Source organism: Cryptomeria japonica, chromosome 3 (genome assembly GCF_030272615.1).
Source record: "Cryptomeria japonica chromosome 3, Sugi_1.0, whole genome shotgun sequence".
Classification (NCBI taxonomy): Eukaryota; Viridiplantae; Streptophyta; class Pinopsida; order Cupressales; family Cupressaceae; genus Cryptomeria; species Cryptomeria japonica.
In genome coordinates this window covers 348,124,950-348,197,038 of record NC_081407.1, presented here as the reverse complement: position 1 = coordinate 348,197,038, position 72,089 = coordinate 348,124,950, and the positions used below count along the sequence as shown (strand labels likewise).

Below are 72,089 nucleotides of genomic sequence, written 5' to 3'. Positions count from 1 at the left end.
AGAACCGTTTCACCAGTTTCAGGGTCCTTTGATACATAAGCAATCAAACCAACTGCAAATCTTCCATGACCACTTGTACAAATGCCTAGAGGAGCCAACTTATGCACATACTGAAGTATTGTGTTTTTTTACATTGAGTGGATAAGGCTTTTTGGGGCAAAAAAATTGTATCAGCTCTCATGGAGTCTGTAGGCATACATCTCCTTCACGAGATTGCCTAACTTGTATGGGCTCGGGCATACAACTCTCTCTTTCACAGAGTTCCCAAAAAATTTATGGTTCTTACATTATTTATTTTTATTTGTTTTATGCCAATTTTTGTCATCAGATTGTACAACCACGCTTTGCATTCCTTCCAACTTCAGCATTTTCTTACAAGAGAAAGTACCCAGTGATGTACTACAGAGCATAATGCTCAGAGCATATTAAAACAGTTTATCATGGCACTAAGACATCGGTCTTATGAAATACACTGTTACTAATTATCATATGCGTGTTGTACCATCCTTAAAATTCCTTTGCAGCCTCATTAGATATTTTAGGATGTATATGTTGTCTTGCATAAGTGATATATGAAGTGAGGGTTGGGAGGTCCAATGCATCCAGTGTTTGGTTCTCAGGCTCATCATGATAATGCAATGCAACAAAATGTCTTGCAAGGCGTCGATCTGTTTGATCATCAGCTTTATCAAGCACTAGGTAGATAAGATAAAAACTGGAAAGCAATGTTGGAGGAAGTTGAATATTATCAATAACTGAAAGTCTAGGGTTGTAGCGTGAACCACTAGGATTGGCACAAGCTAAATCCCATGTCCTTGCATTAAGAGATGTTATGATCCCAGCCTTTGCAATTGACACTCTTTGTTGTTCCATAACCTCGTGTAACATGCTACAAGCATTATCTGACATCTTGTCAAACTCGTCTATGCAACAAATACCCCTATCACTCAATACCAGTGCTCCACTTTCTAGAACTGTTTCACCAGTTTCAAGGTCCTTTGATACATAAGTAGTCAAACCAACTGCAGAACTTCCACGACCACTTGTATAAATGCCTCGAGGAGCCAACTTATGCACATACTGAAGTACTGTGTTTTTTTACATTGAGTGGGTAAGGCTTTTTGGGGCAGAAAATTTATATCAACTCTCATGGAGTCCATAGGCATGCCTCTCCTTCACGAGATTGCCTAACTTGTATGGACTTGAGCATACAACTCTCTCTTTCATAGAGTTTGCCCAAAAAATTTATGGTTCTTACATTTTATTTTTAAAAAAATTATTTTATTTTTATGTCAATTTTTGTCATCAGATTGTACCATGCTTTGCATTCCTTCAGTTTGTCACAACATTAAGACATCAGTCTTATCAAATACATAGTTACTAATTATCATATGGGTGTTGTACCATCCTTAAAATTCCTTCAAGTTCTCTTAACATTGTCTATGTGGATTGTAACGAACCCCTAGCTCACAAGGTTTCCAATTGCATTGTGAATATCATTGAGGTTGACTTCCTTCGATCCCTGTTTGTACATTTCCTCCAGTAACTATGTTATACGTGTTGATGGTCCCCCTACCTGCATCTTTTCCATAATAAGAATCCTAACTAATGAAACAAGATTGGCTCATCTTATTCTTTCACTCACTAAAACACCCGTAGTGATGAGATCCATGTCAATGGTTCGAGTTGAATGATTTGTGGCAAATTGTTGAACTGCAACTTCAAGTAGGTGGAATGCTTCTACCACATCACACCTTTCAACCCACTCAGAGAATCGAATGTGGGCTAGTGTTTCACTAATTCTTATCAACCTTTCAATTTGACGAGGTGTTGCTATGATAACCTTTTTACTACTACCAGGGAAGTTGTCCTTCCTACGCATTTCAACATAAGCATGGATTAGATCCTCTGTAGCCTCATCGGGTATTTTAGGATGTATATGTTGTCTTGCATAAGTGATATATGAAGTGAGGGTTGGGAGGTCCAATGCATCCTGTAATTGATCCTCAGGTTCGTCATCATAATGCAATACAACAAGATGCCTTGCAAGGCGTTGATTTGTTTGTTCATCAACTTTATCAAGCACTAGGTAGATCAGACCAAAACTGGAAAGCAATGTTGGAGGAAGTTGGATATTATCAATAACTGAAAGTCTAGAGTTGTAGCATGAATTGCTAGGATTCGCACATGCTAAATCCGATGTCCTTGCATTAAGAGATGTTATGATCCCAACCTTTGCAATTGACACTCTTTGTTGTTCCATAACCTCGTGTAACATGCTACAAGCATTAACTGACATCTTGTCAAACTCGTCTATGCAACAAATACCCCTATCACTCAATATCAGTGCTCCACTTTCTAGAACTGTTTCACCAGTTTCAAGGTCCTTTGATATATAAGTAGTCAAACCAACTACAGAACTTCCACGACCACTTGTATAAATGCCTCGAGGAGCCAACTTATGCACATACTGAAGTACTATTGTTTTTTACATTGAGTGGGTAAGGCTTTTTGGGGCAGAAAATTTGTATAAGCTCTCATGGAGTCCATAGGCATACATCTCCTTCACGAGATTGCCTAACTTGTATGAGCTCGAGCATACAACTCTCTCTTTCACAGAGTTTGCCCAAAACATTTATGGTTCTTACATTTATTTATTTGTTTAAATTATTTTATTTATGTCAATTTTTGTCATCAGAATGTACAACCACGATTTGCATTCCTTCCAAATTCAGCATTTTGTTACAATAGAAAGTACCCAGCCATGCACTACAGAGCATAATGCTCAGAGCATATTAAAACAATTTGTCACAACACTAAGACGTCATCAGTCTTATGAAATACACAGTTACTAATTATCATATGGGTGTTGTACCATCCTTCAAATTCCTTCAAGTTCTCTTAAAATTGTCTCTGTGGATTGTAATGAACCACTCGCTCACAACATTTCCAATCGCATTGCGAATATCATTGACGTTGACTTCGTTGGATCCCTGTTTGTGCATTTCCTCCAGTAACTCTGTTATACATATTGATGGTCCCCCTGCCTGCATCTTTTCCATAATAATAATCCTAACTGATGAAACAAGATTGGCTCATCTTATTCTTTCATTGACTGAAACTCCCATAGTGATGAGATCCATGTGAATGGTCCCAGTTGAATGATTGGTGGCAAATTGTTGAACTGCAACTTCAACTAGGTGAAATGCTTCTGCCACATCACACCTTTCGACCCACTCAGAGAATCGAATGTGGGCTAGTGATTCATTGATTCTTATCAACCTTTCAATTTGACGAGGTGTTGTTGTGATAACCTTTTTGCTACTACCAGGGAAGTTGTCCTTCCTACGCATTTCAACATAACCACGGATGAGATCCTCTGCAACCTCATCAGATATTTTAGAATGTATATGTTGTCTTGTATAAGTGATATATGAAGCGAGGGTTGGGAGGCCCAATGCATCCAATGTTAGGTCCTCAGGCTCATCATCATAATGCAATGCAACAAGATGCCTTGCAAGGTGTCGATATGTTTGTTCGTCAGCTTTATCAAGCACTAGGTAGATCAGATCAAAACTGGAAAGCAATGTTGGAGGAAGTTGGATATAATCAATAACTGAAAGTCTAGGGTTGTAGCGTGAACCACTAGGATTGGCACAAGCTAAATCCCATGTCCTCGCATTAAGAGATGTTATGATCCCAGCCATTGCATTTGACACTATTTGTTGTTACATAACCTCGTGTAACATGCTACAAGCATTATCTGACATCTTGTCAAACTCATCTATGCAACAAATACTCCTATCACTCAATACCAGTGCTCCACATTCTAGAACTGTTTCAACAGTTTCAGGATCCTTTGATACATAAGTAGTCAAACCAACTGTAGAACTTCCACAACCACTTGTATAAATGCCTCGAGGAGCCAACTTATGCACATACTGAAGTACTGTGTTTTTTTACATTGAGTGGGTAAGGCTTTTTGGGGCAAAAAATTTGTATCAGCTCTCGTGGAGTCCATAGGCATGCATCTCCTTCACGAGATTGCCTAACTTGTATGGGCTCGAGCATACAACTCTCTCTTTCACAGAGTTTTCCCAAAAAAATTATGGATCTTACATTTTTTTTCAAAAAAAAATATTTATTTTTTATGTCAATTCTTGTCATCAGATTGTACAACCACGCTTTGCATTCCTTCCAACTTCAGCATTTTGTTACAAGAGAAAGTACCCAGCGATGCACTACAGAGCATAATGCTTAGAGCATATTAAAACAGTTTGTCACAACACTAAGACATCAGTCTTATAAAATACACAGTTACTAATTATCATATGGGTGTTGTACCATCCTTAAAATTCCTTCAGGTTCTCTTAACATTGTCTCTGTGGATTGTAACGAACCCCTGGCTCACAAGGTTTCCAATTGGATTGCAAATATCATTGAGGTTCAATTCCTGGATCCTTGTTTGTGCATTTCCTCTAGTAACTTCGTTATACGTGTTGATGGTCCCCCTACCTGCATCTTTTCCATAATAAGAATCCTAACTAATGAAACAAGATTGGCTCGTCTTATTCTTTCACTGGTTGAAACTCCTGTAGTGATGAGATCCATGTCAATGGTCCAAGTTGAATGATTGGTGGCAAATTGTTGAAGTGCAACTTCAAGTAGGTGGAATGCTTCTGCCACATCACACCTTTCGACCCACTAGAGAATCGAATGTGGGCTAGTTCTTCACTAATTCTTATCAACCTTTCAATTTGACGAGGTGTTGTTGTGATAACCTTTTTGCTACTACCAGGGAAGTTGTCCTTCCTACGCATTTCAACATAACCATGGATCAAATCCTCTACAACTTCATCAGATATTTTAGGGTGTATATGTTGTCTTGCATAAGTGATATATGAAGTGAGGGTTGGGAGGTCCAATGCACCCAGTGTTTGGTCCTCGGGCTCATCATAATGCAATGCAACAAGATGCCTTGCAAAGCGTCGATATGTGTGTTCATCGGCTTTATCAAGCACTAGGTAGATCAGATCAAACCTGGAAAGCAATGTTGGAGGAAGTTGGATATTATCAATAACTGAAAGTCTAGGGTTGTAGTGTAAACCGCTAGGAGTGGCACAAGCTAAAACTGATGTCTTTGCATTAAGAGATGCATTATCTGACATCTTGTCAAACTCGTCTATGCAACAAATACCCCTATCACTCAATACCAGTGCTCCACTTTCTAGATCTATTTCACCAGTTTCAGGGTCCCTTCATACATAAGCAGTCAAATCAAGTGCAAAACTTCCATGACCACTTGTATAAATGTCTCGAGGAGCCAACTTATGCACATATTGAAGTACTGTATTTTTTTACATTGAGTGGGTAAGGCTTTTTGGGGTAGAAAATTTGTATCAACTCTCATGGAGTCTATAGGCATACATCTCCTTCAAGAAATTGCCTAACTTGTATGGGCTCGAGCATACAACTCTCTCTTTCACAGAGTTTGCCCAAAAAAATTATGGTTCTTACATTTTTTTTCAAAAAAAATAAATATTTTTTATGTCAATTTTTGTCATCAGATTGTACAAGCACGCTTTGCATTCCTTCCAACTTCAGCATTTTGTTACAAGAGAAAGTACCCAGTGATGCACTACAGAGCATAATGCTCAGAGCATATTAAAACAGTTTGTCACAACACTAAGACATCAGTCTTATAAAATACACAGTTACTAATTATCATATGGGTGTTGTACCATCCTTAAAATTCCTTCAGGTTCTCTTAGCATTATCTCTATGGATTGTAAGGAACCCCTCGCTCACAAGGTTTCCAATTGCATTGCAAATATCATTGAGGTTGACTTCCTTGGATCCCTGTTTGTGCATTTCCTCTAGTAACTCTATTATACGTGTTGATGGTCCCCCTGCCTGCATCTTTTCCATAATAATAATCCTAGCTGATGAAACAAGATTGGTTGGTCCTATTCTTTCATTGGCTGAAACTCCCATAGTGATGAGATCCATGTCAATGGTCCCAGTTGAATGATCGGTGGCAAATTGTTGAAGTGCAACTTAAAGTAGGCGGAATGCTTCTGCCACATCACACCCTTCAACCCACTCAGAGAATCAAATGTGGGCTAGTGCTTCACTAATTCTTATCAACCTTTCAATTTGACGAGATGTTGTTGTGATAACCGTTTTGCTACTACCGGGGAAGTTGTTCTTCCTACGCATTTCAACATAACCACATATCAGATCCTCTACAGCCTCATCAGATATTTTAAGATGTCTATGTTGTCTTGCATAAGTGATATATGAAGTGAGGGTTGGGAGATCCAATGCATCCAGTGTCTGGTCCTCACGCTCATCATAATGCAATGCAACAAGATGCCTTGCAAGGTGTCGATCTGTGTGTTCATCGGCTTTATCAAGCACTAGATAGATCATATCAAACTTGGAAAGCAATGTTGGAGGAAGTTGGATATTATCAATAAATGAAAGTCTAGGCGTGAACCGCTAGGATTGGCACAAGCTAAAAGTGATGTCCTTGCATTAATAGATGCATTATCTGACATCTTGTCAAAATCGTCTATGCAACAAATACCCCTATCACTCTATACCAGTGCTCCACTTTCTAGAACTATTTCACCAATTTCAAGGTCCTTTGATACATAAGCAGTCAAACTAACTGCAGAACTTCCATGACCCCTTGTATAAAGCCTCGAGGAGCCAACTTATGCACATACTGAAGTACTGTGTTTTTTTACATTGAGTGGGTAAGGCTTTTTGGGGCAGAAAATTTGTATCATCTCTCATGAAGTCCATAGGCATACATCTCCTTCACGAGATTGCCTAACTTGTATGGGCTCAAGCATACAACTCTCTCTTTCACAGAGTTTGCCCAAAAAATTTATGGTTCTTACGTTTTTTATTTTATTTTTTTATGTCAAATTTTGTCATGAAATTGTACAAACATGTTTTGCATTCCTTCCAACTTCAACATTTTGTTACAAGAGAAAGTACCCAGTGATGTGCTATAAAGCATAAACAAGTATAGTCAAATTAGTTATTAAAAAAATTCATACAATGAGATAGTGTTGAAAATATATTTATGTAGGGTGTCTTATAGCAGTTCTCCCTCAAAACTACTAGCAGAAATCCCCACGTACATACAGAATTGGTGAGAAAACAGACATAGAACAAAAAGATACAAACAGACAACACAAACTCCAACGGCCATGGCAAGATTAACCCAGAAGCGACTTATACTCTAGGTCCTCGTGGAATTTTGAGAGCTGCTTCATTGCTTGGGAAGTCTAGGGTCTTGACCGCAACTCTCGACCCACCTCTGCTCGTGCCACCTCATGAAGAACCCCTAAAACCTCATCACGTTGCTTCAACCTTTTGAAAATTTTGAATGCCTACCACCCGCGGAAAGCAAGAGCTCTGCATCTTGCCTTCAAATCATCATCAGCCCATCGAATGAGTGGTAGCGGTGCCACCGGACCAGCCACCCCTATCTGAGGAACAATGCCCACCATTGGGACCACACGAGCATACACACTATCCAGGTTTAACAAATACCTTGAGTCAATTACAACTCTCAAGGCATTTTTCACCTTGTCCACCTCAGCCTAAAACTGGAAACCCTAGGCTGCAATCAATGAATATGCCTCCATGTTCGTCTTGTAGTGATGACTTACATGGACAATTTCATCTCCCAGTAGCATCTTCACAAGCTCGTACAGGTGCTCATCCTTAAACAAAAACAAACCTTTCAGCCTCTTGTCTGTGAATCATCTAAGAAATGGGACTAATTTCTTGTCAGTATGGAAGCAGAAATTGGCTTCCATGTTGCGTAAGGCACCCAAGACAACTTTGCATACAATATGATACCAAGAAAATGACACTCTGACAACACTCCGCCCAGTCCACTCAAGCTTTAAACACCTCACACTCACTTATGATAGAACATTCGTCGTTGGCATTTATCACAATCTCTGTCATCATTCCTCTGAATGTTCTCTAGTTCATCCGCACAATTCGTCTACACAAGCTGGCATTAAAGCCATCTGAATATTAGCCATTCAGTGCATACGACAAGGCAATATCTTTGCTTATCAGCATTCTTGATCACCACAAGGCAATAACGCAAGACAATTCGTTCAAATGTATTCAAGACAATTCGCAACATTTAATTCTTTTCGGATCGATCCACATGTGTGCACTGTCCCATTAAAGGTTTTGACGCCATTTTGCAAACCCATTTTATTCCTCCTTTCGAAATAGCACCAAGTTTGCTATTTCACAATCCTCACTTTTGTCTTTCGTGAAATAGCGATGTATTCACCATTTCGCAAATCACTATTTTAGCTTCGCGAAACAGCGACGGGTTCGCTATTTCACATCCTTCATATTTAGACTACGTGATACAACGAAAGATTCACCATTTCGCATCCTTTGTTTTTTGACTCTTATGAAATCAACATCCGACAATGTTGTTGTATGTGCGACGATATTTTCGTCGAACAAGCATGCTCCACATTGTCGCAATTGTGACGAACCAATTAAAATACCTAACTAAGTTGTTGTATGTGCGATGATTGTTTTCATCGTAATTACCAATGTTTTGTGTTGATTGTTCGTCGCAAGACTAACGAGATTTTTGTCGATATTCCGACGAAAACCGCCCGCATTTTTTCGCAACATCGTCCGACAACACTTGGTCAATAGTTTGACAAAAATAGGAGCGTCGGACAAGCGACAAAATTTTGGCAACAAAAATTTGTTGGGTATTTCGTTGGTAATCCGATGATAGTTCGTCGAAATTTCAACAAACATACATCAGAAATTGGTACCAAATACAGTAGTGGCATGAGTTGCAATTTAGTGTATTCCCCAAACATATTTTTAAGCATTACCTATTCATTGTTAGTTTCAAAATATAGTAAAAATACAAACAAGTTTCAATTAACGATATTTGACCAAATCATATCCACAAACCATAAGTTCAATTCCTCACATTAATTCAAATGTCCACTCATGAATACAAGCAATTTTCAATTAACAAAAACTGACCAGATCATATCCACAAACCCAAGCAGTTCCTCGTATTAATTCAAATCTACACTCGTGAAAGTGAAACAAAATTTCACAATTTAAGTTTTCATTTTGAAAATTCCTCAAATTAATTCAAATATGCACCTCATGAAAGTCCAGCAAAGTTTTACAATTTAAATTCCATATTGGCAACATTCATCTGAAATTCTAACGTCATGGAGATGTGCTAATGACATTTGTACAATGATTTCCCATCACAATTTGAGATAAATACTCTTCCATTAAATTACTAGTATTTTACATTTAATATAACATTTATTTCAATTACGTGATATCAATCCTCGCTTTTAAATGAGAGATTTTGAAATAGATGACCCTATATCTAAAAACCAATTAATTAATCTCCTTTAACGTTCCAAATGAATAACCATTGTTTGGTTTTGCAAATGAAAGGCCATTAATAGCTTATAAAAAATGTACCCTCGATACTTACAAAAGTGTATAGAGATTATCACGATTCTCTAGACACTGCACCAGGAAATTCTTTACAAATAAATCATATCATCAGGGATAGAAAATAGGAAATTGTTCCAAACTACGCATCAATATTTCTAACAATATATTTATATTTTTATATAGAAGCAACTTTTTTAATTTCCTGTTCCATCCATCCTAACGTTATCAATAATTCATTCCAGCGTATTCAAGGAATTTCACAAGAAAAGTTAAACAAGGAATGCCAACCTGATGATTGGAAAAAAACAGAAGATTATACTTCATGAGAAAATAACTTATTGTAGAAGTGAGCAAAAGTTTGTAGTGAGAGGAGGAAAAACTCAAAACACTTCCATCTCCCATGGATAGAATGTAATAGGTTTAGGTTCTAAATGCAGAGTGTAGTCACACAAATCTGTCCAGCTTAATTAAATAAATATTCGCTATTTATTTGATTAAAAATCCACTAGCCATCAGTTAATTAAATAAATATTTAATTAATTCATCTCCAAACATTCTTCTATTAATTAAATAAATTATTCAATTTATTTTAATTAATTCATTAAACCAAATACAAATCAATTAAATAAATAAAATCTATTTATTTAATTAAATCCCCATTTTCCTCTTTTAAATAAATTAAATAAAATATTTATTTAAATCATTATCCCACCCCACTTGCATTTTCCTACAAATGCAACTTGCACACATTTATTGCAATAAATGAATTTTTATTTTAATAAAATCCTATTTTCCCTCACCCACCAAATCCAATTGCAAAAATCTAATCCCCTTCTAGATTCTTCTAACCCCTTCCTAATTAACCTAATCCATCCCCTAATTATTGTCACATTCCTAAGCAAAATGGAGTCACTTCTCAAAGACTCCAAAGTCTTTGAAAAGCATTTAATGCTTTGTGTGTTCAACAAATTAACCCCCAAAGTCTTCCAAGACCACTAATGGCTCTTACATGACCATTTATGGCTCTTACATAACCATTTATGGTTATTTCAAACTTATCTCCCCAAACATTTATTGTTTTGATTATATTTATCCATTTCACATTTGCACAAGAGTTTATCCATTGGATAAAAGCTTTATTCTTTGAATAAAGAGTTTATTCATTCAACCAACCTTGACTTTAACTTCCAAAGTCATATCAAGCATTTAATGCTTATTCCCTCCCCTCTCAACCTATCTCACATTGACACTTGTTATCCTGGGATTGGGTTGAAAGCCATCACATGGATTTGAAATCATTCAATCCTGACCCTTGTTGAGATTACTCAATCTCAACCATCCATTGCTCCATTTTTCCTATAAATAGAGCCCATTTCTTCATAATTCAGATCCTGAAAACTTGTATGCATTTAAGCTATAGGCATTTTAAGAGAGCATTTTAGCATAATTAACTAATATCTTGTCATTTTGGATAAAATCAATCATTTTATTATCATCTAGTATTTTAGCTTTTCATTTTACATTTGAAGCAAAATACTCAAATCTCAATCCTCCATAAGCATCCATAGTGCAAAAAGCTGCTAAGAGCTACACTATTTTGGAACTTGGAGAGGAGAGGAACAAAGGAGAAGGAGCTAAGAACATGCCAAGAGGCATTTGGAGATGCCTCATTATCTTTGTTTCATTAGTTAGATATATTAGCATGATTTTAGTGTCTCTCTTGATATGCCTGTTTAGATTAGTTTTTGATTGAATAACACTAACGATTTCTTGTGTGTTTTGTGTTGTTTCTCTTAGACTAACCTTGTCCATTTAGCAGAGCATCATTTGGTGAACCCGACATGAATCCAAGCACCTAAAAAACAATTTTTTTTAACCCAACTAACATGTTTGAATGTTGAACTTGACACACAGGTCGCGCTTTGGCGCTTTTGTCACGTTTTAGCGCTATTGTTTTTTGTCTTTTAGCGCTTTTGTTCTTACAATAGCGCTATTGTCAAAGAATTAGCGTTTTTGCCAGTATTTTGGCGCTTTTGTTCATGAATTAACGCTTTTGTATTTATATTAGCGCTTTTGTATTGTTGTAAAAATCTTTTCTTTTAGCGCTTTTGTAATATTTTAGCGTGTTTGTGTTAAAGTAGCGCATTTGTTTTCACATAGACTAGCGCTATTGTAACAGAACGTTATAAAAAAGGCCTTGTAACCAATAAAATTATTTTTCTTAGGTTTGTGGGAGGCAGAATATATATGGAATATAACATTTAAGTATAAGTGACATTTCCTCTTCTCTTTTCTCTTTCTTATACTTTAAGTTATATTCCATATATATTGTCAGGATGTTTGAGAGGGGTTTCAGACCTCTAGGAGTTGAAATGCAAAATCTAGTTTTTGGAAGATCCTCCAAATTTCAGACTTAGTCAAATTTCAGGGCATTTCAGGATCAGGATTTGTAAAATTGTAACCAAAATCAGAATTTAGGCTTGTGTAAGCCCACACTAACATTTGATCACTAATTGTGTGCAGGTTCTAAACTGTTTTGTGCAGGGGAAGGAGTTAGTTTAGAGGCTTTAAGTTTCTTTTTTTTTTTACTTTCTTTCAACAAAAGTTAGTTAAAAAGAATCCATTCTCCCTTCTTGTACAAGTTAAAATAAACCTCACATTTTATTTTGGAGTGTATAAAATGAACCTCAAACTTGTTTTTGGTGCTTAAAAGAAAATTCATCTTTCTTTATTGCAAGGTAAAAAGAACAACAACTTCAAATTTGCTTTCATTGCAAGTTAGGACTAATTTTCTTTTGGTGCTTAAAATCAACAACACAAATTTGATTTCCTTGCATCAATTCGGACCTAAAATTTACAATCCACACTTCAAAATTTTGGTGCAAATAAAATTCACAATCAACTTGTCTCAATTTTGCAAAAGTGAATTACTTCAAGCAAACATGTTTTTTATTAAGTTGACCAGGATTTCATTTTCCTAGTTACTCAAAACAATTGCCTTTAAAGCTAAAAAGAACATTATGGTTGTTGGAGCAACATCTCCAAATAGTTAGAACACTTTGTAATGGCAAGTTAAAAAAAACAAGTATTTTCGTGCTTGGCACACTTGTGCAAAAAGTTGGTCGAGTGGTCCTACTTCTAACACACACTATCCTCTCCCTTGGCTTTCGTGGTCCTAGGTGCAAGAGAAAAGTGTTAGTAACACTCAAAATTTTATCTTTTTAAGAGAGGCCTGCCAAGGGATCGATACTCTTGGGAACGACCTCGAGCGGTAAATCCTTCGAGCCACTATAGAAATCAGGTGAGAGCGAAAGCTGTAGCCTTGGGTATAGCTGTTCCTACAGTGTAACTGGCCGAAAGGACAAATGGGCCCCACCACCAGTTACAAGGCTCTTAAGTGAGTCACTGCAGAATGAACTTATGTCCAAAAACATCGAACATGACTAAACACCTTTAAGTAGTATCCCACCCGTTCTATTGATTGAGAATATTTGCGATATAATTTAGTGCAAGAGCATAGATGGTTTTGCTCCCAAGATACTCACCATACATATTTCCTTGAGTAGAAACATAGCTTTTTGAAAAGTCACTTGTGGCTTGATAAAAGTGGTGACTCCCCCATCATAGGGCCCATCATAGGGATCATCTATTTGTTATGCTCGTGCAAGACTTAGTATATCACATCCTTACCTGCCACGGTGGGATTCATAAGGTATGTAGTACCAAAGTCGAAGAAATATCAAGATGTGGGCTAAATTTATCACAAGTGGCCATTTGACCTTAGGGATAAAAAGTGTTTGAAGTGTGTTCATTTAGTCAAGACCAAGCGCAAATTGAGCCAACTTCAGGCTTTGGAAATACACCTTAAAAATACATCTAAAGGAAGGGTCATATACAAGTCCAAAGATTGGGTTGATCTAGACCCATACTCATTTGTGCCTTTTAGGCAACATTCTTGTGTTTGTGTGCTTGCTTTGTTTTCTTGTCAAAGAAAAATCAGAAAATCACTTCCCAAAAGAAAAACAAAAGTATTCATCCAACCAAACATTTTTCAAAACAACCAAAACACATCAAAAACAAAGTGCAAAACAACAAGGAATCAAATTTTATGACCATTCTTCACATCTTGCAAAAGAAGAAGCGTCATCAGAATATCAACTTGAAAAGAAGACCATTGAGCTCAAAGGCTTTTATCAAAAAGAGAAAAATCTTCTATATTAATAGACAAATCTTTGTCTCACATAGAGTCTTTCTACATCGCATGCGTCTATACCTTCAAAGTAAAACAAACGAATTTGATTCAGAATCATTGAACCGCAGAGCTTTTATGCAATATAGAGCTCTGAGTTATCACAAAAACCAAGGAGGACAGATTAATCCAAACTTTTTCCCAAACATCTGTATCACATACAACACAGCTCGAGAAATACCACCAACACCTCAAAGGGAAGAGGTAGAGTTTATCCCCTTTGTAACACAAAGTTTTTATTGAAGTTGAAGAAATCTCATCCATCATCTTATTCATATATCATCACTTCATCATCAATCTGTTCCAACTCTCAAAACATTGAGAGGTTCTTGTCCCAAAGTTCTCTTTTAGATATTGCTTGAATCAAACACATCACATCACTTTTAGATTGTTTCTACATCTAGGATAAGCTCATCCTAAGAGACACATCTACGCAGGTTAAAACTAGTTCATGAGTGAATCCTCTCATTACTAGGTAGTTAAATCTATAACACATCTCAGATTTCTCTACACCTTATCACATCAAAATCTTATCAAACAAACAAGCAATTCAAAGAAGGAATTTTGGTTACATCTACCTTAAAAGTGCTAGAGATCTACATGCAACACAATTCACCAATCATCACTCTCTCATTTCATCAAAAACTCATCATCATTTTTACTCAACTTCAACAAAGGCTCATAAACAAAATGGCTCAAACCAGATCACAGTCAAGGCAACGAGAAATAGAAATAGAAGAAGAAGAAGAGGAAAATCTCAATGAATTCCAAGAAGCACTTGGAGGAAATGCGAATGACGAAAACCCAAGTACTCCTACTCCTGCAACAATAGAAAGGGCCCAGCATAACCCTCTCTTTAACAGACTGTTTGACGAAATACTCAGGAGCAATGCGGATGCTCACTTCTTAAAACTTGCTCAAGAAGGAGCAAAACTCCCCTCTGACTTTGATCTTGCCCAATTAAGACAAGCATCAGAAAGACAAAGTCGCCATGAAGAGGAAAGAGGTAGAGATCCCATCAAATATAACATTCCTCGAGGTAACCCACCACCTCCTCCTCCAAATGAAATGGAGATGTTGCGACAACAAGTCGAGAATCTCGCCCAACAACTTCATAGTGGTGTCAAAACTAACCAATTCTCACTCAATGACATATGTCCCTATCCTTTTGATCGGAATCTTTATATGCCACCCTTTCCACGAGGATTCGAAAGACCCAAATTCAAAAAATATAGAGGAAAGGGGGATCCCCGTGATCATGTCAGAGAATTTCATTCTGCTTGTCTTGAAGTAGCATATGAAGACACCTACCTAATGCGCCTTTTTCCCAAAGCTTGGGAGGAACAACCACATCATGGTTTTCCTGACTACCAGGTGGCATTAGAACATTTGAGGAACTCATCCAGAAGTTTCTAGCTCATTACTCTCATAACATTGAACGCGACATCACCATGGCCGATCTGTGCAACACCAAACAAAAACCAGGTGAACTTTTCTCAGTATTTCTGCAACGATGGCACCAAATGTCTAGCAGACGTTCTCTTCAGTTACTTGAATGAGAACTAGTGGAAATATTCATTTCCAACTTAAACGAAGAAATGGAATTTCACCTGGATGTAAAAGACACAGACTCTTTTAATGATATGATCACCAAGGGTTTGAAATGTGAAAGGGCACTCATCAAGAAAGGACTCATCAAAATCTTTAATGAACCAAAAGATGGTCCTCGCCCACGCTTCAATAGTGATAAACCAAACTTCTGGAATAAAAACAAGAATATCATCAATGATGGGGTTGTGGATGCCCGGACTATCCAGAATGCACAACCTGTGGTTCGGTTTGCAGGACAAAATCCTCTACCACAGAATAACACAAATGTTCCTTCCAATCAAGGTCGCATCACATCTCATGATGAACCTAGACCTCGTCAGCAAAAACAGAAACGAACATACACTCCCTTAGGGGAACCCATTGAAATGGTATTGCGACAACTCATTTCTCAAAATTTGGTCACTCTACCTAAACTATCAAACTATGAGCCTCAGGTCAAACCGGCATGGTGGAGAGATACTGAACACTGTGAATTCCATCAAGGAAGAGGACACAAGACAAGTAATTGTCACCGATTAAAAGATCTTATTCAGGATCTTATTGACTGAGGAGAAATTGAAATAGAAGGACATGACCCAAAAACAACAAATAATGATCATCTAATGTTCAAAAATCCACTTCCATCACAAGATCAAAGGGGTCCTTCCACTTCTAGGCGAGGCACTGATACCACAGATTATACGCAGGTTGTGTATAATTACACTGTAAATCATCTGTATGATGCCAGTGAACAAGTTGCAACCATAACCTTCAAAAATCCCAACTCAAATTGCAATGTTGTTACGCGTCGTGGCAAGGTTACCATAAAGGCAGCTCCACAAGGCACCACCTCCATCCCAAAGCAGTACAGTCTTGTGGAACAATTAGACAAAACGCCTGTGCTTATATCCATTTTAGAACTATTGCGCCTATCGCCATCCCATAAAACTATCTTGGATCAAGCACTCCAACAGGCGCCAGTCCCCGCAAATCTGAATACAGAACAATTTCAAGCTATGGTTGGAAGTCTGAAGTCATCACCTTGTCTCACTTTTTACGAAAGTGACAACTCTTCCTTCCAGCAACCTCATAACGCCTCACTCCACATTGAAGGATTTATTAACCAACATAGGATCAAGCGAGTCTTGATCGATAATGGAGCAGGCCTGAATATTTGCACACTACAGTTGGTCACAGCATTGGGATATGCAGTAGAATCAGTGGATCCTCGTAAGAAGATCACAATCAAAGCCTATGACGATGCAGAGCGTTCATCCAAAGGAGTTGTGGTACTACCAATCCGAGTAGGCCCTGTGGTAAAGCACATCATCTGTCAGGTTCTGGACCTTCCTCTGCCATACAATCTACTGTTAGGGAGACCTTGGATACATGCCATGCAAGCCGTTCCATCTACCTACCATCAATGTATCAAGTTCCCACATAACGGTGTGGAGATCACAATCATGGGCGATGCAAATCCCTTTGCATATTGCCATAATATCAGCCATCAACCAGAGATTACCGTTCCTAATAATAGAGAGGCCATTTCTTCCACATCATATATAAGTCCCGCTCCTCTTGCTAGTTCGAATACCACTATACCCAAGCAAGAAAAGCTTAAGATGAAGATAGCAGAGGAAGGTCCTGGGGAATACAGCTTGAGTCAACTCTTTTGTGTGGGACAAATGCCCACTTCTCCTAGAACACATGGTAAACCACAGCAGGTACTCCAGCAACCACTAAACATACCAGCATGTGATTTGATGCCTTTCATCCTTGGAAAGAGTCAAAAAGAAGAAACCCAAGATGAGGACTTAGCGGAATGGATCTATAAAGATCCCATCACCACTGATATGCCGAAAGTTAAATATCCTACAGATCAGTATGGCAAAGGTCTCCTCATTCTGCAAAGAATGGGGTATGATGGTCAGAGTGCTTTGGGATATTGTAAACAAGGACGACATGAACCTCTGCTACCGGAATTAAAGCCCAAAGGTAATACAGGCCTCGGCTTTGAAAAAGAGGTCTTTCCTAAACTCAGATTCAAAGGAAAACCCAGCAAACCATTTTGTCCACCTACGGCAAAAAGGACACCTTTCATCATTAAAGCAGCCTCAAGCACCATCCCAACTGCCCCATCGAGGCTCACCACCCCAACGCAACCATCACCAATGCCACTCATCTCACCAAACGAACCTGTAATCCCATCAGCAGCACCATTAGCAGCAACAATTGTATCAGAACCCGCAGCAGCATCTATGGCACCAGCAGAAGCCACTGAGTCAATATTACCGATACTCCCCGTACCAGATTCCTTGATCCCCATCAACCTTCCTGTAGCACCGATCACTACAAAGGTACATCAACCAATCACACCTGTAGTGTTTAACTCAAAAGACATCCCAGTATGGTATAGCAATCGGATGCTAGAAAGTGATTCAGAGACCGACTCACATGAATGGGAATTTGATTCGGTACAACTTAATACTTCAGATGAGGAAGACACATCACCACCTCCACCACGCAAAGACATCCCTGTTTACGGAGAAGCACAGATAAAGACCACTTGGGTTCCTGAACTGGAAACATCTTCCACAGACCCTACGTCTCATCCTACGCCTGATTCTGACAGGGAGAGTACCATTAACGACCTTCACCATAACGTCTTAACCCTCACTGATACATCTAGTGCACTTAACCTAATCGATGAAGTAATGCCCATTATCCACCCTGAACTCATCGAATGGAACCAACCAAATCCCCCATGTCTTGACTTCTTCTAAAACGATGAGGCCATCATTGACTTTTTGGAATTAAGGGATAACCTACCAAGCGGGGATCACAAAGCTGGATTCGCAATTGAACTTAATAGCGCAGCATACTTCGAGGCGGATGCCAAACCTTTCAGCTGCAAAAACATAACAATAAAACATGGATCTTCTTGTGAAAACCACACTGTGGCACTGTTTGATCCAACAAAAGTAAAAAGAAAGAGTGTATCCAATGGTGAAAACCTCTCTGAGGCGCCTGAGGATGAAGGGTTTGACATTCTCCCTGCTACTACACAAGAGGAACGATCAACGATTCTCATAGAGGAAACCAAAGAATACAATGTGGGGACTCCTGAAAATCCTCATATCATACATCTGGCATCTCTTCTCACTCCAGAGGAACAGCCTAAATTTATAGAGTTCTGTCAGAAGCGTCAGATCAACTTCGCATGGTCATATGCAGACATGCCTGGGCTTGATCCTGATTTAGTCATGCATCACCTTACCATAGCAGAAGGAGCCAAACCTGTCAAGCAGAAGCTTCGTAAGATGCATCCTCATATTGCATTATTAGTCAAAACAGAACTCAAGAAACTCCTAGATGTTGGTTTCATTAGACCAATTGATTATGCAGAATGGATCTCCAATATTGTGCCTATCGGCAAACCAAAAGGGGGCATCCGCATTTGTACTGACTTCAGAGATCTGAATAAGGCATGTCCTAAGGATGACTTCCCCCTTCCGAATATCGACATCATAGTGGATTTGACAGCGGGACATGCCATGCTTTCACTCATGGATGGCTTTTCAGGATACAATCAGATAAAGATCGCACCAGAAGATCAACATAAGACAGCCTTCACCTGTCCATGGGGCACATATTGCTGGAATGTAATGCCTTTCGGTCTCAAGAATGTAGGAGCAACCTATCAAAGAGCAATGACCACCATCTTCCATGACATGATGCATACTATGATGGAAGATTATGTTGATGACTTACTAGCAAAATCACTCACTAGAGAAGGTCATTTGGACATATTAGAGAGAATCTTTGATAGACTGGAACAATATCATGTTCGACTCAACCCAAAGAAATGTGTCTTTGGAGTAACCTCTGGGAAACTTCTAGGATACATTGTCTCAAGCAAAGGCATTGAGGTCGATCCAGCAAAAGTTAAGGCAATCATGGATATGCCACCACCAAAGAATATCAGTCAGCTAAGGACATTACAAGGGCGACTTCAATCCATCCGAAGATTCATTGCACAATTGGCTGATAAGTGTCATCCATTCACACACCTGCTACACAAGAACATCCGCTTTCAGTGGGATGCCCGATGCCAACAAGCATTTCAGACGCTTAAAGACTATCTCATGAAACCACCATTGTTGATCCCACCAGATCCAAGTAGACCGTTGTTACTCTATATCTCAGTGACAAGTACAGCATTGGGTGTACTACTGGCACAACATAATGCAGAAGGAAAAGAGTGTGTTGTTTACTACATCTCTCGCACACTGGTGGGCTATGAACTCAATTATACACCTATTGAGCGAGCTTGCCTAGCAGTAATCTTAGCAGCCACTAAACTGAGGCACTACCTGTTAACACACAAAGTACAACTCATTGCAAAGATTGATCCACTCAAGTATTTACTCAGCAAAGCAGCATTGACAGGTCACTTGGCCAAATGGGTGATGATTCTAAGTGAATTTGACATCGAGTACGTGGACCGTAAAGCTATCAAAGGTCAAGTTATTGCAGATCAGTTGGCCGATGCACCTCTCATAGGTGATCATCCTCTCATTTCCAATTTTACAGATGAAGAGATATTCATGATCATAACAACACAACCATGGAAATTATACTTTGATGGTTCATACACTAGACATGGCTCGGGGGCAGGCATCCTATTTATCACACCCCAAGGTGACAGCATCATGAAATCTTACAGGCTCATATTTCCATGCACAAACAACATCGCAGAGTATGAGGCCTTGATCACAGGACTCAGGTTAGCCGTACAATGGAAATTACAAGAACTACAAGTATATGGCGACTCCCAACTGGTCATTCGACAAGCGATAGATGAATATCAAACCAAGGATGATAAACTCATGCCATATAAGCAAATGGTGGACACTCTAAAGACATCATTTATTACTATCACTTTTGAGTAGATACCTAGAGATCAGAATCGAGCTGCTGACGCTATGGCTACTATTGCATCTCTCCTAGATCTTCCATAAAATTCAACACGCTACGAGTTCTTGGTCGAACAGCTTTGGATTCCCGCTTATGATATCCCCGAATCCGAAATGATATGTCACCTTGTCGGTTCTGAATCCCCATGGTACGGTGAGTTCTACACCTATCTCCGCGATCACACCCTTCCTCCCAACCAATCAAATAACCAACGTAAAACCTTTATTCGCCAAATTGCTCAATATACCATTATTGCCGAAACCCTATACCGACGCAGTCTTGATGGTACTCTCCTTCGATGTCTGGAACAAGGTGAGATAACAAAGGCTTTGAAAGAAGTCCATGAAGGAATTTGCGGGACTCACTCGAGTGGTCCGTCACTAGCCAAGAAACTCCTGCGCAATGGATACTATTTTTGTGATTCTTTCTTGGAATCCTTGTATGTTGTCTCTTTTTAACAACATTAACGCGAGAAGATGCATGATTAATACAAGTTATAGATTGTGTTCATCTAGTCTTAGGAGTTTGAAGTTGTGATAATGATTTATTTCCTTCAAGCAAACTCTAAAATCAGTCCCTTTTCTATGAAATATTTATGTGTTACATGCTGAGTTGAGTTGTGATGAATGAGTCTTCTTTGTTGAGAAGTATTGTGAGTCAATATAGCTGGTTGAGCTTCTCAATCATTTGGTGTATCACCTCCCATTAGCAGTAGAATCTCATTTCCAACAAGCATTCCTATCCCTTTTCTCAGCCAAGATTAGTTTTCCAAGAGGTTTCATCAAAGAGAACCAGCTCACTCTGGAGGTCGATTTCCACCATAGGCAACCCACGGGCCTGGAAATCATCCCTATTTCACAAGATTGTTGAGCTTTCAGCTGAGCATTCACGGGTGCAATCTTGGTGACAACAGGTGCAACAATTACGCCGATAGTAAGATATACGTGAAATCCAACAATTTGTGATAATAATTTATAGTATGTTGTAGTAAACATACATCAACATGTGAGATCCTACTTATAAATCCCCTCGAATATTTTTTTATAGATTGTAGGTTTTTTAGAATATGAGGAAATAACTTATGAAATAGATTACATTAAATAGATTTGGTCTTGATCATTGATATGTCTTCTTTGTTGGGGTTAGAGTTAGCGTTAAGTTTAGGGTTAGGATTAAATTTAAAATTAGGATTAGAGTTAGAATTTGGTTAGGATTAAGTTCACAATTATGGTTAGAAATTCAATCAGGTTTACCATTAGGATTAGGGTTAGAATTAGGTTTGAGGGTTAGAGATAGGATTAGGGTTAGGGTTGTGATTATGATCATAATTAGGATTGCAAAAAGAACAATAACCTTAATTACATCTTAATCCTAATATAGAACATATTACCTATAACCATAATACTAACCTAAACCTAATACTAATTGAACCCCAACCCCAACACTATATCTAACCCTAATTTAAATCTTAGTCTTGGACATATGCTAACATTAACCCTAATTCAATTGTAACCCTAACCCCAAGCTTTAGAATGGAAACCTTAACTTTTGAATCAATTCAATCATCTTGTTGTCTTATGTGGAAACGAGATTGGAAGGTGTTAAGGGGGGCCTCCTACAACCTTCAACTATCCTTAGTAATATGGTGAGAAACTCCTTTGGGTATGAGTTATTTAGCTTAGGGATAAAAGCTAAGGAATTTTAGTTTTAACCCCCTAGCTTAACACAACTCAATTACCTTCAAACATCAAATAAGTGTATTAAAAAAAAAGAGCAAAATATTATACATGAAATCCAACAATTTGTGATAATAATTTATAGTATGTTATAGTAAACATACATCAACATGTGAGATCCTACTTATAAATCCCCTTGAATCTTTTTTTATAAATTGTAGGCTTTTTAGAATGAGGATATAACTTATGAAATAGATTACATTAAATAGATTTGGTCTTGATCATTGATATGTCTTCTTTGTTGGGGTTAGAGTTAGTGTTAAGTTTAGGGTTAGGATTAAATTTAAAATTAGGATTAGAGTTAGAATTTGGTTAGGATTAAGTTCAAAATTATGGTTAAAAATTCAATCAAGTTAACCATTAGGATTAGGGTTAGAATTAGGTTTGAGAGTTAGAGATAGGATTAGGGTTAGGGTTGTGATTATGATCATAATTAGGATTGCAAAGAGAACAATAACCTTAATTACATCTTAATCCTAATATAGAACACATTAACTATAACCATAATACTAACCTAGCCCTAATACTAATTGAACCCCAACCCTAACACTATATCTAACCCTAATTTAAATCTTAGTCTTGGACATATGCTAACATTAACCCTAATTCAACTATAACCCTAACCCCAAGCTTTAGAATGGAAGCCTTAACTTTTGAATCAATTCAATCATGTTGTCATCTTATTTGGAAACGAGATTGGAAGGTGTTGATGAGGGTCTCCTACAGCCTACAACTATCCTTGGTAATATGGTGAGAAACTCCTTTGGGTATGAGTAATTTAGCTTAGGGATAAAAGCTAAGGAATTATAGTTTTAACCCCCTAACTTAACACACCTCAATTACCTTCCAAACATCAAACCTTACAATAGAATTATAATTATTATTAATAATATTTATTTTTTAAACTAGATTTCATCAATTTTATATTAAGAAGACAATAATCTAAATTATTATTTATATAAAATAAAATAAAAAGATAATTTAAATATTGTAAAGATGAACATAAAATAATTGTATTTAAAAAAAGAGCAAAATATTATATGTGAAATCCAACAACTTGTGATAATAATTTATAGTATCGTAACGTCCTAAAATTGCACCCCTTGCAATTTTCGACTACATCTGGGTCTTCGCCTTAGTGTTTGCGCCTCCCTGATCGGAGACCTAAATATGCTCAGGCACATCAAAAATACATTGCAATTCAACATAGCACTCTGCCTGCACCTTGATCCTACCCCAAAATAGGGCAGGACCAGGGCGTGGTGCCCTAGGATCCCCTATTTGGGACCTATCTTGGGGTCCCTCCCTTTGGCTCTTCTCAACTTGGAGTGGGAAAATCCCCCCTATGTCGGCCTAAGTCAAAAAATCAATCAATTAATTCCATTGGCAAGTATATAAGAGGGATTTTCTTTCTCATTTCACAGATTATGAAATTCAATCAAGCATCTGGGCATTCAAGAGATCAAGCATTCAAGAGCAATTGAGCATTTTCAGTCTTCCTTCAAGCTTTGGAGCAACAATAGAGACAAGATTTCAAGCATTGAAGAATAGATCAACATTCTACTTCATGAAACCCTAATTCCATGTGGAAGCAAGCAAAACTTCACAAGGAGGTATAAGCATTTCATTTTCAGTCAATTCAACATCCCCTTAAAGAAGAGGATTTCTACTTTCAGTCATTTCATTTACATTACTTCAACCACTTGATTAATTCCAAAATCGGAGTTTGGCCTAAAGGCAAACTCCTATTCCCAACACATTTCCCTTTCTTTATGTGTGCAAGAAACAAGTGTGCAGTTGTACTTTTGGAATTAAGCTTTATTTGCAGAGACGGAAAAACCCTTTTCGACGCGCGGAAAGTTCGGAGGACCGATAGGAGGGTGCCCCTGTTCGAACACACGGTCCCTGCAACTTTTATCGGATTTCGCAAAGCAGCTCCGAATCATGTCAAACTTCTCAGATCCAGGTGCACGACTGAATCTCGAATCTGCAGCTTGTTGTTTTCTCATACTTTGTCTTCATTTTTAGCACTTTGTCTTAATTCAATCAATCAACTTACAAAATAGGGTTAATTACATTGTAATCACAATCAATCCTTGCATCCTTTGAGATTGGATCTAGTAGATTCATCCCCTCTTTTGAATGTAAAGTCTCCCCAAGTGAAAATTGAACCCTAGCAAAGTTCCCTCTTCTCTCAAGTGGTGAATTGGCTAAGGTTCCCAAATTTTCCACTTTACAAGTATGTTATAGTAAACATACATCAACATGTGAGATCCTACTTATAAATCCCCTCGAATCTTCTTTTATAGATTGTAGGTTTTTAAGAATATGAGGAAATAACTTATGAAATAGATTACATTAAATAGATTTGGTCTTTATCATTGATATGTCTTCTTTGTTGGGGTTAGAGTTAGTGTTAAGTTTAGGGTTAGGATTAAATTTAAAATTAGCATTAGAGTTAGAATTTGGTTAGGATTAAGTTCACAATTATGGTTAAAAATTCAATCAAGTTTGCCATTAGGATTAGGTTTAGAATTAGGTTTAAGGGCTAGAGATAGAATTAGGGTTAGGGTTGTGATTATGATCATAATTAGGATTGCAAAGAGAACAATAACCTTAATTACATCTTAATCCTAATATAGAACACATTAACTATAACCATAATACTAACCTAAACCTAATACTAATTGAACCCCAACCCTAACACTATATCTAACCCTAGTTTAAATCTTAGTCTTGGACATATGCTAACATTAACCCTAATTCAACTGTAACCCTAACCCCAAGCTTTAGAATGGAAACCTTAACTTTTGAATCAATTCAATCATGTTGTCATCTTATGTGGAAACGAGATTGGAAGGTGTTGATGAGGGTCTCCTACAACCTACAACTATCCTTAGTAATATGGTGAGAAACTCCTTTGGGTATGATTTATTTAGCTTAGGGATAAAAGCTAAGGAATCTTAGTTTTAACCCCTAGCTTAACACACCTCAATTACCTTCCAAACATCAAAACTTACAATAGAATTATAATTATTATTAATAATAATTATTTTTTAAACTAGATTTCATCAATTTTCTATTAAGACAACAATCTAAATTATTATTTATATAAACTAAAATAAAAAGATTATTTAAATATTGTAAAGATGAACATAAAATAATTGTATTAAAAAAAAGAGCAAAATATTATATATTTTAAAAATTTAATATAGATGTATGCTTTTGATTAGCAAAGCAACGTTAACCAAGGTGTTGACCCTTAACATAGTCACGGACTATCAACAGCACATAAACAACATCAAGGCCCCGTAAGTCCAAAAGTGAAAAAAACAGCAAAAGAACATATAGAGTTCCTTGCTATCTTGTTTGTCAACTTCATCTTTAGCAGTTTTGTCGTGAACGAGCCAGAGCGTCAGGACCGAGTTGTGCATGACACGAATGTAAAATTTGTTGATGCTAACGAGATGCTTGTCCCTAGCATCCAACATGTTAGTGATCTCTTTGATTTCCTCTTTCAACTTTTGAATGTCCTCATCCACCCCCAAACTATCTAGGCGGTTCCTCAACTCACGGACTTCGCAATTAAGGGCTTGCAACTCTTCCTCCCTGAGGTGATCTGTGGGCTCCATATCCTCATCCTTCTACATTTCCTAATGTTCGTCCTCCTTGGGAGAGAAACCCTCGCCTTTTTGTTCTTAAACCCTTTGCAATATAGATGTATGTTGTTTGTTATATATTTTAAATAAAATTAATGTTAAGACATTTTATAATATTTCAAACTAAAAAATAATTATTTTTTATTATAATAAATTTAAATTAAAATAACACTAACTGTAACTCTAATTGAACCTTAATACTCACCCTAATCTTAACCTAAGCCTTATCTTAGAATGGAAACCTTACTTTTAACAAACCTTTAACCATAGCCTCAAGATAACCTTAACCCCGACCCTTCATAAAAATGGTAATCTACATATTATAATAAAAATAATTTTTAAATCGTTAAACAATTTTGATATTTATAAAATTGTTTTTAAAATTTTATAATATTATTAAATATAAGATATAAATATACACTATTCATTACAATAATTAATATAATAAAATAAAAAATATCTTTAAAAAAATTAATTAAATCAAACTAAGAAATAGAGGCAAATTTTGTTACAATAGAATTGCAAATATTATTAATATTTATTTATTATTTAAAAATATCTTACAAAAATCAAAATTATTATTTATTAAAAATTAAATTAAAAGACAATTCAAATACTATATTGAAAGAAAAGAACAAAATATTTTATATTTTCAAATTTTAGAATAACTATACATTGTTTATTATTTATTTTAGAAAAAAAAATGTTATTATATTTTTATAATAATTTTAAACTAAAAAATATTATATTTACTATAATAATTAATTTAAATTTAAATGTCCATATATCCTTTTAGAATATTATAATTTATTATATAAAGATACAAATTAATTATATTTATAAAATAAATAAATTATTATTCTAGTATATAATTTTTATTACATATTTATACATCTAAAATCATTTGAATATAATGAAATTTAAAATAAACAATAATATATAAAATTCTAATAATGCAATTCAATTATTGTAAAATGATTATTAAATGATTGTATTAAATAAATTAAAAAATTCCAAAATTTATAATATTTAGTCATCATTTATTTATTTATTTTAATAAAAAAAAGTGTAGCAACAATTAACAAATACCAAATTTCCATTAAGGCGGGTTAGGTTAGGTTAAGATCGTGGGTATTAAATTTCTGAGTATATTTGTAGTTAAAAAATGTCTAAGAACAACTCAAAATTAAAAAAGAGAGGGACTCGTCGAATTATCATTAAAAACATACGTATGAGTAAGTTAATGTGCTCTTCAAAATCGCAAGATTTTTTAAATTGCTTTATCTTACGATAAAGTTATCGAGAGGCACGTTAAAAGAAATTACGGGAAACGAACGCAATTTACGGGCAACGCACAATGTTTCACACGTTAGGTGTGAGACTTTTCCGGTAGGAGTTCCTCCCCTAAAATAGCCTATCGGCTAATTAAGAAAAGCTATTTCTTGAATAATAAGAAAAAACACATTATTAGCTAAACCCCATATATGTTTTGGTTAGATCTAAAGAGTAGTAAAATTTGAATAAATTTTTGTCAAAACTAATAAAATAGAAATATCTATAATTTTCTCAATAGAATAGTGTATCTTTTGAAAAAAAACATATACAGCTGTATAATTCAATCTGATTTCTCATATAAAGAAAAATAGCGAGGAATAAAACCCTACATACAATGAGATAAGTGGCCAAAAAGAAATAGTGTTTGTTAAATTGGTTTAAAGCTGAAATTTCCAAGAGCAAAATAAAAATAGAAGTTTAGATCTCGTGTTAAAAAACCCTAACTGCTTTGCATTTTGTTGCTGCTATTTTTTTTGTATCTTCCAATAGTTCTTCTTTTGCCAGACTTATCGGCCAAAGTATAGCTATCCATTTTTTTTTAACTACCATTCAAGCAATTCAACTCAATAAATTTCCTTCATTAACTGTTCTCTTTATTTCTCTTTCTTCTCTTAATCTTATGGTTGGTAATTGAATGAATCAACTCAATAAATTTCCTTCATTAACTGTTCTCTTTATTTCTCTTTCTTCTCTTAATCTTATGGTTGGTAATTGAATGAATCATGTTTTGTTAATTATTGTCAATAATGGAATGTTAGCTCTTACTCTTGTGTTCGTGTTGGTGTTGAGTATTGAGTTGCATGTTTGAGTATTAGTGTTAGGATATAAAAAGCAACAAATCATGTGATGCCACATTAACACCAATAAAATGTGATCAGCGTACAATTACCAGAATAACTTTCTCTTTGGTTCTTTTTTTTTGACATCTCAAAAAAAGTATCTTGATACATTTAACAATGTGGAGCTTTCACAACAAAAACATGCCAAGTAAATTACTACAAAAAAATTGCAAGTGATTTAAAATTTTCATATAAGATCTTGAAAGATGTAAAATTAGAATATTCAACTACTGAATCCTCTATCTATGTAATGTACCCACTTTGAAATGGAATTTAATAATAAAATTAAAATATTAAAAATGAAATTATAATATAAAGAATATAATTAAATATAATTAATTAAGTTCATGAATGGTGAATGGTTAAAAGACATGGAAGGAAAAGTTGTGACTCCCTCAAAAATAAGATATAAAAAGGAGAAGAGAACTTCATTTGGGGGGGATAACTTGGAAATAAGTGCAGATCTGATTTAAATAAGAAGTGCAGGTCTGATTGTGAAAGGTTGTGTCCCTTTCAAAGGGCAGAAATAATGAAGAGTTGCACACTTTCAAAGGGTGTTAATGGTGAAAGGGTGTGTCTCTTGCCAAAGGGCATACATGATGAAGAGGTATGACCTCTCCCTCACATTGAGAGATATAAAGAAAAAGGAATCAAAGCATCTAGTAACATCACCATGGATCAGATCAGATCAGAACTGTTATTAAGTTACAGGAGTAACATCCTTGTTCTTGGTGGTATGCATGGGATGTGTTTAATAAGTATGCTTAATATATGAAGCCCAATAATGTTCTTATGCAGAATTGATAGTAATATTAATATGGACTGCAATATATATGACAGTCATACGTAATTTCATATATATATTCATAATATATAAGAAATATTTATGTTTATAGTCTAAATAATGTTATTACTGTCAGTGTTTAAGAAGATGGGAATGAGATGTTCCAAAGAGGGGCAGTCTAAATCCAAGAAATAGGTTAAGTCCCAAGTTAGGGTGGGGATCAGCGACCCATAATCCTTGAGGGTATAGACCCAAGATAAGTAAGGGCTTGGATCTGTAAACTTTGAGGGAACCTATTGTAGTTGGTCTCTAAGTGCTTTATTAACATACGTAAACCCTTTCTCCCTTAAAACTGAAGTAGTAGCAAGGTTTGATATCTATATTAAAAACTATGAATAATGAAATTAATCATCTAATGAGGAAAATAGATAAACACTTGATGATAACTAATTGAAAATTATCAACAAATTTTAATATATTGAAATAGATCAGGTAGGGGACATTACAATCTATATCAGAAATACCAAAGCCCTCTCGTCATACTACCAATGATTTTGCCAAATCCTCCAATCAATCTCTATTACGAAGAATCCCCAAAGAGTAATCCCCTATAATTATTAATTAAATCACAGATTTGGCTATCTATGTAAATCTATTAAACTATCATAACAATGGAGAATTAAGTAAATCAAACTGGAAGGAAGCTCCCTTACAATTCGAACTCATACATGCGCCACATTTGGATGCACTGCAAGAAAAATCGCTATATTCACCTGACAGTTCTGCCCGGCGCTTGGCGATGGAGGTGACATGTAATCATGGCATTCATGAAAAATCCAGTATGAACCATGAAAGTAGGTTATAGGGTTGCTATTGTTTGAAGTTGAGCAAAAGAGATGCCTCATTCAATGCTTGCTATACTGCAATCTCGCCAATCTTTTCCATTACACCATTGGCAAATGCAAGAGAAAGTCCATAGAATTGGATGCTAATGCAATTCAAACTTTGGTGTGAGTATGGCAATCTTACAACTCTCAGAATTTATAGCGAGAGGAGGCTTCTGGAGAAAGAAAGACAACCAAAGAACGCAACGTTTGTGGAGTGGGTGTGAAAAATTCTTCCACCTTATCGTACATAGCCAGTGCTTGTGAATGAATTTCTACGGAAGGACCAAAGAAAGCAACAAGTGGAGTGGATGTGAGTGATAAAAATTGATTGCTGATACTGCGTGGGGTTTGTGGCTTAAGAGTTCAGCTAATGGCAGATGCCTCTGCAAAGCTTTCAGGACAAAAAACAGCAAAAACATCAACAATTTTTAGCATCCCCCAATTGGCCATTAAATCAAAGAAGATTTGCAGTAATTGTTTAAAATTATTGCAAGACAAAATGAATGCCAAAAAAAATCAAAAACAGCAAATGAAAAACAGGAAAATTCAACAGTCTAGATGTTTCTCATCGTGTTGCAACCCCTTCAGAAGAGCCTGCGCCATCGATCATGAAAGTTAAACAGTCTAGTTCACATAGGGAATGCCTTCAGCGTAATTACTGCATAATGTAACAGTTTAGTCCAACGCCTATATAAGAGAAGCTAGTCTATAGAATCAAAAAATTATAATGTTGCAAATCTGTGCCAGATCAAAAGAGTTTATGCTCTTTCACCATGGATTCTCCCAGGAGGCTGAAGTTTCTTTGGCATAATGGCAACCCTCTTGCAATGAATGGCAACCCTCTTGCAATGGATGGCACACAAGTTTGTATCCTCAAATAGCCCCACCAAATATGCTTCTACTGCCTCTGAAAAGCTAGCACAACATGACTATGGCAACGCAAATCAGTCTGCAAGAAAACCATCACAAAAAATATCAAACAAATCAAGCAAATAAAAATTATAACTTGAATTGTTTTGCAGCTTGTGCACATAAATTGAAAAAAAGTCATTCCCATCCACACACATTCATCAACGAGACCTGTTCTACAAAATATTCATATTTTTAATCATGTATTTTCAGAAATTATCAACTCCTCAACCAGTCCAATTGATCATATACAAGCATGTTGAATTAATAAATGGCATGAATGTCTAAAAGATATAGTTCAATGATAGTGTAATCCAAACAATCGATCAAAAGCAACCCTCTCACCACAATAAAGACTAGCTAACGTCAAGATAGCAGAGCAAAAGTCCATCATGACAACCAATGTTAATTAACCAGACATCCACTCCGAGAGATTGATGAGTATGCGATTTCTAGGAAGGTGAATGCCTTAGAGTTGCACCATCAACAAGCTCTGCCTCTTAAAGTAAGACAAAATGGACTTTTAGGTTGCCTAAGACAAGATTAGACCTATAATATCTCCATACAACCTTAACAAACAATCATAAAATACATGATATTTTAACGCAGTGTAGCAATGCCTTCAATAAAAAATTCAGCATTGTGATACCCATACAAAAAGGTGTCTATGAAACACATAAAATTGTGAGTGTGGCAAAGCATGCATTCCTCAACCCTTGTATGATGTTTTCCATAAAAATTTCAGGTACAATGCAAAACCACACTCACTCAAACACAAAAAGAAAGTATATGAAGGAAACAAATTATCAAGCAGCTATTCAGTATTAACCTTACCAGGCAGAGGGAAACACAGCTTCCAGCAATACCAAGGACAGATCTGTGCCCTGATCTGAAGGCATCCAACCCAAGTAAAAGTGTGACAATTAATCAGCAACAAGGTTTCCACAAGAAACATAATAACTCCAGATTTTTTGGGTAACTAAATCTATTCTCTGTCAACCAGTGTGTGTAATGCCCTGCCAGAAAACCTAAAGGAAAACAATACAACTAGGCAACTAAAAGGTGTAATAAATTTTTTTTTTAAAAACAAATGCATAATCATATCAATAGCACGTTTAACGACACAGCGGAAGACTAACACATGATTTCCTAAGGGTTACCAACGAAGATTAATTCGTAGATTATATTAACACTATGGTTAATCCAGTTGTACAGCTAATTAGGAAAAATAAATGTTTAAGATAAAATCTACACATACATCTAAATTCCATAATGAAAGAATCAAGTACTCCAATGCATTCATTTCTCATAGATCATATATACAAAAGATTAAGGCAACTGATTAACAAACATTCCAATGATTCCCTTTTACAATATCCATAAATACATGGTTACCACAAATACCACGGATTACAAAGTTACAATATAAAGGTTACATAAAAGTTGATACAATGATCACAAGGTCTCAACTGAACAATGATCACGAACATGAGCTGGTACATGAATCACGAACCAAGAATACACCAGCGAAGCCCTTCCTCGCCTGAAGATACATTCCAGAACATCCGATGGGAAGTGACACTACCACCCGACCATGTGATCCCGAACTGGAACCACCCCACCGTGCTAGGGAATAGTAGAAAACCCTCAAGCAAACAAAGTAAGACAAGTACAGAACGACTACAAGACTCTGCAAACATCCATGTGACTCAACTCACAAACACTAGTGACTCTAAGGAGAGAGTGTCATCGCAGAGCTTAAAATGGATACCATGGTACAACCTCCTACGTCCCGGTTCTCTGTCCTGGTAGCCTCTCCCGGCTTCCGGCTCCAACTAAGTCTCATGCGGACCCTACCAATCCTTTCATGAAGACAAGGTGGTAAGTTTGCCATTCCAAGCCTTCTCATAACATTATGAGCCCTGTACAAGCACTACACCTATGCACGAGGTACATTATCTTAACTAATATTTATTCTAACCACCCCCTCACTTTTTATCTGACTTCCAACGGGTTATCCTGTCATCCACTTTGGGCACGACCCCCGCTCAAAAGCCACTCTCTCTCTCATAGGACACTACAGGAAAGGTCTCTCTATGAGAACTCTATGGCGAAATAGACAACCATACCTAATCTTGACAAACCACAGGTGAAGGATACACAATCACTAACCAAAGATTGACCATTTGGACAAAACACACAATGGCTCACATCAATAAGGTTATACATCAACACCTAACCAAGGAAATATAATAACATAGGACACAATGACAACTCAACTAGAATTGCAACGGAATTTAGACTTGACTGCAAACACCATTTAAACAAGATCCTAATACAGGCAATCTTTTCTTAAAACAACAAAATGCATAAATAACTTGCAATTTAAGATTTCCAGAAAATAAGAATTACAACTATATTAATACGAATAATAAATGTTGTCATTTTATTGTAAAAAGAGATAAATGAACCAGGACACAGAAATGCAGAACTTAGACGATATAAACTCGGAATTTTAAACCTTAAGATATGTCAATATTTCTTAGCGAAAAGAAACATATTTGCAACGTTACGTCTCCCGTAATTCTATCATGCTCCCTAACAACTAACCTTATACTAATCTGCCTTATTAACTATTATAGGGAAACAATATTTTACTATGGTAACATTAGATAGTTTTGAAATCCACTTCATTCAAGTTTATAACATAAGTTAGGGTCAAAATAAATATATATATATGTCATCATATGAATCTTACAAGAAAAACATAATATTCAACTCAACTTATAATAGAAAGGATGACATCTTTATTTCTTGATAATAGTAGTGATATAACACATTACATCACTTTTCTGGAGGAGACAGGGGGGTGGATTCTTCAGACTCACTAGGACTTAAAGGAGTATAACCTTCAAATTCACTGTCACTCAGAGGGGTATATCCCTTATAGATTCATTATCGCTTAGAGGAATATATTCCTTAGACGTATCAGAACTTATGACAATTGGCCTTATTGGTGAGTGCTCTAGCTCAGGCTCTTTTTCCTTTACAGTAGTAGTCTTTTTTTGTAAGACATTCAGTAGGGTCTTTTCCTATCACATCACTTTCTTCAGGAGCTGAGTTCACTTTGGAAGGAACATTATCCAAAACAGGTTTGACAGACGTTAGAGAATCCTTCTTGACTCTCAGATAATGGGCATACCCAGCTACAAACTTTCGAGCTGTCTGTTTGATACGCACCATCTCTGTAATGATTCAACATTAAGCTATTACTCTCCAAATTCTTCTAACGAAGTGACTATTAAGTCCTAAAACCTAGGCTATGATACACAAGCATGAGTTTTCTTTCATAAAGACAAAAGGTGTGCTACCACGTTCTTTAATTGAAATATAACTAATCATTTAGACAAATTTCACTATTATAGCAATTAACTTAATTACATCTATTACTCTATGATTTTTCATTCATCCACTCCAAACAATTAATAATACCTTTCAATAACAATGATATAAGCAATATCATATAAATAATCATAAGCTATATCTAAAACTTCCAGTTTCACACTTCCTTAAATAATAACCCAAAACTAAAAGAAAATCCGACTTCTTTGTGAGCTTGACTAGTTGAGAAACTTCTGATGCTCTTCCACCAACCAGAACTATGCCTTGTTTGCAAATCTCTCTCTCCAATCTATCCTTCTTTCCTCACTCTTTTTCTTCCTAAACTGTCCTTTCCATTCTCTCTACTCTCTCTTGTCGTTCTTCTTATTTTGTTTCCTCTTATCTTCCTCTCCTCTATTCAATTCTTCTCTTCACGAATCTATCGTCCTTCCTTGCTTGCGAATGAAAAAGTGTCCTCTCTTCCTATCTCCCTCCTCTATTTATCTTAATATTTCATATGATTTCTCCTTATTCAAAGGCTCGGAGATTGTAATTGTTTACGAGTCTATTACTTTTAACTCTTCTTACTTTTCCCACATCTACAATAGATGACATTCTTTGATGCATTTATTGCTATTATCGTGCAAGATTTAACTATTCATTTGTTTCCTATCGCTGACTATCCTAGGCTCTTGGTACTATGTGTATGTTATCATATTATTTACTGCAGTTTATTTGCATCTTTTTCTGCTGTTTATGCCACCGCTGAGTGTCTTCTTCTACGCATGTCGATCAATATATCAGTGGGTTTAACTATGACTGGTATTAAATCCCTGCCACCATATCGGGTATGTGGCTGCTACGTAATTTAGCATACTACTTACTGCAGTTATATGCCACAGATCGTGGATTATATAGCAGTCGACATCTATCTTTGCGGAATGAGGGAGTTGTCATGGGCGAGTTTAATGCTCACGCTGCCAAAACTATCCATGGTCTCCACGTTACCTGTTGACCAATTCTTAATTGGCAGTTTATGTATCCTGCACGTGGTTTATGCTTTGGTAGGAGCGGTCGATGTCTATTGCATCGTAGAGTATGTTTCATCGCAAGGGAGGAGTGGTTGGTGTTCATTGCAACATGGTGCAACTTATTTAAATGGGAGGAGAGGTGGTAATCGATGGTGTTTCCCTTAAAACGACTTACCTTTAGTTTACCTCCCACTGCATTCGGCCTACAACGTGGAGTATGAAATATATTAAAAAGGGAGGAGGGTGGTCGGTGGTAATACCGACCCCTCCCTTTTATTAAGGGGGGTTTATCATTTAGTTCGCTTAAAACTTAAACTTCACTTGCCACTTTATTTAATTTGTTTTATTTTCATTTTCATTTTTTTATTATATTTTTAATATATAGTTAATGACCTTTCATTAATATTTATATATATTTAAACATTAATCTTGTTTAAAATATTCTTTAATAACCATTTTCTATAATTAAATATCTATGTAAATATATATTTTGGCTTTTCATTAAAACAATATTTATATAAAATTTGTAAAACAAGCATCAATAAAATTATACTTTCTTATACAAAAGACAATAATCATTCGATATAAGGTATGTTGAATCGTAGAATCCAAATCATTCAACATATCATAAATCACATTAAAATATAATTAGTCATATACTATATTCACCTTTGAATATATATATATATATATATATATATATATATATAAGTTTATAATCTATTCCTAATATTTAAAATACGTACAACTATAGTATAGTTCCGAAAATTCACCTACTTCTACACGAAGGACGTTAAATCATAGTCACTACTTAATTCACATTATTAACAATTTTTCACCCTTCATAGACAAATAAAACATAACATGCAATAATTAAAATCATTAAACACACAAACTGAGTAAAACTCAAACAAATACTCATATATATTCAATGGTTGGTTTTCGGAACTATACTATAGTTGTACGTATTTTAAATATTAGGAATTGATTATAAACTTATATATATATATATATATATATATATATATATATCAAAGAAACGAAAATCGCCCGAAATCGCCCAAACTCGGCGAGTCCGAGTCCGAGTCAGGCCAAACGAGTCCCAGGGGCTCGGACTCGGACTCGGACTCGACCGAGTCTGGAGAGTAAACTCGCCAGACTCGCCGAGTCCTGAGCCCCAGACTCGGCTACTGGCTGGGTTAATAAAATGACAAAAAAAAACATTTTAAAAAGTAATAAGTTTTTTTGGAAGGGCGAAATTTGACATTTTGGTCTCTCCGTCAGGATTATTTTATGGAATATAACATTTAAGTATAAGTGACATTTCCTTATATCTTTCTTCTTTCTTATACTTTAAGTTATATTCCATATATACTGTCAGGATGTTTGAGAGTGGTTTCGGGCCTCCAGGAGTTATATTGCAAAATCTAGTTTTTGGAGGATTCTTCAGTTTTCCAGACTTAGTCAAATTTCAGGATCAGGACATTCCAGACTTAGCCAAATTTCAGGGCATTTGAAGATCAGGATGACATTCCAGACTTTATCACTCACCAACTTGACCTAGCTTGGACCTTCAAGAATGATACTCACCAAGCAAGACCCAATTAGCAACAAGTGCAAAACCAGGCCCTAAGGAAGACTCTCAAAGAAACCCTAATTCAGACTTGTAATAAGTTTTTTTGGCCTCGCAGGGCGCTGCCCCTCGACCTCGCCCTGTATCGCGACAGGAAGCGCGCAAGGGGCGCTGCCCCTTGACCCCACCTTGGGGGCGCTGCCCCCAAACCCCCGTCGAAAAATATGGGGGAAACTGTGTCGATAGAAGTAGAAAATTTAACCTCCGAGTCTGACATTGATTGGATCGACCAGGTAGATATAGAGGTTGAGACTGTAGCCATGGCAGAGGAGGAGCGGAGAGCACGAGCACAGACAGGAGATTCAGAGGCAGATAGTGACACGGATGTTCCTAATGTTGGTGAGCATGGCATGGTGTCACGGGGAGCGGCTATGGCAGTCGAATCATCCAGGAACTACCTTAGACGCCTTCACAGGGGGCTGGGGCCGGATGGTGCAGGCTCCTCTGAGCCATAGACTTGTAGTTGTATTTACCTTTGGTATTTGTATGAAACATTTGATGATGATCATATGATGACATGGATTTTTTATTCCATGAGTTTTGTAATATTGTATACATTTGACAATATTTATATATCTATGTTTGTTATTTTCTTCAGCTACAATTTGCGTTTATGCTTATGTGATTGATGTATACTTGTGTATGTAATCAAATGAGCCGAGTTTGATGATGTTATTGTGTCTTTAAGGTGTATTCAATAAAGGGTGCATGAAACAAGTTTTAGATCTTAAAAAATCTCTAAATTTTTTGAGTTTTTCACTTTCCCGAGTCCAGCCGAGTCTGGAGCCGAGTCTGACGCCGAGTCCCGAGTCCGAGTCCGATTTGGCCTTGCCGAGTCCGAGCCGAGTCCGAGTTTCGTTTCTTTGATATATATATTCGAAGGTAAATATAGTATATGACTAATTATATTTTAATGTGATTTATGATAAGTTGAATAATTTGGATTCTACGACTTAACATACCTTATATCGAATGATTATTGTCTTTTGTCTAAGAAAGTATAATTTTATTAATGCTTGTTTTACAAATTTTATATAAATATTGTTTTAATGAAAAGCCAAAATATATATTTACATATATATTTAATTATAGAAAATGGTTATTAGAGAATTTGTTAAACAAGATTAATGTTTATATATATATATATATATATTAATGAAAGGTCATTAACTATATATTAAAAATATAATTAAAAAAATGAAAATTAAAATAAAACAAATTAAATAAAGTGGCAAGTGAAGTTTAAGTTTTAAGAGAACTAAATGATAAAGAGGGTATATCGACCACCCCCCTTAATAAAAGGGAGGGGTCGGTATTACCACCGACCACCCTCCTCCCTTTTTAAAATATTTCATACTCCACATTGTAGGCCGAATGTGGTGGGAGGTAAACCAAAGGTAAGTCGTTTTAAGGGAAACACCATCGATTACCACCTCTCCTCCCATTTAAATAAGCTGCACCATGTTGCAATGAACATCGACCACTCCTCCCTTGCGATGAAACATACTCTACGATGCAATAGACGACCGCTCCTACCAAAGCATAAACAACGTGCAAGAAACATAAATCGCCAATTAAGAATTGGTCAACAGGTAACGTGGAGACCATGGATAGTTCAAGCAGCGTGAGCATTAAACTCGCCCATGACAACTCCCTCATTCCGTAAAGATAGACGTCGACTGCTATATAATCCACAATCTGTGGTATATAACTGCAGTAAGTAGTATGCTAAATCACGTTGCAGCCACATACCCAATATGGTGGCAGGGATTTAATACCAGTCATAGTTAAACCCACCGATATATTGATCGACATTCGTAGAAGAAGACACTCAGCGGTGGCATAAACAGCAGAAAAAGATGCAAATAAACTGCAGTAAATAATATGATAACATACACATAGTGCCAAGAGCCTAGGATAGTCAACGATAGGAAACCAATGAATAGTTAAATCTTGCACGATAATAGCAGTAAATGCATCAAAGAATGTCATCTCTTGTAGACATGGGAAAAGTAAGGAGTTAAAAGTAATTGACTCCTAAACAATTACAATCTCCGAGCCTTTGAATAAGGAGAAATCATACGAAATATTAAGATAAATAGAGGAGGGAGATAGGAAGAGAGGACACTTTTTCATTCGCAAGCAAGGAAGGACGATAGATTCGTGAAAGAAGAATTGAATAGAGGAGAGGAGGATAAGAGGAAACAAAATAAGAAGAATGACGAGAGAGTAGAGAGAATGGAAAGGACAGTTTAGGAAGAAAAAGAGTGAGTAAAGAAGGATAGATTGGAGAGAGAGATTTGCAAACAAGACATAGTTCTGGTTGGCGGAAGAGCATCAGAAGTTTCTCAACTAGTCAAGCTCACAAAGAGGTCGGATTTTCTTTTAGTTTTGGGTTATTATTTAAGGAAGTGTGAAACTGGAAGTTTTAGATATAGCTTATGATTATTTATATGATATTGCTTATATCATTGTTATTGAAAGGTATTATTAATTGTTTGGAATAGATGAATGAAAAATCATAGAGTAATAGATGTAATTAAGTTAATTGCTATAATAGTGAAATTTGTCTAAATGATTAGTTATATTTCAATTAAAGAACGTGGTAGCACACCTTTTGTCTTTATGAAAGAAAACTCATGCTTGTGTATCATAGCCTAGGTTTTAGGACTTAATAGTCACTTCGTTAAAAGAATTTGGAGAGTAATAGCTTAATGTTGAATCATTACAGAGATGGTGCGTATCAAACAGACAGCTCGAAAGTTTGTAGCTGGGTATGCCCATTATCTGAGAGTCAAGAAGGATTCTCTAACGTCTGTCAAACCTGTTTTGGATAATGTTCCTTCCAAAGTGAACCCAACGCCTGAAGAAAGTGATGTGATAGGAAAAGTCCCTACTGAATGTCTTACAAAAAAAGACTACTACTGTAAAGGAAAAAAAACCTGAGCTAGAGCAGTCACCAATAAGGCCAATTGTCATAAGTTCTGATACATCTAAGGAATATATTCCTCTAAGCGATAATGAATCTAAGGGATATACCCCTCTGAGTGAAAGTGAATTTGAAGGTTATACTCCTTTAAGTCCTAGTGAGTCTGAAGAATCCACCCCCCTGTCTCCTCCAGAAAAGTGATGTAATGTGTTATATCACTACTATTATCAAGAAATAAAGATGTCATCCTTTCTATTATAAGTTGAGTTGAATATTATGTTTTTCTTGTAAGATTCATATGATGACATATATATATTTATTTTGACCCTAACTTATGTTATAAACTTGAATCAAGTGGATTTCAAAACTATCTAATGTTGCCATAGTAAAATATTGTTTCCCTATAATAGTTAATAAGGGAGATTAGTATAAGGTTAGTTGTTAGGGAGCATGATAGAATTACGGAAGATGTAATGTTGCAAATATGTTTCTTTTCACTAAGAGATATTGACATATCTTAAGGTTTAAAATTCTGAGTTTATATCGTCTAAGTTCTGCATATTCTATGTGTCCTGGTTCATTTATCTCTTTTTACAATAAAATGACAACATTTATTATTCGTATTAATATAGTTGTAATTCTTATTTTCTGGAAATCTTAAATTGCAAGTTATTTATGCATTTTGTTGTTTTAAGAAAAGATTGCCTGTATTAGGATCTTGTTTAAATGGTGTTTGCAGTCAAGTCTAAATTCCGTTGTAATTTTGGTTGAATTGTCATTGTGTCCTATGTTATTATATTTCCTTGGTCAAGTGTTGATGTATAACCTTATTGATGTGAGCCATTGTGTGTTTTGTCCAAATGGTCAATCTTTGGTTAGTGATTGTGTATCCTTCACCTGTGGTTTGTCAAGATTAGGTATGGTTGTTTGTTTCGCCATACAGTTCTCGTAGAGAGACCTTTCCTATAGTGTTCTATGAGAGAGAGTGGCTTTCGAGCGGGGGTCGTGCCCGAAGTGGATGACAGGATAACCCGTCGGAAGTCAGATAAAAAGTGATAACCTAATAATTCATTAGGGGGTGGTTAGAATAAATATTAATTAAGATAATGTACCTTGTGCATAGGTGTAGTGCTTGTACAGGGCTCATAATGTTACGAGAAGGCTTGGAATGGCAAACTTACCACCTTGTCTTCATGAAAGGATTGGTAGGGTCCACATGAGACTTAGTTGGAGCCGGAAGCCGAGAGAGGTTACCAAGACAAAGAGCCGGGACCTAGGAGGTTGTACCATGGTATCCATCTTAAGCTATGCGATGACACTCTCTCCTTAGAGTCACTAATGTTTGTGAGTTGAGTCACATGGATGTTTGCGGAGTCTTGTAGTCCTTCTGTACTTGTCTTACTTTGCTTGCTTGAGGGTTTTCTACTATCTCCTAGTACGGTGGGGCGGTTCCATTTCGGGATCACATGGTCGGATGGTAGTGTCACTTCCCATCGGATGTTCTAGAATGTATCTTCAGGTGAGGAAAGGCTTTGCTGGTGTATTCTTGGTTCATGATTCATGTACCAGGTCAAGTTCATGATCATTGTTCAGTTGAGACCTTGTGGTCATTGTATCAACTTTTATGTAACCTTTATATTGTAACTTTATAATCCGTGGTATCTATGGTAACCATGTATTTATGGATATTGTAAAAGGGAATCATTAGAATGTTTGTTAATTCAGTTGCCTTAATCTTTTGTATATATGATCTATGAGAAATGAATGCATTGGAATACTTGATTCTTTCATTATGGAATTTAGATGTATGTGTAGATTTTATTTTAAGCATTCATTTTTCCTAATTAGCTGTACAACTGGATTAACCATAGTGTTAATATAATCTACGAATTAATCTTCGTTGGTAACCCTTAGGAAATTATGTGTTAGTCTTCCGTTGTGTCGTGAAACGTGCTATTGATATGATTATGCACTTGTTCTTTAGAAAAAACATTATTACACCTTTTAGTTGCCTAGTTGTATTGGTTTCCTTTAGGGTTTTTGGCGGGGCATTACAATGTGGGTTGGGTATCTATTTATTTTTTGCGCAATACCCTGCCATAATTGATGAATTCGATTGCTAATTGTTGGTAAAGACTGTTCTAGTTCAACTAGACTCGGAAATTCAGAACTCTTTCAAATATTCTTGCAAACTTTCCTACGGAGTCAATCAGAATTGAGAGTTTATTTAGATCCTGTTAAGGGATATTACAAATATTTGCTCTCAAATTATGCTGCAACAACTATGTTGATAAGACTTTCATTTCCAGTTTTAATGAAGCGCTTAGGAAAATATTTGCTACCTACCAATAGACACAATCTAACTTCAAACTCAACTTTGCTCACAAGCTAGTTTTAAAAAACAATGAAAGTAGAAAAGATTTTAAGATTTTATATAGCTTGAAAAATCCACAGAACTTGACTAAAGTTGGCAAACAATCAATAACACTTGACTAATATTGGTAAGATAATGGCATGGTATGTAAATGTTTTCAATTTTCTATTCAATGAGCAAGATACATAATGTTATTGTATCTTTCGTGTAATTGTCAATTCACTATATAATAAATCTGATTATTATATGGTATGTTGCAGATAGAGAAAGAGCATTAATAAATTTCGGTGATCTTCCAACATTCACCGATCGATATATATACATGCAAATAAAGGAGATCAAGCAATACCTTGACCATTAGACATGACCGATCAAGACATTACTTGATTGCGCCTCTTCAAACCATAATCGTGTTAACCGATTCCAATCGGTGTGTATGCAATTAACAAATAAAACCGATACCAATCGGTATTCTGTGCATTACGATTTGTAACCGATGTTAATCGGTATTTAGGCATTGATTTAAGAACCCGATGTTAATCGGGATTTATATGCATGGTTTTATATATATATATATATATATATATATATATATATATATCGAAGAATACGATCACAGCAAGATCGTATATGTGTGAATATCTACATAAGTTTTGAGTTATCATGCATATGATTATTGGTATAAGAAAAACCGAAAATAATATATTGAAGAGTAATGATAATAATCATCAAACAAAGGAATGGTAACTGAAGTCTTATCATAGTCTATCGATGAGATAGATGATTGAATAAGAGAATTCATTTATCTCTCATTCAATCATTTATCTTACCGAGGCTATCATGTATCAACACTCCCTCTTAGCTAGGGAAGATAAATGAAAGACAACATATCTAGCATCACATTTTTCATGATGGTCAGTATTCCTTATGTAGTCTTATAATCTTCTTCTCTAGGGGACCATATCACCTAGACATGTGACATGAAGTATCATCAATCATATGATACAAGAAATCACATCACCTAAGCACGTGACATGAAGTATCACCTAAACGCGTGATACAAAAGTTCATCACATTAACTTGTGATGACAAGATATCACCTAAGCACGTGATATCAGCATTGCCTAAACACGCAACACTTAAGAATAAGCAAATGAGAATAGTTAAATTCTCAACTTATCCAAGTTGTGGTATGTGCACTAACATTTTATCCAAATGTTTTACCACAACACAATCATGGCACATCCATGGCATCCCAAAGATCCAACATGATAACTGGTTTGAACATCATAAGATCGTCACCTTATAATGTCTACATACAAGTGTTCATTATCTAAGAGATCATCACCTCTTAGACATGAACACAAGGGGTTAAACCCATAAAAGTCCTAACATGACAAAGAAGTTTACACATAAAACATCTTAATAAGTATAGGGGTACAAAGCAAATTAAATTTCAATCATACCAAGAGTTTTTCTAAAGTGCTCAACTTTCACCCTTGAAAGTGGTTTGGTAAGAATATTTGTTGTCTGATCTCCTGTACAAATGTATTCCAACTGGATCACATTCTTGTCTGCCATGTCTCGTACATAATGATATGGAATCTCAATATGTTTGGATCTGTCATGAAACACCGGATTCACTGAAAGTTTTATACAACTTTGGTTGTCGCAATGAATGGTTGTAGGCTTCATTGGTTCACCGAATAACCCCACAAGCAGCTTCTTAAGCCATACTGCCTCTCGAGCAGCCATGGAGGCTGCAATGTATTCGGCCTCAGTGGAACTTTGTGCTACCGATGACTGTTTTCTACTAATCCAGGATATCATGGCTGAACCTAAACTGAAACAGCATCCTGAGGTGTTTTTCCTGTTAGTTACACTTCCAGCCCAATCTGAATCTATGAATCCGTGTAAATCTAGTTCAACTCTCTCATATTTGAGACCAAGTTTTAAGGTACCTTGTAGATATCTCATGATATGTTTTACTGCTACCAGGTGTATCTCCTTTGGTTCACACATAAACTGACTCAAGGCATTGACTGCATAACAGATATCTCGTCTCGTATTTACAAGATACATCAGGGACCCAATCATTTGTCTGTATAGAGTAGGATCTGAGGGTTGTGATTCTGTTGCTGCTTCCTTAAGTTTATGAAGGTTTGTTTCCATTGGAGAGGTCATGGGTCTGCAGTTTAGCATTCCAAATCTCTTCAATATGTCTAGGGTATATTTACCCTGGTTTAGTATAATGCCATCAAAATTCTGTCATACTTCCAAACCTAGGAAGTAATGAAGGAGTCAAAAGTCCTTCGTGTCAAATTCTTTAGCAAGGTCTTTCTTACATTGATCTATGAGGTGATCTTTTCCTATCATTAACAAATCATCAACATAAAAAATCAATATTAGCATCATTCTTTGAGAAGCCTAACCCTGAGAGATAAGTGTCAATTCTTTCATACCAAGCCCTGGGAGCCTGTTTAAGCCCATAAAGAGCTTTCTTGAGTTTACATACATGAGATTCTACATCATGAATCTCAAACCCTTCAGGTTGCTCTAGGTATACTTCTTGTGCAATATCTCCATTAAGAAATGTTGTCTTTACATCCATCTTATGTACTTTCCATCTTTTTGTTGTTGCAATGGCTAAGACTGTTCTTACTAAGGTATATCTGGCTACAGGTGCAAAGGTTTCTTCTTAGTCAATTCCTTCCTTTTGTGAGAACCCTCTGGCTACAAATCTAACCTTGTGTTTCTCAATGCTGCCATCTGCAGCATGTTTGATTTTGAAGAGCCATTAAGAGGTGACAACAGATTTTCCAGCTGGCCTAGGAACAATCTCCCAAACATCATTTTTCATAATGGATTGCTATTCCTCAAACATGGCATTCTTCCATACTTGATGTTTAAGTGCATCTGATACATTAGTAGGTTCAGCTTTTGAAAGATCATTCATGAGGGCAACATAGTTGGTAAGTTTGTTAGGCCTTTTGCTTTCTTTGAAGGTTCCTGAAGGGGCAGCATACTTTTGAGCTTCTTCTACAGTTTTGGTGGCCCATAGTGGTCTTTTCTTGAAATTTTCTCTAGGTGGGTTTTGAGTTTCACCTTCATTTTCCTCAAGACTCTCCCTCTGAAGCTCAGGAGCAGAGTTTTCATCTATGCTAGGGGTAGGGATATAGGCTTCAGGTTCTATTGAGCTTTGGGCTCTTTTGAAGGCTAAGTCTTCTTCAAAGATTACATTCCTACTCAGTTCAATATTCCTCTGACCAAGTATATAGATTCTGTAGGCCTTAGAGGTTTCACTATATCCTACAAGTATTCCCCTTTTTCCAGAAAGCTCTAAATTTAATCTTTTCTCCTTAGGTACATGACTATAGACATGGCACCCAAATATCCTAAGGTGACTGATATTTGGCTTTGTTTTAGTAAAGACTTCCTCAAGGATTTTATCTTCAAGATGGGAGTGAGGACATCTATTTTGCAAATATACAACAGTGCTGGTTGCTTCTGCCCAAAGATTGGTATTTAGATTCTGATCAAGAATCATGGCTTTGGCAGCTTCTACAATTGTCCTATTTTTCCTCTCAGCTACCCCATTTTGTTGAGGATTGTAAAGTATAGTAAGCTCCCTCTTAATCCCAGCATTTTTACAAAAATCTTTAAACAAATCTGAGGTGTATTCCCCCCCATTGTCAGTTCTTAAGGTTTTAATTTTATTTCCTAAGTAGTTTTATGTTAGTGATTTAAATTCCTTAAACCTATTAAAAATCTCTTTTGATTCTTTACATTTCAAAAAGTAGATCCAAGGTTTCATAGAGTAGTCATCAACAAATATTACATAATACAAAAATCCCCCCAAAGAAGGTACGGACATAGGTCCACATACATCAGAATGAACTAACTTTAAAACTTTGCTTGTTTTCCTAATACTATTTTGAAAAACACCCTTAGTATTTTTACCTAGGGTACATCCCTTGCATGCCCCTGAATGATATTGCTTTAACTTAGGTAGACCTGTGACAAGGTTTCCCATTGATGATAAAGCTCTAAAATTCAGGTTGTTAGTTTTAACACTTTCAGATTAATATAAACTCAGAAAACCATAATTTAGTTTCTAACTAAATTGATTAGATGAAAGATTTATAGTTTTCCAAATTTAGGCATAACAAAGAAATGAACAAAATAAGAACAAGACACGGTTACCCTGAGAAAACCTCCTAGGAGGAAAAACCCAGCCAGAAAAGATCCTCAGATCTGATTATGAATTATGTTCATATGAGGGTTACAACACTTATCTCAAGTACTTGAAGGTGTTTGCACTTAGGACTGATAATGGCTTCCACAAAACTGCACTTTCACAAGCATCAAGTAGTCACATCTGCACCTTTAACCCTTCCAACAGCAATCAGGGCTAAACCCTAGGTAATGTATGAAGTCTACTCTTTGATGGATAGCAACCTTATCCCTTAGTTCGCTCTCTTCATTAATGAATTACGCACCTCAACTGGCATGTGTAGTTCGCTGATATGACAAAGATAAATCCCTTTAATTGCAGATGTAGTCTTCATCTTGAATTCACATTGGTAGGCACATATATTTCGCATGGATGGAAAAACTGAATATGAGTGAATGATAGAGTGAAGTTGGAGTTTATTTATATGGGGAATAATAATCTTAATTATGTCGGCTTGCATTATGATTTAATGACTTTAATTTATTTATTTAACTGAAAGCATTAGGATAGGGTTGGCCCAATACATGGTGGCGTGTTGGCTTGAGTGTAGTGTGGGATCTTCATTTGATGTCATGAGGTATAGGGCCCAGCCCTACACGTTGGGGAAGGGGCTGGCCCCCTTGGGCAGATTCCAATGTTGCCCATGGCAATTGGAATCCGCCATCCCTAATTATAATCAACACTCCCTCTTAATTAGGGAGAAAGATAATCTTACAACCAGGTTACAAGATTAGGGCCCAACCCTAAGTAATACATACAATGCTTAAATTGTAATCCGAACTTAGCTGTCAACTTCAAATACTCCTAAGAGAGTATCACAACAAGTATCCCATAGCATCCATCTTGTACTACCTGTGGAAGATCACTTCAAACTTTAACATACACACTTGCAATTCATGAATACATACACAACTTATTCATGCACATCATGGAGTCTTTCCATGCCATCGATCACACATATCCATCATTCATTGTCTTTACCTCAGTCTTCTCCCAAAGAAGAATGTAACACCATAATCTTCCATCTTGCACCCAAGCATAGAGTGGAGATACATAATCATTGCTCTCCATAAGTATAAAATGAAAACATAGTCCTCCATCTTGCACACAAGTAAGAAATGGAATTGACATAATCAGAATATTGTAGTCCTCCATCTTGCACACAAGCATAGAATGGAACTACATAACATAGTCTTCCAGCTCGCACACAAGCATAGACTGGATCCACCTTACATTGCCCGCAGAGGGTGGAGAGGATTTTTTCCTACCATCTTACATTGCCCGCAGAGGATGGTTACAATTACACTTCTGCCTGAGAAGATTACAATACCATCTTACATTGCCCGCAGAGGATGGTTAACAATTACACTTCTCCCTAAGAAGATTACACTACCACCTTACATTGCCCGCAGAGGATGGTTGATACAACACAATGTATCATAGAGGTTGAGACTCCCTCTCAACCAAGGCGGTGTTCTCCACAGCTCCAAATCTATTTCAAGCTTCAAGAGACTTGGTGAAAACATCTGCAACACATGATTGTCCTGCCATAAAACACTAAATTGTCAGGTATCTCTATACAACCCTGATAATAATTCATAACAACATAACAAGAATTTTGAGAAACCACACTGCTTCTCTTGATGCAACACTTGCAACAATGTATTTAGCTTCAGCAATACTCAATGCAACTGAGACTGAAGACTGTCCCTGTAGGTCCAAGAGATCGCAGCGGGTGAATGCTTGAAGTGTTTTCCTTGTCCATAACACTTCTTGACCAATTTGAACCTAAGCAGCTTCAACCTATGATCAATTGTGTCTTGCAAATATCAAAATATGCTTGGCTGCAACAATATGCTTAACTTTGATTAGTTGAAGCACTCACCAATCAACCTGCCACTATTCAAATGAATCTGCAAGATCATAGTTGGCTGCAGACATACTCAACTTCTTCAAGTTAGTTTCCATATAAGTTTACAATCCATAATTCTAACATAACAATAGAAAATTTGACTTATAATAATTTCATTAGATCCTTGCCACACTTCTAACCTAAAAGTAGCGCATTTTAGGTTTAGATCTTCCATCTCAATTCTAAGCTAATTCTTTCTTATATTAAATGAGACTATCTTTATCAGTCAGAGTTAGGTCATCCACATAAGGAATCAAAATTAGCATTTCAAATACTTTAAGGAACAGGTTAAAATCTTTACAAAACCCTAGGCTTATCAAGTACTCTTTCATACCAAGAGTTTTATTGAAGTTCATAGAGCTCCCTCTTAATCCTCAATATCATACTGATAGCCAGGGATCATAGATCATAAGTATTCATAAACAAGGATGAGAAATGCCAACTTCACCTTTTATGAATTGGACCCATGGCTCAATTATGATCAGGACATATCCTCAACCTTCTTCTAAATGAGTGTGAAGATACTTATGCCTTATTTCAAAGCTTCCTCTGAAGCCACATCAATCCAAGCTTATGGATTTCTAATGTCAGTATGGCCTTGGCCCTCGACATACATCACCTACTATATGAAGTTATATAAAAATGACCTTGGGTGAGGATCACAACATTTATAATAAGTTAGATGTATCCCTTTAACAATATAACCAATGATACATGGAATGTTGAGACAATACTTATGTGACACAAATTAAAGGAGCCAGCCAGTAACACACAACCTTGAAAACTTGTACATCACCATACAGGTTATAACAAAAATCTAATTTTCATAAAGAAACTCAAAATGGTTAAGTCATGAACATTTTCTGCCTCACCAGGGTTTCCACAGATTTGAGAGTACATGCATACAACCATTAGTATGACCTAATAGAGTCTACAATTAGCTCACAAAAGTACGATAGTTATCAACTAGAATAATTCTAATTCAGCAATTGAGGATGTAGTGTATATTATTAATTTCCATAATACTTCACACTTCATGATAGCAAATACTCAACTGAAAAATCATTTTTCAAAAACTCAATGAGATCATAGGTGAGGAAGTACTACTAGAATGTTTACAAGGAAAGTGAGGTATACTTACCAATGAAGATACTAACCAAGAAATGATAGTGACAGCCTATACTTTCATGAATCAATAGCAATTAGTAAGCTGCAGTATATATAATCAAAATAATTTTAATAAAGGATTTCAGATCAAACCTCTAGATATCCAACAGCAAATACATCAAAGGAATTAATCTTCGGATCAAGCATTGTGAACAATAAATTCCTAGCTCACTTATTTATGATATTTATTTAATAAATACTTCATTTACTCAATTAGCAGCGATACTTATGCAACTGGCTTATTTTTCCTTACACACATAGATAAAGACATAAACAAATTAAACGAAGATCAAAACAGAGAGGAAATATTCAAGTTCGCAATGTCTTTACAAATATATGAAGTTCAACTTTTCTTCTTTGTTTTGATCTCACTCATTGGAACAATTTAAGCACTAGAAATTGAATGTGGGCATACATTCCATATTTAATTTTAGTATTTAATTGATCAGGCACGTACACAAAATTTCCCTTACTAGTTTTAGGCATGTTTTAACCATAATTAATCTATTTCAAAATACTTATGACTTCAACTAAATTGATTAGAAGACAAAATCTATCTTAACATGAATCAAATTTGTGATATTCCATAGTTCAATTAGTTTTCTTAATGCAAGTGTCAACCTACGTTACTACTTCAGTTCTAAGGAAGAAGGGAATATCTATGTTACCAAAGCGCTCAGAGACCAAAATACAATAGGTTCCCTCAAAGTTTACGGGACGCTGATCCTTATCCTATCTTGGGAATCATCTTATTGATTGGATTTAGACTGCCCCTCTTTGAAACAACTCCATTCCCAACTTTCTTAAATACTAACAATAGTAACAAGCATTAGGCTATAAGTATACTAACTTGTCATGTATTAAGAATACATATGAAATTAAGTACAATAGTCATACATAATGCAATGCAGAATAACATTATCAAGTATCATATATTAAGCCTACATATTAAGCACATCCCCATGCATACCACCTAGAACAAAGATGTTACTGCCTGTAACTTAATAACAGTTCTGATCCGATCTGATTCGAGGTGATATCACTGGATGCTTTGATTCCTTTCCTTTATGTCTCTCGATATGAGGGAGAGGTAATGACTCCTCATCATGTATGCTCTTTGGCAAGAGACACGCCCTTTCACCATTAGCACCTTTTGAAAGAGTGCAACTCTTCATTATTTCTGCCCTATGAAAGGGACACAACCTTTCACAATCAGATCTGCAACTCTTATTTAAATCAGATCTTAACCACTACATAAAGTTGCAGCCCAAACAAAATAATAATCCCTTAACAACAACCTTGATTAACCAAGCATCCTCTTATAATATTCGGTTTAACAAGGACTAAATAAAAGATTCATTCATTTAACATTTAATGTTTTCATTGACACCAAAGTCATCTTATTGAGAGATCCTTATATTTACTAACTGTTGTGACCATTTCACACATCGCCCCATTGCAAATGGGGACCCCTACTTTTTGCTTTTTAGAGTTTGTTTTTAGGTCTTTTAGGGTTTTGTCTGTTAGCCTTTGCATTTTGAGTGTTGCCAAGGGGATCACCTGGATAGCAGGTCCTGCTGGAGTGATGTCCTTATCCTGAAATTTGCCTAAGTCTGGAAAGTCTTGATCCTGAAATTTGGCTAAGTCTGGAATATCCTGATCCTAAAATTTGACTAAGTCTGGAAACTGAAAAACCTCCAAAAACTAGATTTTGCAATATAACTCCTGGAGGTTTGAAACCACTCTCAAACATCCTGAAAGTATATATGGAATATAACTTAAAGTATAAACTTATACTTAAATGTTATATTCCATAAAATTATCCTGACAGAGAGTTCAAAAAGTCAAGTTTCGCTCCTGACCCTCAAAGAAGGCCCACAGCGAAAAATCGCTCCTGACCCTCAGAGAGGGTCCACAGCGAGATTTTGATTTCCTTCGTTTTGCAATGAAAAGAGACCAAGTTTTGATCATGAAGGGGAAATGAAGGACTTTCTCCACCCGCCTGAAGAAGTTTGGACTTGAAATGATGAAGGACCTTGTTGAAAACAGAAAAATCGCTCCTAACCCTCAGAGAGGGCCCACAGCGAGAAATCTCATAGGGGTCATTGCTAGCCTTATTTGGTCGATTTGAGATGTCAAAAGCTTGGTGAAGGATAGAATGAGCATAATGAGGTATCTAGACTTGATCAAAGATGATAAATTGAAGGAGTTTTGCCCAAGAAAGGAAAAATCGCTCCTGACCCTCAGAGAGGGCCCATAGCGATTTTCTTTGTGTGCACATTTTTGGACCTTTCTTGGACATGAATTTTTATTCATAGCAAAGAACAAGATGATATCTCCCTTGGCAAAGTGATTTTTAGATGAAAAGTGAAACATTTTGGTCCAGTTAGCAAAAATCGCTCCTAACCCTCAGAGAGGGTCCATAGCGAGATTTTCAAATATGCATTATTCTTGCAAGATCAAAGTGATTTTATGATTGGAAGGGATGAAGGAAAGCATGTTCTATCCGTTGAATATAATTTGGAGGATCAACACAAGAGGAAATCAACCCAAAATGAAAAAATCGCTCCTGACCCTCACTGAAGGCCCACAGCAAAAAATCGCTCCTAACCCTCAGAGAGGGCCCACAACGAAAAACCTAATATGAGAACTTTTCATCCAAGTTTGAGGAAAGACAAGTCTAGACATAGGTTTGAAACAACGTTTAAATTGCCTTGAAGTGAAAAGAGATTGTTGAGAGTTAGTATTTTGAAAGCAATTACAAAAATTGTTACGAACCCTCAGAGAAGGCCCATAGCGATTTTCCAATTTTCTCTCCTTTGTTTGAAGAATTGAGACAAAATCTTGCTTGGACAGGAGGAGAACGTGATGTGTTATGCCTTGGAGGTGATTTGAAGATTAAAAGATAGAGGAATTTGCCTAAAACCAAAAAGTCGCTCCTGACCCTCACTGAAGGTCCACAGAGAGATTTTCAAAAAATGCATGTTTTCTTCAAAATGGTGCTAAGGCAAGGTTAGGATAAGGAGAAGGGACCTCCAAAAACATGATGAATATTGTTTTGCCTTTGAAACTTGATGATTTTTGTCAGAAAATAAAAAAATTGCTCTTGACCCTCAGAGAGGGCCCACAGCGAAAAATCGCTCCTAACCCTCAAAGAGGGCCCAGAGCAAAATTATTGAAAATCCTCATTTTACCTTGCAACAACAAAGCGAATTTGGATGGAGTAGATAAAGGAAGGATGTTGCTTAATGACGAATGAAGTTTCAATGAAAAATGATGAAGAGTCGAGCCTAAAATCAAAAACTCGCTCCGGACCCCAGAGAGGGCCCATAGCGATTTTTCAGGATCCTCTCATTTGTTTGAGGAATTGAGACCAGATCTTGTGTGGATAGGAAGAAGAGATGATATTTTATGTCTTGGAAGCAATTTGGAATCCAAAAGATGAAGGATTAAGAGCAAGATTGAAAAATCGCTCCTGACCTTCACTGAAGGTCCAGGGCGAAATTGGTGATATCCTTCATTTTTACATTGTTGAGCGTTGATATTCCTTAAAATTCACCAAGTTGCTAACTTTGAGGCCTTTGGAAAGGCTAAATCAAATTCGCATTAAATTAAAGGCATTTTAATGTAATAAATTAATTTTTAGGCCTTGAAATAATCAAAAATCCACTTTGGAGGCATTAAAATTAATTTTCAAATTTTCAATGAAGGTGAGCGCTCAAATACATTTATTTGCTTTTACAAGCAAGTCGGCCTTCTTTTGAGGGGGATTTTATTTCATTTTCATTTCCCTTTTGGCAAGTCGGCCTTGGAGGGAATCAAGGTGAGCGCTCTATATATGGGTGATGCTTTGTTCAAGTTTAATCATTCATTCATCCTTTCCTAAGTGCGAAATTGGAGAGCTATTTGAGGAGCCAAATCCAGAGGTTGAAGTGCGAGTTGGAGGAGCGAAATCTAGCTAGAGTGGAGCGAATTTCTACTAAGTGTTGAAGATCAAAGAGGGTGGAGTCTATTCTTTTGAAGTTAGAGGAGGCGCAATTCATCCAAGGGAGAATTTTGATTTAAATTTTGCCTAGCAAAATCCATTTTTTGCATCATTTCTTAGAGTTTAATACTCAAGAGGAGGTATGGCAAAATCATCTTGACACCCTTGTTTAAGGTTTGATTTTTGGACATTTGTTTTGGAAAATCTAAGTATTGCATGGTTAATTAGGAAATGATAACTCAAGATTTATCATGAAGTTTCCTAATTAAAATCTTAAATCTTCCTTTTAAGTTTAATTTCTACACTTCAAGATATATTACTAATTGTGAAATGTTGTGTAGGTATCAAGATGGCGATTCCAAAGCTCGGAGGATCTACAAGTCGGCAGGTTCTCATCAAAGAAGATCAAGCAAGGACAAGAGCGACCTCCTCCAGTCTAGCATCGACAAGGACGGCCTTCTTCGGTCAAGCATCATCAGGAATAACTTCTTCCAATCCAGCATTCCAAGGCGAGGTACATCATCATCCTACACATCAAAGACAAAAGAAGTTAGAGCAAGGGTTCGTTGAAGAAGCATATAGTTTCAGAAGAGTTAATTAAAGCTAGCTTCTCAGCAACATCGAGTTGGCATCAACCAAGTGTCAGATGAGGTGGCATCCCAGTCATCACTCCTCCAATCGGATAGGTCCACCTCAGCGTGTGCAGATTCAATGTACCTAACTCATGGGAGGTGGCACAAACTTCGATGTACCTACCCCAGCTATCCATTGGTCAAATTTTTCAGAGAAGACACGTGTCCAATTAATACAATTTTATCATTGGTCAAGCATTAAATGTTATGTAATGGTTGTAACAAACCCTAATTGGGGTTTTCATTATTGAATCTTGGCCATTGATCTTGGCCATCGAATTGTATTATGGGCACTATATAAGCCCCGGCTCTTCATTTTGTAAAGGCATATAGAAAGGAGTGAGTAGATAGAGAGTAGTGAGAAGGTGAATAGTCAATTGATAGAGTAGCAATTAGAGTAGAATAGGAGGACAAGGCAAGAAATTGTTGCCATTGATTGTAAACAAACTCCATTTTCATTGAAGTAATGGTGAAGTGTGTCGTTTCTTGCAATATGCATGGTTTCTTGTTGAATCTTCAATTCTAGATGGTAGATGATTAGATCGAATGAAGAAAATTGTTGAATGCACCTGTGTGGAATCTATCTAATCCAAACCACTAGCCTCTTGCTGATGGTAAGTGCGCCTTGTGTGGTCAACTGGAATGAAATGAGCTTAATCATAAGTCGTTACACGTCTATTGTTTCATGCATTTTCTTGAATGGTGATCATTGTCAGATGGTGTACCATTTAAACATATTGGAAGCATCCCTTAGAAGATCGCACTGAGTTGGTGTTGAATTGTTCAGCCTGATGGTGAGACCCAGCCCAGTAGGAATCCACCTAGTCATTCATCCATCTTCTCACATTCTAGGTAGTAGAGTAGACTTCCTAAACCTTGCATCTTTTGCCATTTGTTTGTCTTCCAGTTAGTTAGTAGGACTTGTGATACCAACAAATCAGACGTTCAGGTCATTGAGTGTAAGTGATTCCAGCAAATCACATCATACCACAGAGAGCTTATCCACACGTAGAGATCCTACAGAAAAGAACCTTGAAGTCATCCCGATTGATCCTTTTCGCGACATCTTCAGCATTCTGAGCTCAAGAGAGGATAAGATACTTCGGTATTTTATTCTGTGTTCGCATGTGCATAAAAAACACGTCAACACTAACCTACCACCAAAGAAGGAAGGAACAAGAGACTGAAATTACATGATTAAATCTGGCAGCAAAATTGAGATTCCCATCAAGCCTATCTTCAACTTTCAGCCCCATTGACCTGACCTGTGAATGAGACAAAATTTGGAAATAAAGGAGTCCTAAAATCTGAAAGTTGATCTAGCCTATAGCTCTGATACCATGTTAGTTTTAACACTTTCAGATTAATATAAACTCAGAAAACCAGAATTTAGTTTCTAACTAAATCGATTAGATGAAAGATTTATAGTTTTCCAGATTTAGGCATAAAAAAGAAATGAACAAAATAAGAACAAGACACGGTTACCCTGGGAAAACCTCCTAGGAGGAAAAACCTAGCCAGAAAAGATCCTCAGATCTGATTATGAATTATGTTCATATGAGGGTTACAACACTTATCTCAAGTACTTGAAGGTGTTTGTACTTAGGACTGATAATGTCTTCCACAAAACTGCACTTTCACAAGCATCAAGTAGTCACATCTGCACCTTTAACCCTTCCAACAGCAATCAGGTCCAAACCCTAGGTAATGTATGAAGTCTGCTCTGATGGACAGCAACCTTATCCCTTAGTTCGCTCTCTTCATTAATGAATTACACACCTCAACTGGCATGTGTAGTTCGCTGATATGACAGGGGTAAATCCCTTTAATTGCAGATGTAGTCTTCCTCTTGAATTCGCATTGGTAGGCACATATATTTTGCATGGATGGAAAAACTGAATATGAGTGAATGATAGAGTGAAGTTGGAGTTTATTTATATGGGGAATAATAATCTTAATTATGTCGGCTTGCATTATAATTTAATGACTTTAATTTATTTATTTAACCGAAAGCATTAGGATAGGGTTGGCCCAATACATGGTGGCGTGTTGGCTTGAGTGTAGCAAGGGATGTTCATTTGATGTCGTGAGGTATAGGGCCCAGCCCTACACGTTGGGGAAGGGGCTAGCCCCCTTGGGCGGATCCCAATGTTGCCCATGGCAATTGGAATCCGCCATCCCTAATTATAATCAACAGAGGTGACCTAATCTTCTATGCCAAACTTCATTAGCATTTGTAGCTTCATGGATTAGCGCTAGGTTGGGCTTTGTGCACAGCCCATACAAGTAGCATTGCCTTTGACCAATGGTTTTAGGTTTCTTGATAGATGAATTCTTTGGCCAAGCCAACACTCTGTTGTCCATAAAGGTCACTTTGTACCCATTATCCTCTAGTGCTGATATAGAGACTAGATTTCTCTTGATGCCTGGGACATATAGTACTCCTTTAAGTTGCAATGATGCGCCTGACTTCAGTTTGATGGTGTAGTTTCCAACTCCTTTGACTGGATGTGTGGAGTCATCTCCGATAGTCACTTCCTCATCATTCTCCTCTATCATGGAGTCTAGCACTTCTCTAAACCCTGTAATGTGTCTGGATGAGCCACTGTCGATCACCCAGGAGTTAACCTTGTTTGATGCTTGATTTATAAGTGCTGAGTAGAGTACATACTTCTCGGAGTCATCTTCCCCTTTAGATTTTCCTGCTTTGGCAAATGTGGCTTGTTGTTTGGCTCTTTCCGGACATTGAGCAACATAGTGTCCGAATTCGTCACATCTGTAACATTGGATATGAGAGAGATCCTTCTGGGAGATATTCTTGCCTTGACGACCTTTCCTTTTCCTAAATTGTTTCTTCTTGCTTTTCTTATTGGAGTTTGTATTTAGGACTTGGAGATCTTCATCTATATTATTTTGTTTGATCCCTTTCTTATTTAAGCTTGATTCTTCTTGGGAGACAGTCTGCCCTTAACCTTTCAAACTTTGAAAATTTAACCCTTGCACTGATGCCTTGGACGAATGTTTCCCATATACTAGGCAACCCATCTAGAGCAATGAGTGTTAATTCTTTGCTTTGGATCTCATATCCAAGGGTTGCTAGCTCATCCCTTAGGGTTGATATCCGCATGAAGTAGGCATTGACTGACTCCACTTTGATCATAGCTATATGATTTATTTCTCTCTTTAAAGCCAAGGTTCTACTTGCATTGGATATCTCAAATGCATCTTCAAGTGCTTTGAACATGTTGTAAGCCATTTCATGTTTCCTTATGATAGGCATAATATTATTCCTCACCCCATCAACTATGATTTTGATGGCCTTTTCATTTCCCTCTATCCATGTTGCTTTGTCAGGTTCAGTCTCAGGTTCTGTGGTTTCAGCTTTTACAAGTGATTCAACTTTATTTTCTCTTAGAATCATCTTGATTCTGGACTTCCATGCTGAGAAATCATCGCCTCCTCCGAGTCTATCTTCGAATCTGATAGTGCTTGCCATTTGGAGAAATGTGATGTTGGATATACTCTTGACTTAAATTTAACACAAAATTGAAAAGCCGCAAGTTCAATTTTAACTTGGCTCTGATACCATGTAAATGTTTTCAATTTTCTATTCAATGAGCAAGATATATAATGTTATTGTATCTTTCATGTAATTGTCAATTCACTGTATAATAAATCTGATTATTATATGGTATGTTGAAGACGGAGAAAGAGCATTAATAAATTTCAATGATCTTCCAACATTCACCGATCAATATATATACATGCAAATAAAGGAGATCAAGCAATACCTTGACCGGTCATGTCTATTAGACATGACCGATCCAGATATTACTTGATCGCACCTCTTCAAACCATAATCGTGTTAACCGATTCCAATCGGTGTGTATGCAATTAACAAATAAAACAGATACCAATCGGTATTCTGTGCATTACGATTTGTAACCAATGTTAATCGGTATTTAGGCATTGGTTTAAGAACCCAATGTTAATCGGGATTTATATGCAAGGTTATATATGTATAAATCAAAGAATACAATCACAGCAAGATCGTATATATCTGAATATCTACGTAAATTTTTAGTTATCATGCATATGATTATTGGTATAAGAAAAATCGAAAATAACATATCGAAGAGTAATTATAATAATCATCAGACAAAGGAATGATAACTGAAGTCTTATCATAGTCTATCGATGAGATAGATGATAGAATGAGAGACTTCATTTATCTCTCATTCAATCATTTATCTTACCAGGGCTATCATGTATCAACATGGTAAACATTCAAAAACATATAAAACTTAAAATATTCTATATGTTTTTTATATCTCCAATTTTTCATTGAGCTTTGACAAGATTTGTTCTTGTTGAGTCCTAATTCAAGTCTCTGTTCTTTGGCCCGTGAAAGCAGCTGTTGAACGTCAACTATGGTGCACCCAAGCACAGTAGTGTTACACTCCATAAAAGAGTGAATAACACCGAGTGCTGATCACCTACCTTATATGCCATGCCATTTTGCCAGTTTTTCAGAAAGTGGTTTACATTTTTTATACATATCTTTCCTTCTTTTTCATTTTGATTTTTATACTTAGGAGAAGACGAGAAACATAAAAGAATGGGAAGATTGGAAATTTTCAAGGATATATGGGGACCAGTTCTCAGGGTTTTTCTGGCTGTCACTGTACCTCTCATGTTTCCAGTACACGGAGATGCACTGGAAAGGTTCCTGAGTCATCCCTAATATCCCTTGATTGTCTAGAAACCTCCTAGAAATGGAACTCAGCCATCTGAGGATGGCCGGGTATGTCAACAGCATCCCTAGCCCATCCCAAGGGTAGTAAACCATCTTCAGATGGTAGTCAGAGTTATTAAAGGGTAGTAAACTATTATGCATTACATTTTTCAGTTTATAATTTAAGCACAGCTGTTGATAATTATGTATGCCATATCCATAATTCAACCACTTTATTAAAGAATGAAACAAACAAATTGCCTTTGTTTAAAGTTTAAACCATGTCCATACACCACCACCTGGCTCAAACTGTTATTCCATTCATTGCCATAATACTAACAATAATGGCTGAGTATGATATAATCATGGCTGTAAGTTGAAATCAAAAAAACCTACAATGTGGTAGAAAAAGGTCCACAAACCTGGAGATAATGCTTCCCTCTGTATTGTATGTAAAAAATTTCAGTCTGGTCACATACAGCTGCAATTTGTGTGTGGTTAAAGTAGCTTTGCATAGATCGTAAGCAACCTTTACTGCAGTTATATGCAAACGGATTTTTATATCAATGATAATGCATTACCAATGTACAGTGAGACCATGTTTATCAGTTGTCTATGCACTAAAAACATTACTTTTCAGAGAGAGAAAGAAAGGCATGCTTGTTCATACCTTGAAATCCTATGAAATTTCTTGAACCAACCTTTGGAAAGGCAGCTTCTTGATCAAAATATTAGTGCTCTTCTGGCACTTGTGAATTTCACTGAAGTACAGCAAAACAACAAGAAAGATTAACAACTTCACAACTCTCAACAGCGTAAGAGCAAAGACCCTAAATTACAATATTAAATTTGTATTTAGGTTTCCAGTAGTTCAAGATATCTCTTCATGAAGAAACAAAGAGGGATGCAAAACTATATATTACAAATGATATGAAAAAAGCCATAGATAAAACTACAGAACCAATGCCTTCAATTAACAGCTAACAATAGATTTTTTTAGAGTGAAATAAAACACAGAAAAAAATGAATGCCGCTTACAAATTTCAAAATAAAAACTCCCTGAAACCATGGCAAAAGAATTTCCTCAAGATTCTGCACAAATCATATTGTGTTGACAACCATGCCAATTATAAAAAATGGGCAGAAATTCAGAAAATTGAAGCGCCAAACAGAACAGTTGACCCAGTTTCAGCTGCATTGTGCTAGATAATCAAGATATTCATGCTGACGCGGATAATTAGATGGGGTCAAGATTTCTGTTAGCGAGACAATACTTCTCTTATTAAGAAAGTAGACATCAGAAGTGAGAGGTTGGTGAGCTGGCCTGTTTTCACACCCAATTCGTACATAGTTTGGTCAGTTTGCCCAGAACTTGTTTACCAGTTACTTGTTTCAGACATCAGAAGGCAGAAAGATGGCATATTATCTGGTTTTCAGACATGAGACAAAATTGCCGAGCTTCTGTACGCAAGCTTTCTCGCAGGGAAGCCTATCGGCTAATTAATAATTTACTTTCAGCTCTATAATTTTATTGTTGAACAAATTTTTTTTTAAGTATTTACATTTTTTGTTAATCATTACTTTCACATAATGCTGAGAAGACTAAGAACTAAACACATTCCGTGGATTTGATTTTGTTCCTAGCCAAACCTGTCAATTTACCACCAAACAATTGCAGTCACCATTAATTTGAAATTGTTCCTTAGTGCTGATTGCCCTAACTCATGATTTCAATTCAAATCAAGTGATTCTCTAGCAGATTTTCAATATGTGTTCTGAAAATTGAAAATTCCCTATAACAATTATGTCCTCTTTTTTCAGTCTTTTGTAGGCATTAGATTGTATGTGCGTGGCAACAGAAAGAGGGAACATTCCCTTATTTTTTGAAGGTGGATGATCCCATGAAGATCAGGCTTGGGGAACCGAAAACTATGAAGATTACTTTTTGCCTACCCTATGATCTAGTGGTGGAAATTCCAAAGGAAAATGGCATACGATGGCATTTTAAAAAGACAGCAAGAATGAATTCATTGCAGTTTCTTTATGATTGTGGTAACAAACCTGGCAATCATTAGTTTAGTGTTTCCTACATATTTAGACAAATTAGACCCCAAAACTTTGAAGAATTCTAAATAAATGGTATGAGGTTCATGTTTTTTATACAAATCATTACCAAATAAATGCATCACCTAGCACAAATTTAGAAGTTTTGGTGTTCAAAGCACAAGAAGTCCATACTAAAGATGGACTCTGTGATTCTACATACAGATTGCATGTTTTACTAATATGAAAATGGGCCTCCTGTCAGTACACCTCAAATTCAAAGGGCCTGAATTGAATCCTTATTCAATAACAACACAGTAAGCCTTTGATTTCACTACTATAAGTATTAACATACATCAATTTTTCACCTATTCCAATATTCGTTCAAAATGTGCTATGCTTTTCTCTTCTATAAATATATATAGGAAGAAAAATTCCTCTGATACCCATTTTTCTCATTGTATTAACAATGATTGATACGGTGTGGGATTAGGACCAGAAAGCAACATACAGGAGATCAATTTGAATCTCAGACCTAGTCAAAGAAAGCATGGAATTAATCTTCCCAACAAAACAAATGCAATAATCGTCAACTCCATTGTGTTAAAATAACATAGGATCAATGGGTAAAAGATAGCACCCAAACAAACAGAGATTTAGCAGCAGGTTTTGATTTTGCACAGCTGAGACAAAGGGCTCACACATATTATCTAAGGCGACTATAGCCGATGGGTGGTGAGTTCATACAGATCAAATCAATGGATTTGTCCCACATATCCAGAACAGTTTCATGTCCATCTCTCTCATTGACGATTTCAACTCCTATCATCCACCTGAACCCTCTTCTTTGTCACGGGATCAGGTGTAGTGGGTCCAACCCCAAGGCAACGCAAAGAATCAAGTTAATTATTCTGCAGGCAGGCAGGCAGTTGGCCGCTGAACTATGGAACAAAGGATACAACACAACACTCCATGCATCCCAGTACTACTATATCAAATGAAAGATGAAACACCAAGACTTTATTATCCTGGTTCCCAAGCATGTTAACTGGAATCCAAGTGCAGAAAATCTAATACGACTTTGATCCATATTACAAGTGATCACAACACAGACTACCATTGAACCCAAATCCAAAATTCAAGCACAGATAACAAACTCAAGAATATCATTCACCACATGAATTAAACATGAGCTTTGAGCAACACCCAAAAAGCACTAAACCAAGCTAAGACGATAGAACAGAAGTTCAAATGCATTAGAACTCTAAAGCCCAAAGCTGCCTCAAAATCAACAATAGCGAATTTGCAAAATGAAATTCTTAATCATTCTATAACATTCAGTTTTCTCTCACACACATATGCCATAGTATGCTACTTAGGTATAATGTTTACCAGCTCCACCTATTCTTTGATATCAGCCATCACATCCAGAAGTTAAAGCGACAAAAAATCCAGGACTTTTACAATTTCTGTCATCATTTCACACAATTGTAAAGATACAGACATGTTTTCCATGAGATTCCAGATACAGCTCCACTTCCTGCATGTCTCAATCATGAGCTGGCTGCAACTGAAAAATGAGCTCCCTCACCAAAGGAAGCATCTTCACATGGTATCCGCCCTTCCATTTCTCTGTGATATCTATCCTGTGCTGAAAGTGAAATATGCCTCCTGCTGTTGAAATAGCAAATGCACTGGTGTCCATTATTCTCTTAAAGACAACATGTAACTCTTCCATTTCCACCACTCTTTCTCATGACCATTCATTTCATTGGCAGGACTATGCTTCAAAACATAATGGACAATATTAATAAAATTAATCATCATCAAAAACAGACTTTTGCTTCTTCCACATACGGGCAGCCTCCAATATCTTTAGGTTAGGAGCCATGGCTGACTCATCAGGAAAGATGTAGTCATGGTACTCCTCATAGCTGAAATGCAAAGAATGTAATAGCATACGTTAGCAGGATAAAAAATTATCTTTGGCTTTAAGAACAGAAAAAAAACACAGATCAAGATAATCATACCCAGTAGGTGTATCATCAGCAGCCATGATTGCTCTTTTCCGTTTCACCTTTCTGTGCAGTTTTTTCTGAACCAGACTCACATCGCCCAGACTACCAAAGCTACTCTCCATATTGAGCCATTCCTCCAATAGCATTGATCTCTCTTCTTTCTGCTCTGGGACAGTTGTCCTCATATAATCAAATGCCCTTTCAAAAATACCTGAAACATTCCATTAAACATAAGTAACTTCTTCAAAAGAGAAGATACAGGTTCTGTAAAATCATTTTTTTATAACTAACCACGAGTGCGAAGGACACACGACTGATTCTGTTCTTCATTAGCTTCAGTTTCTTCCTCCAAAGTGACAGAAGCTTCAAACTTGGCATAGCTGATCCACACTTTCAAGTGCTTTGTACGATCCAGCAGTCTCTCATAGAGCTGTCTTGTTTTTTCATATTCACCTTCCGATATTTTAAACTCTATATATGCCTACAAATTAAACAGTCAAAATGTAAAATAAAATTGCAAATGATGAGCACAGAATCAGCACATAAGGTAACAGTTTGCAGCTGTTAAGTGTCCCATACCTTCCATAGTAGCTCCGGCATATCAAGTACAGGTTGAGCTATCACTAATTCCAATATTGACCTACCGCGTTCAGTCTCACCTAAAGACCTTTCCAACTCTCCATAATTGACCCAAGCAAAACAGTTTGCTGGTGCCCACTGTAAGTATTTTTCATACAACGTTCTGCATCTATCAAGATTTCCAAGTTGTAGTTCTATTTCAATGTATGTTTTAAATATCTGCAAGAAGAAGCTACAATTAATGACTAATTTCCACTTAAATGTATGTAATATAATCTAAAAATAAATCATTTTTTTATATTACATTGTATCCTTTACCTTGTCTTTGGGTGCCATTCCAATGGCATTGCCCAATATATGTCTAGTAGACTTCAGATTTTTCTGACGTATCTCAAATTGTGCAGCTAACAACCAGATCTTTGCAAATGAAAACTTCTTCTGTGGAATGAGCTTCAAGCATTCCCTGGATTGACAACCATAATCAATGTCATAGTTCAGGGTTTAATGTAAATTACAAGGTCGTCTTAAGACATGATTGACAGAATATTTACGAGATTTTGGTATTAGGAGATAAATTCCCTACTTAAAATCATATGTGATTCGCATCAAGAACATGCCTATACAATAAGTTTAAAAAAAAAAACAGCACTTAAGATAATTGCAAATCATTATAATATACAATACAAGAGCATTATCGATTCGGTTGCATAGCAAACTGAAAAATTTATAAAGCGAAAAAAGGTTTTAGATGTAGATTATTATATATCATTCTATTATTATAAAAGACACACTTATACAAAAAAAAATTGATTTGAAGATATATATACCTATATACATCCCTTGTGCGTTCCATGTCTTCAGCTTCAAGTTCCTCATACAGTGCATAATTTATCCTACAAAAAACAGCATGCTACAATTAATTTAAATAGATCGATTGAGATGACATCCCATTAGATACACATAGTAAAAATTGATTAAAAAAGAGCTCAATATATATTCTTGTTTGTTTTTAGCAGCTTACTTCTTGATTAGCCACAACGCAGTTGAGAATGTCTATTTTAGTATAAAATGGGGGAAAACTTTAAAAAATAACAATATTTGAATAGATATGGCCACAACTAAGCAATTTACCATAAGTAGATGTATCTTTGCCAATAGCGTTTCTCCTCTGCAGGTGGCACATTTGCTATTGCCCTCTCATATATCTCCCTTATTCTTTCCTTGTTGCCAACACTCTCCTCGAGGCGCACATAATCAAACCAAGCATCATAATTAAGTGGACCCTCCTTGACTTCCTCCTCATATTGAAACCTCCTCTTGCCCACAATGACATCTTCAATACCTTCTCTATCACCATACTGCTTTTCAAACATAACAAATTTCCTATAGAGATTTTCAGCCTGTCCCTTAGGTATATGGTCAAGGGCATACTTATAAACACACCTTGCTCGCTCCAACTCCTTACAGCGCTCCTCGAATTCAGCGAATGCCACAAAGAGCTCCTCAGTCTGCCCATCCTCCCCAAGTTGATCAACTGCCCTCTCATAAAATCGCCGAGCCTTGGGAATCTCCCCGTTCTTCATCTCAAACTTGGCATAGCGGATCCAAGCCTTCACTGTAGGGTGACACTGCACATATTTCTCAAAGATGGCCCTGGCCCTGTCCACTTCATTGTAATTGAGTTCAAATTTTATGTATGCAGACCAACCGTGGTCATCAGGTTCCCAATTCATCCACCTCTCAAAAACTTGGCGAGCCCCTGGAACAAATATGGCAATTGTTTAGCTTTAGACAAAATCCTGGTTCGAACAAAACTAGATAATGAACCATGAAGCTCAAAGATTTGCCAAACCAAATATAATTGTATATATTGAGGTTGTTCAATATATCATATTGATTATCCAATGCATTCTGGACCAATTTGTAATAACTAAGGCCAGAGCTTAATATATGATAAAGATAAATTACATTGGCGATTTGGCAACATTTTGGTAATGTAACATAAGGATGCTCTAAAAAAAATAAAATTAGGGTTTTGGATACTTTCACTTACCTGCAACATTGCCGAGCATCTCCTCCATATGAATGTACTTGTACCAGAGCTGATCAATTCTCGGAAGGTGCGACACCGCACGGCCCCACACATTCCTAGCGTGGTTTATAAACTTGTGTTTCATCTCCACCTCGGCGTAGCGAAGCCACAGAGTGGAATTCCTGTAATCCACCTCGAGGGCCTTTCCCAGACAGACCTTGCCCGTGCAAAATCCTTCTGGGACTCCTCCCATAATGCGTACTTGACCCATACATTAGTATTCCATCTTACCCTGCGAATTAAGTCCTCAAATGACTTTCTCTTGCGGAGACGGTAGTCTGCTAATTCGCTCTCGTCTGCAATTTTTTGCTTTGGAGGGCGGATTTCTGCCTCCGGGCGCTCCCTTGCCTCTCTTAATATTTGCTCCGCGGTGATCTGAATTGGCGCGGGGGTTTTGTTTGTGACTCTCGTTGGCCTCGCCAATTTCACCTCTGTTTCTTTTTTCGTTAAAAACCCTCGCGATGGATCTGCTTCTTTCGATGCCATGGCTGTAACACTGCGTTTCCTCTTTACTAAAATCTAACCGAGCGAACTGATTTTCTCTTTACTGAAACTGTGCCCGTTTACTCTCCTCGAAACAAAATAAAAGCGTTCACTGATAAGCACGAAAAAACAATTCAGAACACGAATAAACAATTCAAGCACGAAAAATCAATTCAGAACACCAAAAATCAATTCAAGACCACCAAAAATCAATTCGTCCAAATTTTTACAGTTCTGTTAGTTTCATTCTTATTTCTTTACACATTCTTAGTTCCCATTGGATGCATGTATACAAAGTACTAGAGATATTATGTGGCATTGTGGAGTACAAATAATATTTGTTTATTAATAAGCAATATTATTGTAATGAGTTTTTTTAGTTTTTTCACTTAAGTAGTTATTAAAAAAATTAATTTGAACCAATCACAAACAAATTTTAACTTTTAATTTTTTCAATTTTTTATTTACCAAAGTCTAATTAAATTAATTAGCTATTTTACAAGGAGTTGATTTACACTATTAAATTTAAATTAAATATAAATGAAAATTATATTATATAACAATTATTTCTATTAAAAATCAATTATTGTATGTATTCTATATGATTACAATTTTGTATAGTTTTTTTAAATCATTCTATTTTTTAATAATTTTGAAAACTATAAATTTCTTTTTAATGATTCTTAATGTTTGCAAAATAATTTAAAAACTTTTAATATACACATAATTTTTTTTTTCATTTACTGATTAAAATATAGCTTTAATATTTTAATTATATATATTTTTGAATTAAATTAAGATTATATCCTTAACAAAAATATATATCTATTGGTAATAATAGAACCCCTCAAGGCTGACTAGCAATTTAAATTTCCTCTTACCACATCTAATTTATTGTCACTCTAGCTTCATTTACTAAGGTAGATTTTCCTCATGGTTTTATTCAGTCAGATTTTTCTTGCGCTCTTATCAATTTCATTGTCGTGACTACTAACACTAGTAACGTGTGGAAGCAATGAATTTTATAAAGATCCAAATTGTTAGTACTTGTCGTTAGGCAATATTATTGTAATGAGTTTTTTGTTTTTCCAGTTAACTGGTTATTAAAAAAATTAATTTGAACCAATCACAAACAAATTTTAACTTTTAATTTTTTCAATCTTTTTATTTACCAAAGTCTAATTGTGCAATTTTTAACATTATAAATTACAAAAATTATTTTTTTGTACACTTATTGGCTAAATACAATTTAGTTGTTTTTAGGAAATCCAAAATAATTGGTTTTAGTGGTATAGCGAGAAATATATGTAAATTTAGGAAAATCGTAAAGAAAAAAATACTTATATCAAAGACATATCAACAACATTTGTTCAGATTTATCATTAGAGTAAAAATATAAAAATTTAGATATATATTTTTATTAAACAATATTTTTTATTGATGTTAATATTATTTGATATTCATTATATATCTTATACATATTTAATTTATATTTTAATTTTAATAAACATGATTTTTTTTGTTCAAAAGATCTTAGCTAGTTGCAACATTTGAATAATAACATAGAATATATATATATATATATATATCATTTTATGTTATTTTTTAATTTTTACGTTTTCATCTGATGAGTTCAGGGAGGCAGGGCCTCAACAGTGAAACTAAAAAGAACTAGACGAGTGTCAAATACAATGCACTAAAAGAAAGCTCCAAAATAAAGTTGTGCTTGCTGCCATAAGGAACTAGAGGAGGATTTCATCTTGGTCTTTTAGATTTCAATGTTATTATAATAAAATTTAAAATATTTAATAAAAATATAAGTAAATAACTATCTATATTTAAAAGGTAAGACAAAAAAATTTAATTTATTACAATTATAATATTAATAAATTATCACCCCTAATTTATAAATAATGGAGACATTATTATCATTAAACTGGATTAAATAAATTAATATTGTATTCAATAATGTAATATATTATAACTAGATTAAAACAAATAAAGATACTATAATAAAGATTATTATAAGCAAGCATGTAATACAACAAATGGTCAAATCTAAAACTATTTCAATTATTTAACTTTATTTTGTGAAATTAAAAATTTATTAAGATTTCTTTAATTTATATTATTTTTTCTAGTAAAATTTTAATTATTATGAAATAATTATGTTTAATTTTTTTTATCTTAATTATTATAATTTAATACTAAAAACAAGGCAAGTACTAGCCACTATGTGGCACTTGTTTTCATTTCATCACAGTCTTTTGTACCAATATTTCCGAATGGTTATATTTATTAGTAGTTGTAGGCAATACTTTTACATTCATTTAATTGGTAAATTTGGTTTTTATAAAGTTAAACTTTTATATATTTAAATTTAATATATTGTAAAAATTATTCACCTATATCATGATTGGTTTAAAAATTTGGTATTAAAAGAGATTTTTTTTAGGAATAATAGATTTTTAAATTTTTCTTATATTTCTATATACTTCAAAAATAAATATTTATCTTAAATATTTTTTATTTATAATATTGTTTATAAACTGATATATATAGATAATTAAATGAATTGGTTATTTTACAAGGATTCCATTCACACTTTAAATTTATATTAAATAAAAAATTACATTATACATTAATTATTTCTATTTTTAAAATCAATTATTTTATTTATTCTTTATAGTTATATTTTGTATAATTTTTTAAAATCATTGTATTTTTTAATACATTTTGAAAACCATAGTTTCATCTTTAATAATTTTAATATATACAAACTAATTTAATATTTTAATATATATTTAATTGTTTATATGATATAATTTAATAATTATTAATTGTTATTTTATTAAGATCAATTATAGATAGTATTCTAAAAATATAACTAAAATAATATAATATTAAATTAATAATTAATAATTAAGTTTAAGATTAATTTTATTGTTATAATTATAATTCTTTATATTTTTGAATTAAATAAGGATTATGCTTTAAAAAAAAATATGTATTTTCATAATTATTATTAAAACTATACTAAAAACAAGGCAAGTACTAGCCACTATGTGGCACTTGTTATTCTATTTAAAAATTATTATTATATTATTATATTGTAATCAACATTAAATTATTAGTATAATTTTATATTTCTATTAAACGTTTTATTAAAGAAAAAAATTTACTAACATTAATTATTATTATTATTATATTATCATATATTTATTTTATTATTGTAATATTAGATCTACATAATTGCAAATTTAACTATTAGTATGATAGAGATAGATAGAATTGATTGGAGTGAGTGGTAGTTCAAAGAGAAAATAAATAAATTATTTTTTTTGTTTTTTGATACATTAAGTGTCACAAAAATTTAATACATTATTTTTTATTAAGACTAATTATTATTATTATATTATTTTTTTGCTTTTCATATATTTAAGTGCCACAAAGATACCTAATTTAATGATTTTGGTTTTTATTAAGACTAATTATTGTTATTATTATATTATCATTTATTTATATTATTATTATAATATTAGATTGACATAACTAGGAAGTTAACTATTAGTATGATGGAGATAGATAAAATTAATTAATAGTTATAAAATAAATAAATTATTTTTTAAGTTTTTCATGCATTTAAGTGTCACAAACATGTCAAATTTAATGATTCTATATTTATTAACACATATTTGTGCATCCATTATGTGAGTGTAAATAATAGTTATACTAAGAGTGAGTAATTGTTGAGAGAAGAAAATAAATAAAAAATTGTTTTTTTAGCTTTTCATGCATTTAAGTGTCACAAACACATCAAATTTAATGATTCTGGTTTTTATTAACATATATTTGTGCATCCATTATGTGACTATAATACATTTTGAGTGTAATTATATTAAAGATATATATACTAGTAGTAGGAATAGGAAATAAAAAATGTAGGATATAAATTCTATAAAATTAAAATTAAAGTGTGTCATATTTAAATGTTAAAGATTTTTTTCAGTGTGTCTTTATTTAAATATTCAAAAAATTCAATATAATATATTATTATAGTATTGATATTATTATGTTTTTATTATATTATATTATTCATATTATATTTATATTATATTATTAGATTATATTATTTTATTAATTTAATTATTATATTATTATTATCAATGTTATCTCTAATGATAATCTAACCTCAAATTTAACTATGACTAGATATATATAGAAAGAGAGAACTTAATGAAATTTATTTATTTATGAATATAACATTTTAAATATTTTTTTTACTTTGAATTAAAAATCCAATCTCAACATTTTAATTATATTATTATAACATGAAAGAATTATTATTTTATTGTTATAATTTTAATTATTAATTTTTATCTTTCCTATAAGTTTAGGAATGAAACACATATAAATGAAATATCAAATGATTAACGGTTGATTTTTGACAATTATATGTGTTAAAATCGTTTGTCCATTGGTATGTTTCATTATTGGAAATGGCAACATTAATATCAATTTGATGATATTAATATTAATTTGATGATATTATTGGAAATGGTGACATTAATATTAATACCTAGAAATTCATTTTACCTAGATGTATGTACTTCAAAGCTCAATGAAGCTAGTACAAGAAGATAGATGGGTTGCGTTACATAATAAAAAGAAAATAGACAATTCAAAAGTATTTTTTAATTTTTTTATTGCTAACCACATCCCCAACAGTGAAGAAAAATATTTATTGTTGTAGTTGGTGACTTATGACCACCAGTCAATTACACAATAAGCAATAGATCTATCCATTTACACATGTCATACACATTTGTAAACATAATACCATGTCCACTGTGCATAGCACTTAATATATAAGGAATTACAAGCCTAAAATTTCATGATAACCCTTGCCATAGTTTTCCATAGGCTTTCTCAATGTTATCTTATGTGGAATTTAACAAGCTTTTCCTACCGTGTGTGTTGTGTGTGTAATGAGCCAAGTTTTGTTATTGCTTGGAAAATAATTTCTAGAGCATGCCTTTGGTGTTAGAATTTGTCATTTGTAGAATGTCTTGTGATAGTTTAAGAGATGGCAATGAAGTTTACTATTTAGAGAATAAGGACATCAAATTTCCCCCTAGTGATTAAGGGGCTCAAAGCAATGTTTAAACAAGAATATTTTGCATGCTCATTACACTACTCAAAGAATCTATTGTCTATCACTATTTATTTATTTCTTGTGCTTCTCGTTCTTATTTTTTTATGGAATTGACTATCAGGCCAATTTCTTTTGTCCTATTTTAACTACGTGACTTGTATTATTTTCATTTATTTAATTCATTATTATTTGTGTGAGGGAAAATGTGCAAGCTAAACTAAACGATTGAAATAACGAAGAAAACAACCAAACAAGCCATTAAACTCAAACACCTTAAGATTAGAATGATAAAACTAAAACGGAGAACAAAATGACAATAACGCAAACCACGATTTCTACTTTAATTTGATTATTCCAAGATTGGATGTGTGCTCATGACGTCAATGGATGTTTGATTATGCTCCATGTGGCAAATGCAAATGATGAAGATGATTGGTGAAATATGCGATGTGAAGTGAGTCTAGCGATTTTGGCAGAGTAACAGTGTGATTGTATGAAGATGGATGAAATGGTCTAAAAATGGAGAGATTAAATAGGCAAGATGAGGAAGGGAAGGGGAGGTGAAGAGGAGACACTTGTCCTCAAAAGGGACAAGTGGATCAACTAGAAAGGAAAGGAGTGACATGTGTCCTTAGAGATAGTAACGGTGTGATAGTATGAAGATGGATGAAATGGTCTAAAAATGGAGAGATTAAATAGGCAAGATGAGGAAGGGAAGGGGAGGTGAAGAGGAGACACTTGTCCTCAAAAGGGACAAGTGGATCAACTAGAAAGGAAAGGAGTGACATGTGTCCTTAGAGACACATGTCTATTTTGGGAAAAGCCACCCAAAATTAGGGAAGTTGGTTAGGATGTGCACATATGGAGGTTAGGAGGGATAGGATAGGGTTGGTTGGGAGGTTAGGACGGAATATGGGTGAAGGGATGGAGGTAGGATGTTAGATGGAATGTGAGGACTGTGCCTTTGTTGATTCTGACTAGGAATGAAAGGAATAGGATATTTATGATGGGTGATGGAGATAGTGGATTTGCGTATGGAGGGACGAGTAGGAGAAGATGGAGGATGGGATTTTGGGATATAGGGGCCTAAAATGGATTTAGCATGTGGGGGATATATGAAGGCAGATTTTGGGATATAGGGACCCAAAATGGATTTTGAGGATGAAGGAGGAAGATGGATGGTTGTTTTAGCTTTATATGATGGAGGAGGGGAGATGGCGATAAATGATTTGCAGGAACG

General features: G+C 35.4%; 1 protein-coding gene and 5 pseudogenes across 1 annotated transcript; all 6 read right to left on the bottom strand.

The window, feature by feature from the left end:
• Positions 1 to 507: 507 nt before the first annotated feature.
• Positions 508 to 1,328, bottom strand: LOC131855798 (DNA replication licensing factor MCM4-like). Its single transcript, XM_059217412.1, has 2 exons — positions 1,317 to 1,328; positions 508 to 1,080 (listed from the first exon to the last, which is right to left on the bottom strand). The coding sequence occupies exons 1-2, from the start codon at positions 1,326 to 1,328 to the stop codon at positions 508 to 510; spliced, it is 585 nt and encodes a 194-aa protein (XP_059073395.1).
• Positions 1,329 to 1,420: 92 nt separating this feature from the next.
• On the bottom strand, positions 1,421 to 2,482 carry LOC131874629 (DNA replication licensing factor MCM4-like; annotated as a pseudogene).
• A 409-nt stretch (positions 2,483 to 2,891) lies between these two features.
• LOC131034826 (DNA replication licensing factor MCM4-like) lies at positions 2,892 to 3,953 on the bottom strand (annotated as a pseudogene).
• A 334-nt stretch (positions 3,954 to 4,287) lies between these two features.
• LOC131034825 (DNA replication licensing factor MCM4-like) lies at positions 4,288 to 5,649 on the bottom strand (annotated as a pseudogene).
• A 108-nt stretch (positions 5,650 to 5,757) lies between these two features.
• Positions 5,758 to 6,742, bottom strand: LOC131034824 (DNA replication licensing factor MCM4-like; annotated as a pseudogene).
• A 22,461-nt stretch (positions 6,743 to 29,203) lies between these two features.
• Positions 29,204 to 65,910, bottom strand: LOC131034793 (uncharacterized; annotated as a pseudogene).
• Positions 65,911 to 72,089: the final 6,179 nt, after the last annotated feature.